The sequence below is a fragment of the Magnolia sinica genome, chromosome 7, assembly GCF_029962835.1.
Source record: "Magnolia sinica isolate HGM2019 chromosome 7, MsV1, whole genome shotgun sequence".
Classification (NCBI taxonomy): Eukaryota; Viridiplantae; Streptophyta; class Magnoliopsida; order Magnoliales; family Magnoliaceae; genus Magnolia; species Magnolia sinica.
Genome location: NC_080579.1, coordinates 1823502 through 1895590, shown reverse-complemented (window position 1 = coordinate 1895590; position 72089 = coordinate 1823502). Strand labels below are relative to the sequence as shown.

General features: G+C 42.0%; 4 protein-coding genes and 2 long non-coding RNA genes across 9 annotated transcripts; 4 read left to right on the top strand and 2 right to left on the bottom strand.

The window, feature by feature from the left end:
* Positions 1-1295: 1295 nt before the first annotated feature.
* Positions 1296-1585, bottom strand: LOC131250812 (uncharacterized). The gene is made up of 2 exons (XR_009173460.1): positions 1476-1585; positions 1296-1403 (listed from the first exon to the last, which is right to left on the bottom strand). It is a non-coding gene; the product is annotated as an uncharacterized LOC131250812 (long non-coding RNA).
* A 9208-nt stretch (positions 1586-10793) lies between these two features.
* LOC131250807 (uncharacterized) lies at positions 10794-16366 on the top strand. 2 transcript variants are annotated; one of them, XM_058251148.1, is made up of 5 exons: positions 10794-10913; positions 12028-12141; positions 14624-14703; positions 14834-14958; positions 15861-16366. In XM_058251148.1, exons 2-5 carry the CDS (start codon positions 12036-12038, stop codon positions 16165-16167), a joined length of 618 nt encoding a protein of 205 aa, XP_058107131.1. In that variant the 5' UTR covers positions 10794-10913; positions 12028-12035; the 3' UTR covers positions 16168-16366. The 2 variants fall into 2 exon arrangements, with proteins under 2 accessions (XP_058107131.1, XP_058107132.1); XM_058251149.1 differs by lacking the exon at positions 14624-14703 and adding an exon at positions 15586-15694 and having other exon boundaries at positions 15861-15881.
* Positions 16367-30912: 14546 nt separating this feature from the next.
* Positions 30913-36375, top strand: LOC131250803 (uncharacterized). Its single transcript, XM_058251126.1, has 2 exons — positions 30913-31080; positions 34308-36375. The coding sequence occupies exon 2, from the start codon at positions 34335-34337 to the stop codon at positions 36006-36008; it is 1674 nt and encodes a 557-aa protein (XP_058107109.1). The 5' UTR covers positions 30913-31080; positions 34308-34334; the 3' UTR covers positions 36009-36375.
* A 3945-nt stretch (positions 36376-40320) lies between these two features.
* On the top strand, positions 40321-43951 carry LOC131250802 (putative disease resistance protein RGA3). Its single transcript, XM_058251125.1, has 2 exons — positions 40321-42760; positions 43025-43951. Exons 1-2 carry the CDS (start codon positions 40424-40426, stop codon positions 43505-43507), a joined length of 2820 nt encoding a protein of 939 aa, XP_058107108.1. The 5' UTR covers positions 40321-40423; the 3' UTR covers positions 43508-43951.
* A 3248-nt stretch (positions 43952-47199) lies between these two features.
* LOC131250796 (uncharacterized) lies at positions 47200-56343 on the top strand. 3 transcript variants are annotated; one of them, XR_009173446.1, is made up of 4 exons: positions 47200-47345; positions 48162-48261; positions 54661-55503; positions 55676-56343. It is a non-coding gene; the product is annotated as an uncharacterized LOC131250796 (long non-coding RNA). The 3 variants fall into 3 exon arrangements; XR_009173447.1 differs by lacking the exon at positions 47200-47345 and having other exon boundaries at positions 47592-48261; positions 54661-55409; XR_009173445.1 differs by lacking the exon at positions 47200-47345 and having other exon boundaries at positions 47592-48261.
* A 1507-nt stretch (positions 56344-57850) lies between these two features.
* On the bottom strand, positions 57851-61993 carry LOC131250795 (uncharacterized). The gene is made up of 2 exons (XM_058251112.1): positions 58608-61993; positions 57851-58274 (listed from the first exon to the last, which is right to left on the bottom strand). The coding sequence occupies exon 1, from the start codon at positions 61776-61778 to the stop codon at positions 58620-58622; it is 3159 nt and encodes a 1052-aa protein (XP_058107095.1). The 5' UTR covers positions 61779-61993; the 3' UTR covers positions 57851-58274; positions 58608-58619.
* Between the last annotated feature and the right edge of the window lie 10096 nt (positions 61994-72089).

Here is a 72089-nt window from a genome sequence, read left to right as displayed (position 1 = left end):
CATTATAATCTATCATCATCCCATCAAGGCACAGAGCAGAGCCACATGCAGGGGAAGACTCCGAACTAGCAAATGACTCAAGCAATGGAAGAATGGAACCCTTCAAAGTGTTAGACAGGCTCATATACCTTGTATAGCTAGTATACCTTGTATAATTCGTTTCCATAGGTAGAGGATTCTGATCATTATTTTTCTTATATAGATGACTGTAATCTCTATATATTCAACCCCTTTGAGTTGTCTTAAATACAGAAAAGCTTCAGCTCCTCTCGGTTTTCATGGTATCAGTGCTTCACTGATCCGAAACCGCCCCTGCGTCTTCCGGTCACCACCCCTGTTGCGTCCGGCCCCCATCCCTGCTGCGTCCGGCCACTGTCCCTACTCATTCGACCTCCCTGCGTCGTCCGGCCGCCCCTGTTGCATTGTCCGGCCATCCCTGCTGTATTCGGCCACTATCCCTGCTCGTCCGATCGCCCCTGCGTCGTCCGGCTGCCCATGCTGCGTCGTCCGACGACCCCTCTGCTCGTCCCTATTGTTGTTCCAGATCCAGCAGATCTGTTTGTTCCTGTTGCTGTTGCAGATCTGCTCATCCCTGTTGCTCATCCAACCCCTCTACTCGTCCCTGTTGCTGTTCAAGATCCAGCAAATCTACTCGTCCCCGTTGTTGTTCCAGATCTGCTCGTCCGACCCTTGTTGCTGTTGCTCCAGATCTGGGTTTTCCAGATCCAAAGCCCCTGTTGCTATTGTTATTTCGCCAGATCCAGAAACCGCAATCCCTTAGGTATCTCCTGCTGTACGGTACATCTAATACCTTCTTCTGCTACAACTCTTTGCGTGTTTTACATTACTTCAGATCAATAGACAAGGACTCATCATGTACAAGGGCCCTACGTTGTAGTTTTGATGGTACCAACTATTCTCTACGGGCCATCCATTTTCATATTGAAGGAATGGAAGAGGTGAGAAAGGTGGGTAATGAGTTTAGTGGTGATGATAACAATGAGGGAAGAAGTGGTGGTCGTCGTGTTGTCTCATTCCCAAAGCTGGAGAGCCTCTCCTTCAGATTCATGAAAAATTGGGAAGAGTGGGAATTGAGAGGTGGAGATGATGGAAAGGTTATGCCATCTCTCATCCAATTAGAAATAGAAGACTGCCCAAAGCTACAGGCGTTGCCCAGCAACCTTCCACCGCTCCTCCAGAAGCTGACTTTGTATGCAAGTGATGTTGGAATGTCATCCGGTGTGCCCTTACCCGTCCTCCCCAACCTTAACCATTTGGTGATTTTTTATAATCCAGAGCTGACATCGTTCCCATGTGGTTGGTTGGGACAACTCAAAGCCCTCCAAACTCTGCAGAACAACTTTTGTTATAATTTAAGGTCTCTACCAGAGGAGTTGCAACACCTCACCATGCTTCAACAATTAAAGATCTGGAACTGCCCAAAGTTGAGATCTCTACCAGAGGAGTTGCAACACCTCACCATGCTTCAACAACTGAATATCTTCTTGTGTCCAGTCTTAGAAGAACGCTGCCGAGAAGGAGGAGAAGATCGCTACAAGATTGCCCACATCCCCAATATCACATTGACGTCGCATTTAAGAGGAGTTGGAGAGAGAAATCAACGATAGCTTTTCATTTGCTTCCCTTTCCCCAAACTGTGTTGTTGCTGTGTGTATAACTGCTCTACTTTTTTTTCCTTTTGTTAAGTGAAAAGATGTTCATCAGATGTTGATTGCCTTTTTATTTGTTCCACACGGACGCAACTTGGCTGCGAATCCAGCCACGTGGGTGTGACCCTAACCGTGGTGCCCAATTCAATGTTTTCCTTGTATATCTACGCCCTCTATCCGTTTTTTCACTTCATTTTATGGAATGGCGATGAAAATGAATAAGATTCAAATTTTAGGTGGACCACACTACATGAAATAGCAATAAATGACCATTAAAAGCATTTTGTTGGCCACAAAAGTTTTGGATCAAGTTGATAATTGTGTTTTCCTTTCATCCATATCAGTGTAACCTTTGGATGGCTAATAACCATTATGGTAGACGTTAGTAAGTTTTTAATGGCTGCTGTTCAATGACCGCTGTTTCTTGTGGTGTGCTTCATCTGAGTTTTCAACTGCTTCATTTTCAGGCTCATGCCATAAAATAATCTGAAAAAAACGGATGGACAGTGTAGATATGAAACACATTTATCAAGGTGGACCCCAGGGTCAGGTTCCCACCCATATCACCGGCGGCTGCTCTGACAACGTAGGATTGGTGTACCCTATCCAGCCTAATACAGGCCACTCCAACGCAGCGTGCCCGTCCAAACACGCCTTAAGCACCGTGGATTCCACAAATCATTGTTCTTTGTTCTGGAGGTCAGGTTCTTTTCCCCCTTCATCTTATCCAAATTTTCTCTTTTATTAATAAAGCTTATGCTGCGACTGTCCACCATCACGTGCACACACAAACACAAAAATACCAAAGATCATGTGACCATGACTGTACAGTTGCTTTTTTTTTTTTTCCTCAAAGATTAGTTATATAAGATTACGAAATAGATGGGCCACATATATATTAGATAGTTTTTCAGTTTCTCTTAACCATCCATTTATTTGTATTTTCCCTTCATGTGGATTTTTGTTTAAACTGTCTTGACTGTACATATTAAAGGCCATTGAATGAATCATTAATATTTGTCACATTGGTATGAAATTTTGAGGCAGAAAAAGACGAGATGAGGTTGATAACTGTCTCCCTGGATTGATAAACACCTTAAATCCACGAGGCTGAAAACTCTCAAATCCACAAGAAAGAAATAAATTTGTAAGAAGTTTAATTGATTGAATGATGATAAAAATGAGTTTAGCATCATTAAATATGCCTAAACAAGTCCAAAAATCATAAGTGAAAGAGTCCTATTCAAACAAGGAAACAAACTCTAAAAATGTGCAAATTCTATCACCCGTTGGTTGATCTATCATTGACCGGATGAACCGATAGGTCGAAACAACCCAAAAACTGTCTAAAGAATAAAACTGAAAATTCGGTGAATTTCAACCTGTCGACCCGATCTGTCGACCGGTCAATCAGATCAGTCGACATATCAAACAGACAGAAAACAACAAGCAACAATTCTGGAATTTTCGGTAATTCTGGCGGAATTTTGACCTGTCAACCCAATCGGTCGTCTAGTCGAACTAGGCTGATTGTTGTCGATCCTTATTGGCCTCTTTTCTTCGGTCCATGAACGCTGTGAATGAATCCACGACCTATTCTACATCAAATTTGCATGCCCAGCTCATGAAATGTGCGCTGAACCAAATAAGCAATCCACAAATGGATGGACTGTCTAGGTGTCCCAATGCAACCAAGAGCACTATCACTTACAGCCCCACCACTGCGGGAGCATTTCTCATGGAGGTATGCTCAGATATGCATTTTAATGTGATAATATGATATGACCATATCAGTTGTATCTAGGGTTGTATTTCGTGACCCAAACCTCTCACAAGATGGGCATCAACATGGATGGAATTCAATGTTTTTTATTGAATATGGACTGTCCTCTTGAGCACTGCCTTGATGACCACTTTGAGGGCCATTGATTTCAATGCCTATATATGATTTTCCTGTCTTGAATTTTTCGTAGATAGATTCCTTCATAGCTATATTTCTGGATATCAACTTTTTGGATCACCAAACACGACTGAAATATTACCATTTGGATCACTGAAAACGACCCCATACCTATTAGATGTGTATGTGTGTCAATATATATATATATATATATATATATATATATATATATATATATATATATATATATATATATATATATATATATATATATATATATATATATAAACCTCTTTCTCATAAGAGCTTGTTTAGAATCATGGAAAGGAAAGGAAACACCATTTTCCGTGAAACAGACTTTCCATTGTTAGCTCAACCTATGTTTGTAGGAAATTGTGGAAAACACAGTATTTTTACTTAATTTTTTGTTAAAAAATAAATGAAACCTCTATCTTTAAGAAAGGTATTTTTCTAAGATAACCGACCACTTTCAATAGCCTTGCATGTGCTACATTTGCCTATGTAACTCCCAGCTTGATTTTGGACAATACCATTGCAGTGTCATGTGCTCCAATCATGTGCCATTTTGGATTCATCATTTTCTCCATGTTTTACAAATTGTTCTCTGAGTCAACAATGCATGTTTTAACACCCCCATTAAAGGAAAACTTATTATTTAATTCCTAAATATAAAAATATTTTTTTCTTTATGCTATTATTTTGATTCTTATAAATGTTTAAATATATGTATTTTAGTATTTTTCGAAGGATCATTAAAAAATTCACCATTTTTTCCATATTTTCCAATGTTTTCTAGAATAGGTGTTACATGCTTTTAGGCCTCCAATCAAGAAGAACTTATTATTTTTGCATCTTTTTTTTAATTATTAATTATATAAATATGTGTAATTTAACATATCTTGATGTTTCATTAAAAAATTTCACTATTTTCCCATGTTTCTTAAATATTTCCTTTAATTAGAAATACATTAGTATTGGCAAATCAATACGTGTTTTCATATCTCAAGCCAACAATACATGTAATGATACCCATATTATGAACATTAGTTGCAGATCGCTAACTTTGTAGAATGTTTCAAACATGTCTGAAAGGAATTGAAATTTCCGTTAATATTTCAAGTAGTTTTTTGAATTGTTATTGGTAACGCAGGGTTGTTGTTGTATTTGCCAATCGAGTATTTAAGAGGTGTGGCAATGAGTCAAGTTTGGGTCTAGTAGGGGTCAGCCGAAGCACTGCGGTTTGCTAAACTGGCCAAGAATTCCAGCCCAAACCCTATCCCTGGTCAATTACCCTATGGATTAACGTGACCCACTTAAAATTCATCAAGTGCAAGCTCAAGCCTACCTGACCCAGTTAATTGTAACTAGATTGGGCTTCATCAATATGACCACTCTCCAATTTTGGAGAATGAATTATGGGGAGAAAGTGATGTAGAACGTGGCACATGTACATTCCTAGCATAGTTGGACCAAGAGAAGGTGAACTATAAATTGGTCATAACTTTTAATTCGGATCGTTACGGGCACACAACCTATCAATCTTTACTGTAACGAGCCATCCGAAGTGAATCGACAAGGTGGGTCACATCTGTCCATTTCATCAGAAAACGAGCACTTTTAGTTTAAAAACAAAATTTAGAAAAACTACTATTTTTAATAATTTTGATGTTTTAAGATTTACTTTTTTTTAGAGTTTTATATTTTAAAATTTTTTAGGAACAAAATGTTTCAAACATTTGTCTGAAAGGAATTGAAATTTCCGTTAATTTATTTGGAATTTTTTTTTAGAAATTAGGATTTAGAAGAGTTTTACTAGAATTAGGATTTTTTTTATTGGAGTTATAATTGTACTATTTGTGGTAATTACGAATTTTGGTGTGTTTGAGTTAGAGTTTAACTCTGAAACTTCCTCATAGATTTGTTATCACTATTTAAAGGATTATAAATTCATTTTTATCATCAATTAATCAAATTTCAAATTTATTTCTATTCTTTTCTATTTTTCTTCATGAATTTGCAGAATCTCTATGAGGAATCTAGAAAAACTACATGGATTCAGAGTAGTTATCCTTGAGGAAGACGGTGATCGAGCTCATTACTTTCCATACGTCAGAAACGAGATGCATAACCTTGCATAATTAACAGAGATATGAATAGGCCCTGTTTGATTTTTTAGGTCAACTGTAATTACGATGTAAATAGGTAATAATTACTTACATAGGTAATTAGGGCATATTTTCCGATGTAGATGTGACAACTTACTTTTTTAACACTTAAATCGAGAATTTTATGATATCAATGTGAGGACATATCGTGATGTAGGTGACTTATCCACACCACTCATTTGTCATGTTGGCTGCATTTTGGGCATGGGCAAAAAAATGAGGCAGATCCAAAGCTCAAGTGGACCACACCAAAGGAAACGGCGAGAATCGACGCCTACCATTAAAAACTTCTTAGGGCCCTTAAAAGTTTTGAATCAAGCTAATGTTTGTGTTTTCCCCTTATCAATGTATGTGTGACCCTATGAACGGGTTAGATGATGATGATGATGATGATAATAAAACTCAATGTGGGCCCAGTGGAGGAAACAACTTTCAACGATGGATGAATTAAGGCCATTATTTCCTTTGATGTGGGCTATTTGAGCGTTGGATTTGCCCCATTTTTCAGGTAATGCCCTAAAATGTTCAAATAAAACAAATGGACGGTGCGGATATATCATATACATTACAGTGGGGTCCACAGATTTTAATCAACACTTTGTATCGATTTTCGAGGTGGAATTACTCTCACTTTTTCAAACAAGGTGAAAAAGTAATAATTACTTATTTACTAATATTTACATGTACCGTGAAAAATCAAACTGGCCCTTATTGTCTATTAATTCATTTTAGTTTTGGGGGGTCAAATCAGGTTGTTTGCACAAACCATTCATAAGCCATATGGGTGGGTCAAGTTGGGTAGTATTCAACTTGAGCCTAATCCATTTACTTTAACGGGTCACATTTTTTAACCCGATCCTAACCACTACCCATTTACTTAAATGGGCCACATTTTCTAACCCAAGCCCAACTGCTACCTATTTACTTAAATGGGCTTCATTTTGTGCACATGATGAATCTTTAATTACTCCATACATTTGTTATCTCGCATTGGTAGCGGCAATTGCAATCCATTTTCGTCAAGCATATCCTGAAACAGGATAAGAAAGATGATGAAATTTTGAGGAATGAAAAATGCATCATTGGGGAATGAGTCATTTACCATTATCTTCTTTCTTGGCCACTGGCCAAATTTAGGCTAATGAAGAAAATAATATCAACCACTCATTCTCTAATAACCTATTTTTATTTCAATCGTGGCAATGATACCATATTCTTTCTTGCCATCAGATGCCACTTCTTTATAATCTATCATCATCCCATCAAGGCACAGAGCAGAGCCAGATGCAGGGGAAGACTCCGAACCAGCAAATGACTCAAGCAATGGAAGAATGGAACCCTTCAAAGATGGTTGATCGCCAAGTGACTCAAACAAAGATTGGACCTAACTTCAAGATCAAGAGAAGAGAACCCACTCTTATTTATCATTTTTCTCAAAGAAAACTTCAATTCCTTAATTCAAAAACGACAAATTACAATGTAGCTTCTCAATATAGCTAATGCGGTGCTGCAGTTGAAAAAGTTTTCACCTCTTTTCTTTCTTTTTTTTTAAAGTACTCATTACCAAAGATATTTGAATCAAGTTAGCCCCTGAAGCAGGGAAGGACGTGAGGTCGACTGTCTTCCTCAAGAGGATAACTATTCCGAATCCACGGAACTTCTCTAGACTTCTTCTCATAGAGACTCCTTGAATTCACGAGGAAAGAAAGCAAGAATATAGAAATACATTCTAATAAATTCAAAATTAATTGGTTAATCAATAAAAACAAGTTCACAACCCTTTAAATAGGGATACCAAGCAATGGGAGAGAAATCAGAATCAAACTATGACTAAAACTCCTAGAATTCGCGACTCACTATTTATAGATGGTCATGATGTCTATTAGTGCACAAGGTTTTTGGCCAAAAATAGTAAGTGTCCTATTTGGCTTCACTATGCTGATCTCCTAATTTTTCTAAGCTCTTTTCGCATTGGCGTAACTCCTAAAGCCCAACAGATGAAGAGTTATAATCAAACTAAAACTTACTATTTATAGTAAAAGCGGAATTAGGGAAACGACTATCAATCTGGCAGTATTTTGCCAATCTGGCTTGCATAACTCGGTGTAGCAGGGTTGGTTGGCTAAAGTAACTCGTTCTACCCCAAAATCATATATTTTACGTCCGATAACTCATTTCGGATTGCGAGATATGCCCAATTTAAGGTCCAACGGTCTGGATCACTTCCGTCACCGATCAGGCCTTTTCTGATCCATCTTGGCCATGTAACTTTATATGACCCTCTCTACATCAGCCCCTCATGACATTCGCCATCGCAATGCATTTAAAGATTAGAGCCTGGAGGTAAATTGTCTAATAAGGCAACCTTCATTTTTTGCCTTTTCTTTCCTGTCTTCTAGGGGAAATGGAATTCACCACGATGAAAAGTTAAAACCTCCCGCCTGTTGTTATCTGATGTTATCACAATGTTTGGATTATTTCAGTGACGTTGAAGATCTCGCTGCCCTCCATTATCTCTCATTGATATAAAAGATTGGAATTGAATTCCCGTTATTGTTGGGAGATTGTCGTAGCCATTCACAAGAATAGCCATACCATGGAGTCCTTTTGGTCTTTTCATATGATCCAAGGTCTGAAAGTACTCCCACCTAAATAGTGAAAGGAACATGGTAGTGGCTTTCTTCCTTCCTTTCTTTCTTTTTTTCATTTTTTTTTGGCTAAGTATTTGGAATTGGAGATTAATATTGTAGTTCTCATCTTCCGAAATCTTTCTTCAGATTAATATTGAAAATTTTCACATAGAGTAATCTTGTCATGGTTTGTTTTTAAGACCCTTTCGTATTCCCAAAAAGATTTTGCCACCAATGTCTATTGGTGTTGTGATCCATTTGATGAATGGTCAAATTTTTTATGTTTTTAAAAAAATAAAATTTAAATATTTATTGACCAAGGAAATCGGTTCCAAGTTCAATTACAGGGTTTTGTTCTACTATCCGGTTCACGGTCCAGTTAGGTTTAACAGAACCCAAACTGAGAACCGAATTGAACTAACCAATTCTTTGATTTTAAGAATCGAAACTGGTAAACTTTAGAACCAGACCATACCGTGCAGTCTGGTGAGGTCCGATCAATTTTACCGGTTCCATCGGTTCCACACCCATAGTTGTGAGAATTCTGGATCTTTGATCCCTGGTCTCTAATTTCGTCCATCTCGATGAGGGGCACAAGAACAATTCACTCAAGTCTTAAGCCCGGTAGGTTTTTGCATGCCTGCTCATTTTAATCACACATGTGAACCAACGTAGACCCTCATCACATGAGTGGTGGTCCGGCTTGATAGAATTGGCAACAACAATTTGTGTTCTATCCGCGCTGTTCATCCATTTTGAAAATTTATTTAAAGTGATCATCCTAAAAATGGGAAGATCCGAAGCTATGAGAACCACACCATAGGAAATAGTGGGGATTGAATGCTTACCTTCAAAAACTTCCCGGGGTGATAAGTTTTCAATCAAGTTAATTTTTATGTATGGTCCAGCTGAGCTTTGAATATAGTATCATGCCTTAAAATAAGCTTACAACATGAGGCAGGGATAAAATACATATATCATGGTGGGCCCACCGAGGGCTCAATAACGAATCCGAGTCCCATGCAAAAGGAAACGGACCGGCTACTCCTGCCACCAGCCAATGGCTGATGGTCGGTGCTGTGGGCCCCACCATGATGTATGTGTTTCATCCATTCCGTCTATTTATTTTTCCAGATCATTTTATCGTATGAGACCAAAAATTAGTTATATCCCAATCTCAAGTGGACCATATTACGGGAAACTGTGTTGAATAAGTGACCATTAAAAACCTTTTGAGAGCCATAAAAGTTTTAGATCAAGCTAATTTTTGTTTCTCCCCTTCATCTATTCATCTATGACCTAATCAATATATTGGATGTCAAATAAACAGTACAGTGATCCCTTACGATGATTTTAATGGTCTATATCCAATCACTATTGTTTTCCTTGGTGTGGTCCACGTGAGAGTTATATCACTCTCGTTTTCGAGATCAAGCCCTAAAATGATATGTAAAAATGGATGAAACACATACATCATGGTGGGCCCACAGAGCACCGACCACAAGCCACCGGGCTGGTGGCAGAAAACGGATTGGCTACTTCCCTTGCCACCAACCTTGTGGCTAGTGGTCAGTACTCCGTAGGCCCACTATGATGTATGTGTTTCATCCATTCCGTTCATCCATTTTTAAGATCATTTTACGGCTTTGTGTTAAAAATGAGAGGGATATAAATCTCAGGTGGACCACACCACAGGAAAACAATAGTGATTGGATATCTACCATTAAAATAGTTCTAAGGCCCAGTGTGCTGTTTATTTGACATCCAATCCGTTGATTAGGTCATATAGGACCAGATGAATGAAAAAAAAAAAAAAAAATCAGCTTGATCCAAAACATTTATGCCCCTAAAAGGTTTTTAATGGTCCATGCTCATTCAACAGTGTTTCCTGTAATGTAGTCCACTTGAGGATGGGACATACCTCATTTTTCGTCTTATACCATGAAAATAACATGAAAAAAATATATGGACGGCATCGATGAAACTCATACATACATCATGGTGCCAATCCGTTTCCCTCAATCAGTCCAGGTCTGACTCTCTTCCAGCTTTCATTCAAGACATAACACATCTTTGTCAGTTTATCACCATTTTGAAAATTGTCGTTGACTCATGCTCCCAATACTTGGCCATGTTGTCCAGCTACCAGACCATCCAAACCGTGAGAAGCATCGTAGATGGACTATATTTCTAAAATCACACTGATCAGGCTATCTTAATCATCCAATTAATGACCATTCATTAAAAAGAAATATGAAGAAAAAAATCGGATCGTTAATATTATCTTATCAGTAAATATTTTTGGTTATATTTCATCCATCGTAAGTGGTCAACGATTGTACTGTTTGGATTGATGTAAAACAATGACACGTGTACGGTTGAACAATAACCACGATTTTTATATGGTGCTAAACTAACACAGGAAACTATCTTATTAGTAGCGTGAAATGATGCAGAGATACCTGGCATTGGCAAAGACAAGGTAGCAGAGAGAGAGGGGAAATAGGAGAAGAAAGAAGAAGAAAAGGTAAATTTCTGTGCTTCTCCGAGCTAAGACGGCACGCACGTGCGCGATCCGAGCCGTCTATCATGGCAGCCTCGCTATTTAGATCTTCGATCAGCGAATGGCGCCATTCCATCATGTTTTTATTTTTTATTTTGTGATTTTTCTACATATTTATTTATTTATTTATTGTGTAACGGTGAGTGTACGAGTCGTATTAGTATCGGGTTTCCGATACTCCGATGAGTCGCACCCAGAAACCGAGTTTAATAAAACTTGGATTAAGTGGTCCAGTTCTTTGATGATCATGATCTTTTTTTTCTTTTTTTAAAATTTTATTTATCTATTTATTATAAATGATTGGTAAGATGATTATGATCATTGGATTGGAGACCCACCTTGATTTTAGGTAGACATTGGCATTTGGGTGTCTTCCTTTTCTGGAAGTGAAATGTAGAATAGGTACATTTCTGCTTGTAGCGAAGGTGACTGTTGAAATGCCGAAGCAGGCCTCTTAAGAACAGGCCACATTAATGTACATTTATTATTTTGCCAAAGTGATTCAACTATGCCCCCATAACTGTCATTTTATTGGAAGTGGATCGCTTGGTGACCCTGGTAGTGGCAGGCGCTGTGGGGCCCACCATGATGTATGTGTTTCATCAATGTGGTCCCTTTTTTTCGCCAGATCATTTTTGGGCAAGTGTAGCACACCACAGGATGCAGTGGTGATTGAATGGTCACTGTTAAAAACTTCTTGGGGGCTATAAAAGTTTTGGATCGAGCTGATATTTGTATTTTCCCTTCATCCATATCTGTGTGATCTTATCAACAAGTCAGATGGCAAATAAACATCATGGTGGGTGTCATTGTCCCTACTATTTCCTGTGGTCTGGTCCACTTGAGCTTTGGATCTGCTTCATTTGTGGGATTATCCTCTAAAATGAGATGACAAGACTGATGGACCATGGCATGGATATAAAACACATGCATCACATAGGTCCCACAGCACCTGCTAGGGTCACCAGGAAACCTGCTTCCCAATTTATGCATGCTGCGATAGTCGGTTATAACTTTGATTGTCTGTTGAGACTTGTTTGATTTATGACTTTCAACTCTTTGTGAAATTTTTTGCAAGGTTTCGGAATGCAGGATATACCTCCTGAGGAGCTTCATACTCCTACGGAAACCTTGGAGCTGCCGGTTGTGGGAAAGGGTCCCATGCCGTCTGCCCAGAATGATGATTCACAAGGTATGTGTTCAGTCATGGCAGTTGCTTTTCTTCACAGACTCGTTAGCTTGATCATACTTTTAAAATCATTTGGTTAGCTTGATCGTACTTTTCTCACCATATTCGTTAGCACCTTCTAGGAGAAAGGCTTCACACCCAATCATCCCCATCTCAGGAACCCAAAAATAAAGTAGAGTTGTTCATTATCCCTGCATATGAGGCTGCGGGCCTTTCTGATATAATTCACACAACATTCTAGTACCTTACAGGATTGTTCTCTCTGATAACTTTCTATTACAAACATAGAAGAACCTACCTGCTATAAAGAAAACTTAGAAAACTCTAAATAACTAGAGTAAAAATACTGCATGTCTACTTTCTAAAAGAGCTGTATGCATTCTTATGGCCATTCTCTTGCGCACGACATTCTAAACAAGGGGATCTGTTTGCACCTTTTCTATTCGTTGTCATTGCTGAGGCTTTAAGCAAAATGCTATTGAAGGCAAGATCAGAGGATCTAATTGAAGGTTTTAATACAGGCAGAAATTGGCTGCATGTGTGTCATCTTTAGCTTGCGGGCGACACATTATTTTTTTGTGGTGCAATAAAAAAAAAAAAAGGTCCTTAATCTCCATTGCACGTTAAGATGCTTTGAAGCAGTGTCAAGTTTAAAAGTAAATCTAAGCAAAGACCATCCAAAGGGGAGGAGCTTGGTTCGAGTTGTCCTGAGTTGAATTAGTCAGGAAGTCGACTTGATGAGTCTCATTGAGTTGAAACCATGTCAAAGTGACAATTGAGTTTCCTTGTGACGTGTGGAGTTGAGTTTTGAGTTTTGAGTTGACTCAATTTTGGAACTATGATCTGGAAAGTTAAGACAAACAAGTGTTAATCTAGGTTACATACAAATCCTTTGGTGACATGTGGGTCCATGTTTGGTTCCCTTTTAACATGGATGTAATTGATCTACAGCTAGATACTTCCAGTTCCCCAGTGGTTGAATATGGACTGTCATTCTTAAAAATCTCATTCACTGGGAGATGCAATCATTCTGGCTAGGCCACTGTTAAATATAGACCATCAGTTTTAACAGTCGTCCATCTCCCTCCAATGGACAATCTCCCCAACATCTGTTTTATGTGCAAATCCATCAAGGACACAAGGAATCACAACTTCCTTAATTGTCTGTTGGTGTATCTCATTTTATGTGAGTTCTTTAATCAGCCTGATGTCATTAATTATTGCCTGATTTTGTTGCTAACTTGTTCGAGACTCGATAGTTGTTATGGTGGTCCGTTTGCACTAAATAGAACATTCTTGAGAATTGTTATGGTTGTCCATTTGCATTAAACAGAAAAATTCTTTCTTGGTGTTATGGGGTATCTTGAAAGAGAGGAACAAAGTATCTTCCACAACAAGTTTATGAGGTTTGAGGTGCTTATATTTAAAACTAAACATGTGGTTATCAGCTGGGTGCTATTGTGCAAGGATTTTTTCTGTAATGCAGCCATTAGATCTTTAAAACTTCAGGGAAATCAGAAGCTCTTGGGCTGGCGGCCTGCATTGTAGTAATGCTTCTTGGCTACTAGCCTACAAACCCCAACCAGCATGTGGAAGATTAGTTTTGGAGGTTTCTATTCTGCCGACAGGGTTAAGTTTGGAGTTAGGTGGGATTGTTAGAGACTCTAATCATAAGGTACTATCATCTCGTTTTCTGGTGCTTGCCCTATCAAGGCAAGCAGCATCTTTGTAGCAGAGGCCAAAGCCCTTTTTGTTGGGCTTCTGCTTTCAGCATGCAATCTTGGTCTTGTTACTGTGAAGGTAGTTCGAAGATGATCCTAGAATGGGTGGCAGTTCCTTTGAACCTTTCTTTTGTTTTTGATGAAATTAGAGAGATTATATTGATCCTATACATCTCTTTTTCATGCATCTCAAATCTGGTTAATTGGAGGCTGCCACTCTCTTATTCGGAGGTGCTTTGGCCTTTGGTCGTTGCTGGAAACTCTATTCCCTTGTAAAATTTCCTTTGATTTAATGCCATTTTTGTCATCCGTAAAAGAAAAACAAAAATCCATCTAGTGACCAGGATTGTCCGATTGAGGAGGATATTGGGGCATGACCATCCCATAGAGAGGACCCACCAGACAATGGCTTGGGTTACCAGATGGTGGACGGCACCTGTATCATTTCTAGGTTGAACTGAAAAAAAAAAAAAAAAAAAAACAGAAGTCCATTTCTTGCAATTGAGCAGCATGCAAGTTACAAAGCTCATGAGGCTGACTCTTGAGTGGCACAAGTCCTCTCTTCAGTGGAAACACAAAGCTCATGAGGCTGACTCTTGAGTGGCACAAGTCCTCTCTTCAGTGGAACAACAAAGCTCATGAAGCTGACTCTTGATTGGCACAAGTCCTCTCTTCAGTGGAACCAATTTACGATAGTCAGGATTAGGTGGTTTGAGAATCTGGTGAGTACTGTGGCCAACTATACCTGTTTTGGTTGTGTCCAGGTTCCCCCTTTTTTTCTACTATGCATTTGGTCCACGTTCTTGATGCTGGACATTCAACAATTCTGCTGTATTTACCAAATGTTTGGCGATTTCCCTCTTTCTTCCTTCTTCCTTCCTTCTTATGTATTTAATTATTAATCAAATTTAGTATCTTCTGATCTTTAACTCTCTTAAGAAATTTATGAAGTTGATTCATTTGACTGGTTGCAGATGACAACGATGGAGATGATGTGTGGGGTGAGGATGGTTCCTTTTATAATGTTTCCGATGATGGCTCTGGTAAAACATCTGATTTGGACAGGGAGTGGGAGAGGAGGCACAATCAATTCCACACCGTATCCTGATGAGCTAATCTGCATGTCTGAACCCTTTTGAATTATTTGCATATGTCCAGAAGAGGCTTGCTAATTCTAGCGACACCTCTACCAGCAGGCACATGTGGCATACATGAAAACCATGCTGTTAATCAGGTGGCCCAAAGCTTGTAGATACTCTAGCCCAAAAATCAACCTAGCCCATTCATCAGGTTGGTCGCATGTTAAATTTAAAAGGATGGTTAAAAAACAGCAAACTAAATGACGTGGCAGATGATTTAGCCAGGAAAGGTTGTTCTCTAATCTGGTTTCTCGGGAGTCTCTCTTCTGTAGTTCCCCTTCTTTATGAAATAACTTGGTTCCCTATTCTTCAAAAAAAAAAAAAAAAAAAAAAGAAGGTGAACGTTCCACATTCAATGTGCTTATGGGTCAGGACATCTTGAACATGTTGCACCCATAAGCTAATTTATGGGTCAGGGCATCTTGAACATGTTGCACTCATTGCATGGGTACCTGCGGATAGGTGTGCAGTCAGATTAGCTTAACTCTATCCACAAAGTCATCCTAAAGAAAAAAAAAAAAAGTAAAAAGAAAAATATAAAACTTAGATTTTTGGATCCTTGATGAGTTTTTGGATTGGTTATCGAGATGGCCTCACGGCAGGTAAAGAAGCTTCTGCACAAGAGGGTTTCGTTGTCGGCTTTAAGCAGTCTGTGCTTATCGGGTACAAATGGGGCCATGTTAGAGGTGTCTCCAGGTAAAAAAGGGGGGGAGTTGTACCTCTTCTGTTGCTGATCTCCTGACATTCAGTGACAATTTCAAGACTACCGCCAATGTTTTATATATATATATATACTGGTAACATGAACTGATTTCATTTTCTGTTGTCAATTGTCTTTTTGGTGTCCACAACCTTTATGAAGTGCACTAGCTCTCCTTCCAGATCATTTGAAAGAAAAGCTGGTTGGAGAGCTAGAAACGAGAGAGAGGCTCCAGAACTTGTACGAGTCCGTGCACTCCATTTCGACGAAAGATGCACTGCAGTTGTTTCATGATGATATCTTGGGTAGCGGACTAGAGCAACCTCTTAATCACTCAGAGGGAAATGCTGATACAGCGACAACGCCGGTTGATATTTCTGGATGCAACCAGCTGGAAAGGTTTTCAAAGGAGCTAGGGTCTCTTCTTCGCGAGTGTCCTTCCATTGAAGTGCATGCGGCCGTGGACTGAAAGGCGGATGTATGTCTTTTTTTCTTCCTAGTTGGAGATTTTAGTGCTTGTAAATGTGGTTTTATGATTATTATTTTCTGTAATGTCATCTATTGTTAGGATCCATTCCTCCTGAAATATATGCAGGTTGTCATCTTATTCATAAGCTAATCTGTCCTCCAAACAATTGTAGTAACTGAAACAATGGTTTATCCACTGACTTGTACGCAGTTTCACTACCAATCTTAACGGTTGTTTGGTTAGGTTCATCTTATCAAAGTGTCAATGAAAGGTGGACTAGCATGATGGACAGTGGTTCGACATTTCCTTGCTATAATAAATATGATCATGCATTTCCTTGCCGTTGCGTAGATGGTTAGTGTCACATGATCAAAGTGATTTTTAGGGGGGAAGGACAGAAAGGCGGGCCACTTGAAGGAAGGTCCATCTCATGGATAGGTACTCTTCTAATATAATAGATAGTCCATTTCTTCTACATTGACTGGATGGTTAGGATCATCATATTGGAGTGATTTTCAGAGGTTGGTATCACATCATGGTCAGTCTAAGTTAATGACAGGGCAGGTTTTTTTTTTTTTTTTTTCCTTTTTGGTATAACTAATATGGACCATCCATTTTCATAGACATGATTGTCGTTTTGGATCATCTGATCAGAATGACTTTTGAGATACTGGATTCAAGGTGGCATGATGGATGGTTTGGGTAAATGATTGGATTTATTATTATTATTATTAAATTCAATTTTGACCATTAATCTTGATAACCATTTATTAGATTAATTGTTCAATGCCAAATGATTTCAATGGACATGAATCTCTCTTGAAATGTAAATTTTGATTAGGCCAACCAGATAACAAACTTAGAAAATCATGAATTTGACGTGCTTGGGGCCCACTTTTATGTAGGTGTTTTATCCATGCTGTCCACCCCTTTTGGATCAAAAGCTCAAGTGGATCGCACCACAGGAAATAGTGGTGATTGAACGGCCACCATTAAAAACTTCTCAGGGGCCTTAAAGTTTTGGATCAAGCTAATATTTGTGTTTTCCCTTCGTCTAGGTCTGGGGGACATTATCAACAGGCTCAATGGCAAATAAACATTACTGTGGCCCTGGGAAGGTTTCAACAGTGGGTGTCATTAATTATTCCCACTGTTTCCTGTGGTGTGGTCCACGTGAACCTCGGATCTGCCTCATTTTTGGGATGCTATCCTAAAATGAGCTGGCAAAACGGATGGGCAGTGTGGATATAAAGCACATACTTCAAGGTGAGCCCCACAGGGCCTAGTACAAACTAGATGGGTGGTGTTGGGGTCACCACCCAATCTTTCTACCCCGTTCTCCCTTATCCCGGAAATGTCTCTCTCGGCGACTCGACGAGACGAAGAGAAGTCGCAGGACACGCTATCCCATTTGAATCAGTCATTTCCGATCCAACCTGAGATTGAGAACCCGTTTGGATGGTTCATATGGTGCTTGATTTGCAAGAGAGCCTTCCGCTCGACATCCAAACACCCCTCACCCAGATTAGCTATCGAACAGACACTGATGTAGAGCGGGTCGCGGACAGTTTCATGGCCAAGATGGATCAGAAAAGGCCCGGTCGACGACAGAAGTGATCCGGACCATCGGACCTTAGATCGGGCGTATCTCGCAATCCGGAATGAGTTAGCTGACGTAAAATATATGATTTTGGGGTAGAACGAGTTACTTTAGCCAACCAACCCCGCTATGCCGGGTTGCGCCGCCCGGAATTGCGAAAAACCCCTTGATTGACGGTCGTTTCCCTGTTTTAATTTCGTTTTTACTATAAATAGTAAGTTTTAGTTTGATTATAACTCTTCATCCGTTGGGCTTTAGGAGTTGCGCCCAACGTGAAAAGAGCTTAGAATAATTAGGGGAACGGTTTGGTGAAGCCAAATAGGACACTTACTATTTTTGGCCGAAAACCTTGCGCACTAGTAGACATCACGACCGTCTATAAATAGTAAGTTTACTATTTATAGTAAGTCGCGGATTCTAGGAGTTTGAGTTGTAGTTTGATTATGATTTCTTTCCCATTGCTTGATACCCTTATTTAAAGGGTTGTAAACTCGATTTTAATCATTCATCAATCAATTTCGATTTTATTAGAATTTATTTCTATTTTCTGCTTTCTTTCCTCGTGGATTCGAGAAGTCTCTGTGAGGAGTCCAGAGAAGTTCCGTGGATTCGGAATAGTTATCCTCTTGAGGAAGACGGTGCTCGACCTCACGTCCTCCCCTGCGTCGCAAAACAGATGGACATAGGGATTTATCACAAACATCTTGGTGGGCCCCATCTATGGTTGAGTAACCTGCTCTCTAGACTTAAATGTCCACCGAAGTAGCGCAACGAGAAAATCAGCAAGCCATGCAAGGGCTGCAGGTTTCTATCGACCGCATAGCAGATCTCTTAGCGGAAAACCTAAGGCAACTCTGTGTTCCTGGTGGCAATCCTCCACCCCCAATTAATCGCCCTGATCGCAGGATAGTACCGACAGTGCATCTAAGGGTCATTCCTGAGGAAGGGGGCTCCAGTGAGGAGGAAATCGACGACATACTCTTCTATCACCCCAGACATGGCGGTGATCGTGTAGATCGAACGGATCGAGAATTCAAGATGAGGGTTGATATTCCTAGCTTGATGGCCAACTACACATTGAGGATTTCCTCGATTGGCTTTCTGAAGTTGAGCGATTTTTCGACTATATGGACATCCCCGAAGCGAAGAAGGTCAAGCTTGTGGCCTACAAGTTAAAAGGAGGAGCTTCTGCTTGGTGGGAACAACTGCAACTCGCGCGAACCAGGCAGACAAAAGCACCAATCCGCACTTGGCAGTAGATGAAGCAGCTACTACGTGCCCGATTCCTCCTTAGCGATTACGATCAGGTATTATTCCAACAATACCAAAATTGTCGACAGGGTAGTCGGTCGGTGAGAGAATACACAGAAGAATTTTACCGCCTGGCGGCGCGTAACAATTTGGTCGAGACTGAATTGAAGCAAGTCGCTCGATTCAACGGTAGATTGCGTATGGCTATCCAGGATCAGGTCCAAATGTAGTCCGTCTGGACGATGAATGATGCGATCAAGTTAGCTACTCAGGCAGAAGTGCAACTTGAACGTCCTAACACACGGACCTATCCTACTGCGAGGATCCCTATGGCAGGTTTGCCCCAGGGAACTACACAGCTTAAGGGAAAGGAGCCCGTAGGAGCACGCACTCAACCTCCTACGTTTAAGAACCGAGATCAGGGAAGCGGGCAAGCCAGACCCCAAAGGGGCGTATTGATTGTTGCTGGTCCAAGTAAAATCCCAAACCCCTATGCTCGGCCAAGGCCCGATAACTGCTATCGTTGTGGCCAACCAGGCCACCTATCAAATACTTGTCCCCAGCGAAAAGTGGCAAACCTCGCCATCAATGATGGTAGTGCTGATAACGCTTATGAAGATCTAGATTTTGAAGAACAGGAGCATACCACTGAGGATGAGGCAGATAATTCAGGTTAGATTCAGCAAGATCACGGCGAGTCGCTTGTCGTGAGGCGACTATTATATGCGCCAAGAAAAGAAGTGCATCCACAGCGGCATAACATCTTTCCCACTAGGTGTACGGTGAATCGAAAGGTTTGCAACTTGATCATTGATAGTGGGAGCAGCGAGAACATCGTCTCCAAGATCATGGTGGAAAAATTACAATTGAAAATGGAGCGTCATCCCTCTCTATATACAATCGGTTGGATCAAGAAAGTCAGCAAAATAAAGGAAACTGAACGGTGCACCATATCCTTTTCAATTGGCAAACATTATAAGGATGAAGTAGTATGCAATGTGGTTGATATGGAAGCATGTCACATACTACTCGGTCGGCCCTAGCAATCTGACCATGACGCTACTCATAAAGGGCGAGATAATATATATATCTTCGTCAAGGACGGCCGAAAGACCATATTGGCCCCTATGGATCCAGAGGGACCACCTGAAACTTCTAAAGTGGAGGGTCGTTTTCTCTTAACCATACGGGACTTCGTGGACGAATCAAAGGAAACAGGACAGACTTATGCATTAATTGTAAAAGGGGAAGAACTCGAGCCTACCAACATCCCTGAAATACTAAGGCCCCTGCTACATGAATTCAAAGAAATCTGGCCCGATGACCTTCCCGATGGGTTACCCCCCATGCGAGATATCCAACACCATATCGACTTTGTCCCTGGGTCCAATTTACCGAATCGTCCCCATTATCGAATGAGTCCGAATGAGTGCGAGATTCTGCAGGGACAAGTAGAGGAGTTGATCCGTAAGGGTCTTATTCGGAAGAGCATGAGTCCATGTGCTGTACCAGCTCTATTAACTCCAAAGAAAGATGGGAGTTGGCGCATGTGTGTTGACAGCCGAGCCATCAACAAAATCACCATAAAATACAGGTTTCCTATACCACGGTTGGACGATATACTAGACATGCTAGAGGGTGCAAAAATATTCTCTAAATTGGACCTAAGGAGCGGCTACCATCAGATTCGAATACGGTCGGGTGATGAGTGGAAAACAGCCTTTAAAACGAAGGAAGGATTATACGAATGGATGGTCATGCCCTTCGGGCTTTCGAATGCGCCTAGCACATTTATGAGATTGATGAACCAAGTTCTGAAACCTTTCATTGGACGGTTCGTTGTGGTTTACTTCGATGATATTTTGATATACAGTCAAGACCAAACCACCCATATGGAACACCTCAAGAAGGTCCTTCAAGTGCTCACTAAAAATAAACTGTATCTCAATTTAAGAAAGTGCAGCTTCATGACTGATAGCCTATTGTTTCTGGGTTTTGTCGTCACATCCACGGGCATTCGGGTGGATGAGGAAAAGGTGAAGGCAATCAGAGAATGGCCGGTTCCTACAAATATTCACGAAGTGCGAAGTTTTCATGGACTGGCAACATTCTATCGTCGGTTCGTGAAAAATTTCAGTACCATTGTGTCACCAATCACAGATTGCATGAAAAAAGGGCAGTTTCAGTGGACTGACGAAGCCGACAGGAGCTTTGCCGAAATCAAGCGCAGATTATCCACGACCCCAGTTCTTGTACTTCCCAACTTCGACAAACTATTTGAAGTCGAATGTGATGCCTCATATGTCGGAATTGGAGGAGTTTTGTCTCAAGAAGGTAGGCCGGTAGCTTTCTATAGTGAGAAACTTAGTGATGCACATAAGAAGTGGTCTACATATGAGATCGAGTTATACGCGGTGGTCCAGGCACTGCGGCACTGGCGACATTATTTGATTCAAAGGGAATTCATACTTTACACGAACCATCAAGCTCTCAAATTCATTAATAGTCAAGCTAACATTAACCGTGTGCATGCTAGGTGGATCTCGTTTTTGCAGGAATTCACGTTCGTACTAAAACATAAGTCAGGGCAACAGAACAAGGTAGCTGATGCACTGAGTCGCCGCGCAACTTTGTTAGTCACCATGAGCAATGAGGTTGTCGGGTTTGAGCGCCTCAAAGACATATATGCCGATGACGACGACTTCAAGGACGCATGGGTTAGATGCCAAGAAGGTCACCCCGGTGACTTACATGTACAAGACGAGTTCCTTTTCAAGGGAAATCGATTGTGCATCCCAAACAGTTCGCTAAGGGAACAGATAATCCAAGAGCTACATGGAGGTGGCCTCAGTGGACACCTTGGGCGAGACAAGACGCGAGCTCTTGTGGAAGAACGGTACTACTGGCCGTAATTGGTACATGATGTGGGAAAGGCAGTCCAACGTTGTTATATTTGTTAGACCTTTAAGGGGCAATCTCATAATACAGGCCTTTACACTCCGTTACCCGTGCCTGACGGCCCTTGGGAGGATTTATCTATGGACTTCGTGCTTGGTCTCCCACGAACACAACGCGGCATGGATTCGGTGTTCGTGGTAGTAGATCGTTTCTCCAAGATGGCGCACTTTATTCCATGCAAGAAGACTCTCGATGCAATACACGTGGCGAATCTATTCTTCAGAGAAATTGTGCGGCTACATGGGGTTCCCAAGACTATTACTTCTGACCGTGACACGAAGTTCATAAGCCACTTTTGGCGGACTTTGTGGACTCGATTCGATACACGACTTGATTCGGCGCGCTACCACCTGGTACGAGGTTGTGAATCGCATGTTGGGAAACCTCCTTCGATGTATTTCGGGAGAAAAACCGAAGCAGTGGGATTTGGCTTTGTCTCAGCGGAGTTTGCATTCAAAAACATGGTGAACCGCTCGGCAGGGAGACTCCGTTCCAAGTTATTTATGGACGAGTCCCTCGCCACACACTAGACTTGGTCCCTCTGCCCAAGCTCCCAGGCATGAGCATTGCAGCGGAACATATGGCTGACAAGATCATGGGCATTCATGCAGAAGTACAATCCAAGTTACATGCCTCGAACGAAAAATACAAGGAGCAAGCCGACAAGCATCGGCGACAAAAAGTGTTCGAGGTGGGTGACCAAGTAATGGTCCATCTGCGCAAAGAGCGATTTCCGAGCGGAACGTACAACAAGTTGAAGAATAAAAAGATTGGACCGGTACCAATCATCCGAAAGATCAATGACAACGCTTATGTTGTTGATCTTCCAAATGACATGGCGATCTCACGGACTTTCAACGTCGCGGACTTGTTCGAGTATCATGAACCAGCGCATGATGAGAACTCGAGGACGAGTTCTTTTGAAGTGGAGGGGACTGATGTAGAGCGGGTCGTGGACAGTTTCATGGCCAAGATGGATCAGAAAAGGCCCGGTCGACGACAGAAGTGATCCGGACCATCGGACCTTAGATCGGGCGTATCTCGCAATCCGGAATGAGTTAGCTGACGTAAAATATATGATTTTGGGGTAGAACGAGCTACTTTAGCCAACCAACCCGCTACGCCGGGTTGCGCCGCCCGGAATTGCGAAAAACCCCTTGATTGACGGTCGTTTCCCTGTTTTAATTTCGTTTTTACTATAAATAGTAAGTTTTAGTTTGATTATAACTCTTCATCCGTTGGGCTTTAGGAGTTGCGCCCAACGTGAAAAGAGCTTAGAATAATTAGGGGAACGGTTTGGTGAAGCCAAATAGGACACTTACTATTTTTGGCCGAAAACCTTGCGCACTAGTAGACATAACGACCATCTATAAATAGTAAGTTTACTATTTATAGTAAGTCGCGGATTCTAGGAGTTTGAGTTGTAGTTTGATTATGATTTCTTTCCCATTGCTTGATACCCTTATTTAAAGGGTTGTGAACTCGATTTTAATCATTCATCAATCAATTTCGATTTTATTAGAATTTATTTCTATTTTCTGCTTTCTTTCCTCGTGGATTCGAGAAGTCTGTGAGGAGTCCAGAGAAAAGTTATGTGGATTCGGAATAGTTATCTTCTTGAGGAAGACGGTGCTCGACCTCACGTCCTCCCCTGCGTCGATATCAGTATCGAAGCGAGGTTTCTCCTCGGATTGATGGCTTCTAACGACAGTCGGGCAACAATCCCATGAGTGGTGCTCGGGAAATTTACCTTTAACGGCGGCGGCTTTCGAAGTAGCGCGGCGAGAGAATCGGCAAGCCATGCAGGCTGCAGGCTTCCATCGACCGCATAGCGGATCTCTTGGCGGAAAACCTAAGGCAACTCAGTGTTCTGGTGTCAATCCTCCACCCCCAATTAATCGCCATGATCGCAGGATAGTACCGACAGTGCATCCGAGGGTCATTCCTGAGGAAGGGGGCTCCAGTGAGGAGGAAATCGACGACATACTCTTCCAACACCCCAGACATGGCGGTGATCGAGTAGATCGAGCGGATCGAGAATTGAAGATGAGGGTTGATATTCCTAGCTTGATGGCCAATTACACATTGAGGATTTCCTCGATTGGCTTTATGAAGTGAGCGATTTTTTGACTATATGAACATCCCCGAAGTAAAGAAGGTCAAGCTTGTGGCCTACAAGTTGAAAGGAAGAGCTTGACTCGGTGGGAACAAGCTATGACTCGCGCGAACCAGGCGACGAAAGCATCAATCCGCACTTGGCAGCGGATACTTCTACGATCACGATTCCTCCTTAGCGATTATGATCAAGTATTATTCCAATAATACCAAAATTTTCGACAGGGTAGTCGGTCGGTGAGAGAATACGCAGAAGAATTTTATCGCCTGGCGGCGCGTAACGATTTGGTCGAGACTGAATCGTAGTAAGTCGCCCTATTCAACGGTGGATTGCGTATGGCTATCCAGGATCGAATTCAGATGCAGTCCGTCTGGACGATGAATGGTGCGATCAAGTTGGCTACTCGGGTAGAAGTGCAACTTGAACGTCCTAACACACGGACCTATCCTCCTGTAAGGATCCATGTGGCAGGTCTACCCCAGGGAACTGCACAGCCCAAGGGGAAGGAGCCCGTAAGAGCACGCACTCAACCTCTACGTCTGAGAACCAAGATCAGGGAAGAGGGCAAGCTAGACCCCAAAAGGGCGTATCGACTGCTGCTGGTCTAAGTAAAATTTCGAACCCCTATGCTCGGCCAAGGCCCGATAACTGCTATCATTGTGGCCAACCGGGCCACCTATCAAATACTTGTCCCCAGCAGAAAGTGGCAAACCTCGCCATTAATGATGATAGTACTGATAACGCTTATAAAGATCCAGAATATTGAAGAACGAGAGCATACCACCAAGTACGAGACAGATGATTCAGGTTGGTTCAGTAAGATCACGGCGAGTCGCTTGTCGTGAGGCGACTATTATATGCGCCAAGAAAAGAAGTGCATCCACAGCGGCATAACATCTTCCGCACTAGGTGTACGGTGAATCGAAAGGTTTGCGACGTGATCATTGATAGTGGGAGTAGCGAGAACATCGTTTCCAAGGTCATGGTGGAAAAATTACAATTAAAAACGGAGCGTCATCCCTCTCCATATACAATCGGTTGGATCAAGAAGGTCAGCGAAACAAAGGTAACTGAACGGTGCACCATATCCTTTTCAATTGGCAAACATTATAAGGATGAAGTAGTATGCGATGTGGCCGACATGGAAGCATGTCACATACTACTCGGTCGGCCCTGGCAATCTGACCGTGATGCCACTCATAAAGGGCGAGATAATATATATATCTTCGTCAAGGACGGCCGAAAGACCATATTGGCCCCTATGGATCCAGAGGGACCACCTGAAACTTCTAAAGTGGATGGCCGTTTTCTCTTAACCATACGGGACTTCGTGGACGAATCAAAGGAAACAGGACAGACTTATGCATTAATTGTAAAAGGGGAAGAACTCGAGCCTACCAACATCCCTGAAATACTAAGGCCCCTGCTACATGAATTCAAAGAAATCTGGCCCGATGACCTTCCCGATGGGTTACCCCCCATGCGGGATATCCAACACCATATCGACTTTGTCCCTGGGTCCAATTTACCGAATCGTCCCCATTATCGAATGAGTCCGAATGAGTGCGAGATTCTGCAGGGACAAGTAGAGGAGTTGATCCGTAAGGGTCTTATTCGGGAGAGCATGAGTCCATGTGTCGTTGTACCGGCTCTATTAACTCCAAAGAAAGATGGGAGTTGGCGCATGTGTGTTGACAGTAGAGCCATCAACAAAATCACCATAAAATACGAGTTTCCTATACCACGGTTGGACGATATCTTTGGACATGCTAGAGGGTGCAAAAATATTCTCTAAATTGGACTTAAGGAGCTACCATCAGGTTCGAATACGGTCGGGTGATGAGTGGAAAACTGAACCTTTAAAACGAAGGAAGGATTATACGAATGGATGGTCATGCCCTTCGGGCTTTCGAATGTGCCTAGCACATTTATGAGATTGATGAACCAAGTTACGAAACCTTTCATTGGGCGGTTCGTTGTGGTTTACTTCGATGATATTTTGATATACGATAAGACGAAACCACCCATATGGAACACCTCGAAAAGGTCCTTCAAGTGCACTAAAAATAAACTGTATCTCAATTTAAGAAAGTGCAGCTTCATGACTGTAGCCTATTGTTCTTAGGTTTTGTCGTCACATCCACGGGCATTCGGGTGAATGAGGAAAAGGTGAAGGCAATCGGAGATGGCCGGTTCCTACAAATATTTACGAAGTGTGAAGTTTTCATGGGTGACAACATTCTATCGTCGGTTCGTGAAAAATTTAATACCATTGTGTCACCAATCACAGTTTGCATGAAGAAAGGGCAGATCGATGAGGCTGACAAGAGCTTTGTTGAAATCAAGCGCAGATTATCCACGACCCCGGTTCTTGTACTTCCCAACTTCGACAAACTATTTGAAGTCGAATGTGATGCCTCATATGTCGGAATTGGAGGAGTTTTGTCTCAAGAAGGTAGGCCGGTAGCCTTCTACAGCGAGAAACTTAGCGATGCACGTAAGAAGTGGTCTACATATGAGATCGAGTTATACGCGGTGGTCCAGGCACTGCGGCACTGGCGACATTATTTGATTCAAAGGGAATTCATACTTTACACGGACCATCAAGCTCTCAAATTCATTAATAGTCAAGCTAACATTAACCGTGTGCATGCTAGGTGGATCTCGTTTTTGCAGGAATTCACGTTCGTACTAAAACATAAGTCAGGGCAACAGAACAAGGTAGCTGATGCACTGAGTCGCCGCGCAACTTTGTTAGTCACCATGAGCAATGAGGTTGTCGGGTTCGAGCGCCTCAAAGACATATATGCCGATGACGACGACTTAAGGACGCATGGGTTAGATGCAAGAAGGTCACCCGGTGACTTACATGTGCAAGACGGGTTCCTTTTCAAGGAAATCGATTGTGCATCCCAAACAATTCGCTAAGGGAGCAGATAATCCAAGAGCTACATGGAGGTGGCCTCGGTGGACACCTTGGCGAGACAAGACGCGAGCTCTTGTGGAAGAACGATATTACTGGCCGCAACTGGTACGTGATGTGGGAAAAGCAGTCCAATGTTGTTTATTTGTCAGACCTCTAAGGGGCAATCTCATAATACAGGCCTTTACACTCCGTTACCCGTGCCTGACGGCCCTTGGGAGGATTTATCTATGGACTTCGTGCTTGGTCTCCCACAAACAGAACGCGGCATGGATTCGGTGTTCGTGGTAGTAGATCGTTTCTCCAAGATGGCGCACTTTATTTCATGCAAGAAGACTCTCGATGCAACACATGTGGCGAGCCTATTCTTTAGAGAAATTGTGCGGCTACACGGGGTTCCCAAGACTATTACTTCTGATCGTGACACGAAGTTCATAAGCCACTTTTGGCAGACTTTGTGGACTCGATTTGATATACGACTTGATTCGGCGGCGCTACCACCTGGTAGCGTGGCCCGAGGTTGTGAATCGCACGTTGGGAAACCTCCTTCGATGTATTTCAGAAGAAAAACCGAAGCAGTGAGATTTGACTTTGTCTCAAGCGGAGTTTGCATTCAACAACATGGTGAACCGCTCGACAGGGAAATCCCCGTTCCAAGTTATTTATGGACGAGTCCCTCGCCACACACTAGACTTGGTCCCTCTGCCTAAGCTCCCAGGCATGAGCATTGCAGCGGAACATATGGCTGACAAGATCATGGGCATTCATGCAGAAGTACAATCCAAGTTACATGCCTCGAACAAAAAATACAAGGAGCAAGCCGACAAGCATGAGCGACAAAAAGTGTTCGAGGTGGGTGACCAAGTAATGGTCCATCTGCATAAAGAACGATTTCCGACCGGAACGTACAACAAGTTGAAGAATAAAAAGATTGGACCGGTACCAATCATCCGAAAGATCAATGACAACGCTTATGTTGTTGATCTTCCAGATGACATGGCGATCTCACGGACTTTCAACGTCGCGGACTTGTTCGAGTATCATGAACCAGCGCATGATGAGAACTCGAGGACGAGTTCTTTTGAAGTGGAGGGGACTGATGTAGAGCGGGTCGCGGACAGTTTCATGGCCAAGATGGATCAGAAAAGGCCCGGTCGACGACAGAAGTGATCCGGACCATCGGACCTTAGATCGGGCGTATCTCGCAATCCGGAATGAGTTAGCTGACGTAAAATATATGATTTTGGGGTAGAACGAGCTACTTTAGCCAACCAACCCCGCTATGCCGGGTTGCGCCGCCCGGAATTGCGAAAAACCCCTTGATTGACGGTCGTTTCCCTGTTTTAATTTCGTTTTTACTATAAATAGTAAGTTTTAGTTTGATTATAACTCTTCATCCGTTGGGCTTTAGGAGTTGCGCCCAACGTGAAAAGAGCTTAGAATAATTAGGGGAACGGTTTGGTGAAGCCAAATAGGACACTTACTATTTTTGGCCGAAAACCTTGCGCACTAGTAGACATCACGACCGTCTATAAATAGTAAGTTTACTATTTATAGTAAGTCGCGGATTCTAGGAGTTTGAGTTGTAGTTTGATTATGATTTCTTTCCCATTGCTTGATACCCTTATTTAAAGGGTTGTGAACTCGATTTTAATCATTCATCAATCAATTTCGATTTTATTAGAATTTATTTCTATTTTCTGCTTTCTTTCCTCGTGGATTCGAGAAGTCTTTGTGAGGAGTCCAGAGAAGTTCCGTGGATTCGGAATAGTTATCCTCTTGAGGAAGACGGTGCTCGACCTCACGTCCTCCCCTGCGTCAGACACCCACTACAACCACCCAAAAATTGAACGGACAAGATAATCCTAAGTCGTATTTCAACTGTGCCTGCGAATTTGTACCAGCCAATATTCTACTTTTAGCCGTCCATTTGACAGCTATTAATTGGATGGGTAGGATTGCTTGACCATTAATATTTTAGAAATAAGCTCCATTTGTAATGGAACCCACGATCTGCACGGTGGATAGCTGTCTAATCACTGCCACATGCGAGGATGATGATCCTCGCCATTTTTTAAACGGTGTTGAACTGACACATGATTGTAACCGAGCTGGATCCATCGTGGACATCCTGGTGGCAGCACGTGGAGGCTGCTGATTGGGTAAGAGGGCTGCGTCAGACGTACGCGGATTTTGTTGAGAGTAACGCACCCGCTATAGCGTGGTGTGTAAACTATGTGGGACCCATCCTAATCCACGCCGTTCATCCATTTTTTCAGCTCATTTTAGGCATGAGTCCGAAATTGAAGCATGTCTGAAGCTAAAGTGGACCATACCTCATGAAACAATGGGAATTGAACGCTTACCGTTGAAAATTCTCGGTGGCCAAGCTGATATTTGTTTTTCTCCTCCATCCATGTTCATGTGACCTTACGAACAGTTTGGATGGCAAATAAACATCACTTTGGGCCCTAGGAAGTTTTCAACGGTAGGCATGATTATTCCCGCTTTTTTCTTTAGTGTGGTCCACTTGAAATTTGGATAAGCTTGAATTTTGGTATGATTTCCTAAGATGAGCTGAAAAATCAGATGTACGGCGTGGATAATGACACATAAGTCACAGTGTGCCCACTATAGCGTGGTGAGTTACTCACTACACACGCGTCCGCGTCACAGATGGGGCGAACTGTGTCAGAGCATGCAGTGAAAAACAAATTCCGTTAAAAAAAGCAGCGGCGGTACGATCGAGTTCGTAATCGATCCAAGAAGTCAAAACCGTCGGTGCTTGAAAAGCTCCATGTTCCACCTTTATATGTCTTATCCATGCCGTCCATTCATTTCAAAAGATCATTTTAAGTCATGGAAAAAACAATGAGATGGATCCAAATCTCAAGTACACCACACCACATGAAAAAAATGAAGATAATGGCGCACACTGTTTAAAACTTCTTGAAGGAAATTGAAGTCTTGGATCAAACTGAATTTTGTTTTTTCCCTTCTTCCATGTTTACTTGGCTTTATGAACAGGTTAGATGGGAAATAAAAATTGGGGTGGGCACTAAGTTGGTTTCAACGGTAGGAATTATTATCCCCACTGCTTCCTTTTCTGCGGTCCACTTGAGCTCTGGATCTTATTCAATTTTGGGCCCATGTACTAAAATGATATGGAAAAGTGGATGGACGGCTTGGATATAACACATACATCATTGTAGGACCCACAGTTCTTTTTCCAGCACTGTCGTCGGTACTGAACTCACTACCGAATCCCAGTCAAAAATGGAGCGGGACTTGGCTGGGATCCGGAACCAGCTATGTGGATGGTACTCTGACCGTGGGGCCCACGTAGTTGTATTATTTTCATATCTACGCCGTCCATCGGTCTTGCGAACTAATATTTTGCAATGATCCCAAAAATGAAGGAGATCCAAGACTTAAGTAGACCACACTACAGGAAACAGTGGTCATTGAACGCTCACCATTAAAAAAATCTTACATCCCAGTGTACTGTTTATTTTCCATCCAACCTGTTAATTAGGTCACGCATATGTGGATGAATGGAGAAAAAAATATCACTTTGATCCAAAACTTTTGTGGCCCTCGAAATTCTTTTAGTAATCATTAAACACTGTTTCTTATGGTGTGGTCCACCTGAAAATTTTATCTACTTCAATTTTGGAATCATGTCATAAAATGAGTTTTTAAAATATATGGACGGCTTAGATACAAAAATCATACGTAGAGATGAGTTGGTGAAACGGATGGACGGCGTAGATATACAACTCATACATCGAGATGGGCCCATGGTCAAGGTACCACGCACATGGCTGATTCCGGGATCCCAGCCTCGCATCCCTAAAAAATCCAGCCCATCTCCCTCGGTCTCTCTCTCTCTCTCTCTCAGATCTCTCTCTCTCTCTCTCTCTCTCTCTCTCTCTCTCATTGGCCAGACATGTCGTGGCTGTGATCTACCGCAACCAAGCGGCCTTACGACGGCATTGTAACGGTGCTCCGACCACACCTCATCGGCGTACAAATCCAACGGATTAGGGTTTCCACTTCTGGAAGGTGATATTCTTTTGATCTTCCCAGCTTTAATATATTCATGATTGTTTGATAGGGTTTTCTTCTGCTTTGTAATTTCTTTTTTAGAGAGAGTAGAAATCTCAGCAATGAGAAGAGATCTACCGTTGAAGGAAATTGTACGGATACTTCTCCTTCTTCTTCATCCAGATCCAAAAACTCTCAACTCCTGGAATGTCGATGAACAGCTTTGAATTCTTCGTGAATCAGTTTCAGTTCCGCTTTTTTGTGCATTTTCTGTGGCTGTTTCAGCTCGATTCTTCGAAAACCCACATTTCACGGATCTGGAATTTTTATTTATTATTATTATTATTATTATTATTATTATTATTTTTGCCCCAGCTTTTCTTTTGATTTCGTTGTGGAAACCTGGATTTTGAAGATTTGCGCATTTTTCTGAATTTGATTTTAGATTTCGATAATCTGGAACCCTAGTTTTCTGTACTTTTTTCAGCTGATTTTTTTACCCAACCCTTGTATTTCAACATCTGGAAATCCTGATTCCTTTAAGTTGATCTGTTTGAAGTCTGACTTTTGGATCTAAAATGTAAGTTTTTACTTCCTTTTTCAGCATTTCCTTTGGCTTCTGTGTGAAACTTCCTGGATTTCAAGAACTAGATATACTCTTTACTTTTGTGCTTGATTATCTTACAAAAAAACTGGAAATTCAAGTTCTCGAAATTTCAATTACTTCTGAGTGGATTTCTATCCAAAACCCCAATTTGTTGCGCCTTAATCCTGAATTTCAAGTTCCCTTTTAGTAAAATTGCTTAAGATTACTGCATTTTGCTCCAGCCATTTCAGGAGAGTTTTTTTTTTTTTCCCGGTGATTTTGGAATTTCAGCTCATAATAGAATGTGGAGTCCAGCATAACAACTCCCAGGCGGGGCCTGGTTCCCACGTCAGATGGCACATGTATCATGGATCTGGGTCATCTGATGTGTAGTACACATTGTGAACTTGAACCAAAAATCAGGATGGTGTACACTCATCAAGTTAGCCACACATGTTCTACCGTCCATTTTTCTCACACAAGTGGCCTGCCTGATCTGTGGACCGACCAACATTAATTTTAGTTCATGGCATGCTCCCCGTGTATCCCACGTGGTGAATGGCCTGGATCTTTGAAAGGTGTGCTGTCTGACAGTTATCCAATGGTAATTTCCACCCCCTCAAATCATGGCTTTTTCATTGAGTCACAACCCTGAACATAAATGGCAAAATGAGGCTCTTTCATCTTTATTGGAAAGGGGTTTCTTTTGCATCCAAACAAGCATCTCTCATGATTTTTGGTAATTCTATTAAGATTATAAATTCCAAAGATTGCATAATATTTTCTTCATGCCTTGAGCCAAACATAGCCTTAGTTTCTCATCTTCTTGATGAGTTCTAGATCTGAAGCTGCAGTTCACTTCATCTTCATGCATTTCTTGTTGCCTCAATAAACTTATGTATGTTTAGTTCTGGATTGTTGTGGATCATTCTGCAATTATCTCCTTCAAGTCTTTCAAAAGATTTTTTTTTTTTTTTAATTTTTATTTTTTAAAAAACTACTTTAAATCTCCACTGTATAACGCAAGTAGCCAGGAAAAACTTGCCAAAATTAGTTTAGATGTGTAAAAGCTAGAATTGTTTGAGGATATGGAAAGGGGTTTTTGCTAACTAAAGGGCAGTAAGCAGTAGCTCAGCCTTTCACAATGTGCATGTTGAGATTTTACCAGCTACCGTTAAGACGAGGATGGCAGAGATTTTACCCTCGCACTTAAACCTACTCGGGGCATAAATACATGACAACTTATTACTTTTATCTACATCTGGACTGTAGCACTTAGATTGAGGCCAGTTTGCGATGATCCACACTGTTTTATGTGATGGACGATGTAGTGTGTGGTTGGTACCTAGATAGTCATAAGATTGGAAGATCCTGTGGATGGCCCACAAAAGAACAATTAAAGCAAATGGTCCACATTCAAAGGTAAATATTTAAATGATAACCCAGCAATCCCAAGAGAGTTCCAGAACATAGATCACAATTTAAACATACCAATTAAATGCTAAAACCATGCTAGAATGAGAGGACCTTCAATTTGCAGGATCTCAGGTTATATGCCCTCCAAATACACAAAATCCCTTACATGTTTCATTAAAATTTAAAAGAAAAATTGCAATAGTTCATTGCCCCCATACGTATGATTGACAGTTAATTTTGAAACTAACCCCAATTAAATTGGTGGTCTCTGAGTATGGACCATTGGGAAAGATAGAAGGCCTTCTAAATTCCTCACGAACAATTTATTCTCAACTAGCCCGATGTCAGCTCATTGCTGATCTCATAATTACATCAGCCTTCCATTTAAGCCTCCAAACCCAACGTAAGCACTTACTTTTGTTGTTGTTATCCATGGGCTGATTGTTGGGTCCTTGAAATCTACATCAATTCATAATCTTTAGAAAAAAGTATAAAAATAAAAATAAAAATCATTATTGTATAAATTTGAAGTATTAAATATTACTGAACTTTATAGGAAAAAATTTACTGAGTTACTTGGCTTGATAGTCTTTATAGTTGATTCGAGCTTTTGAGTTTAAAACCTTGGTTTGTACCTGTAAAGGTTTAAAAACAGATGCTTTGCTGCTCCTGCAGCCAAATTTGTTGTTCCCTCCATGCTTCATGCAATGGTAGATTCATTCACCATCCACCATGTTGCATCCTTCCGAAAACAGAGGGTCCACCATGTGGCAAGGTAAACAGCAACCGGGACTGTAAACCTATTGGATTCTAACATGAATGTTGGATGACCCATGGTTGGAAAATCAAAATGGATGTTCCTAAATGGTCATGGGTGGCCTTCAAATGGACATTAAAACGAAGAAGGCATTAACTGTTGGGACGCGAGGGTGGTAGGATGAGGGGAAGATTTGGTTAAGATTGCCCTTAGTTGGGACTTGGGATGAACTTTGAACCATAGATCATCTAAGGCAGATCCCAATAGGTGGATGGTTCTGATAGACTATTTACCCCTCCTTGTGGATAATGCAAGGTGGCTCTAATGCTCTATCATAGTATCATGTTATGATAGAGAGCACTGTTATATTATTTCCCATTGAAAAAAAAAAAAAAAACTGATTTCTCATTTCTTTCGTGTTATTAGTTCTCTTTAGTGTTTAAAGTTTGATCGTGGTTTCCTCTTCTTTGCCACTAGACTTTTCAGTGGAGTTAAAAAGTTTCTGTTCCAAAGATGTTGGGCCGCTCGTCGCTTTACAGATCCAGAAGCTTCCGGCCAGAGAACCTTGGGCAAAACGCCCTTGCCATGATTGGGAACCTCTGTTTCACGCTCTTCGTTCTAGGGGTCTTGATTTTCACCATCATCGCTGCAACTTACCAGCCCGAAGATCCTCTTTTCCACTCGTCAACCAAAATCACTACCTTCCTCACTTCCAAATCAAATGCCACATTCAAGTCTGATGAATCTGTCCTCAAGACAGGTGAGGATTTCATGGCCTCAAACCTGTCTACATTTGCTGAATCCATCATAAAAGTCACCGACGTTACCCCCGTTGTCACCAATCCTGATTGTGATGCTGAGATGGGTAGCCCAATTGACTGTACAAACCCGGATATCTTCCAGTTGATGATGAGGGCTGCCATAGAGCATTTTAAGGACATCCATTTCTATCGATTTGGGAAATCTGTTCATGGATCAAATGATAGCAGCTGCGACATGGCATGGCGGTTTAGACCTAAGGAAGGGAAAACTGCATCGTTTTACAAGGACTATCGTAGGTTTGTCATTACTAGATCCGAGAACTGCACTTATACTGTTGTTGGTATTGGGGATTACCATACAGGTGTGAATGCAAGGAAAAGGAAAAAGAATCAAAAGCCAGGATTTGAGAAGCAGCCCGTGCCTCAAGCTAATTTGCCTGTGGTTGGTGAAGCAGTAAATGATACCCTTCCGGTGATTGCTTCCGAGGGTGCATTTAGTAAAGGACGGTACTTGATCTACACAGGCAGCGGGGATAGATGCAAGAGCATGAATCATTACCTGTGGAGTTTCTTGTGTGCTTTGGGCGAAGCTCAGTATCTGAACCGGACCTTGGTTATGGATTTAAAGATCTGTTTATCTTCGATGTACACTTCTTCAAATCAGGACGAGGAAGGGAAGGATTTTCGGTTCTACTTTGATTTTGAGCATTTGAGAGAATCTGCATCAGTTTTGGACCAGAGCCAGTTTTGGTTAGATTGGACTAAGTGGCAGAAGAAAGACAGTTTGGGTCTTTATCTTGTGGAGGATTTCAGGATCACCCCGATGAAGCTAGTTGATGTGAAGGATGCATTGATTATGAGGAAATTTGGGGCTGTGGAGCCGGATAATTATGGGTATAGGGTTTGTGAAGGGGAGACAGAATCCGTCATCCAAAGGCCATGGCACATGATCTGGAAATCCAGACGGTTGATGGACATAGTGTCTGCAATTGCCGCAAGGATGAATTGGGACTTTGACTCTGTTCACGTTGTGAGGGGGGAGAAGGCGAAGAACACTGAGCTCTGGCCTAATCTGGCAGCGGATACTTCGCCAGATGCTCTCCTTTCTACCCTGCGTGAGAAGATTGATGATGGGAGGAACCTCTATATTGCGACCAATGAGCCTGACACGTCCCTCTTTGACCCTTTGAAGGATAAGTACACGACCCACTTCCTCAAGGACTTTAGCGATCTTTGGGACGAGAACAGCGAATGGTATGCAGAGACAAAGCAGCTCAACAGTGGGATCCCAGTGGAGTTTGACGGCTACATGACGGTGGAGGTCGACACCGAAGTGTTCTTACGGGGAAAGAAGCAGATTGAGACTTTCAACGATCTCACACGCGACTGCAAGGACGGGATAAACACCTGCCACCCGTCCTCTTGAGCCATGCGTATGATAGTCATGCATTCTGCATGCTTTCAGCTGAGGTTTGAAGTTCTGTCATTGTTCTATTTTCAAACACCATGTGTACCGTAGATCTCTTAGCATGATAGTGCTTTGCAACTTGTAGTTCTTCTTGGATGTGGATGTACTTGTAGGGAATTCTATTGTTGCATTTCAGTCAGAATCTGAATGAGCTTTTTCTGTAGTAGTTAATCCTGTCAGGATTCTATCACATGCAAGTACTTGCTTGTAGGAAGTCTGTTGTCTTATCTCAGTTAGAATCAGGATGAGCTTTTTCTGTACCAGTTAAAAGTCCTGTTAGGATTTTATTACAAGCCATAAAGGTGCATTCTTCTTGTGTTTTCAACTATTCATATATTAGTATGATCCCATTTGTGGTAATGATGTTCCAATGTCATAAAGAGCTGTGTTCTAATACAGAATTTCATCTTGAGATACTAATCACATGAACGGACACTTGCAAACCTTCACGGACAAATGTCTTTCGAACCAACAAGTCATGTGTAGGACATCCACGCAAAAGATGGACCAACACCATGAGCATTACCTGCCATTAACATCAGGCTAATCCACTCTTCAGGTGGGCAACAAGTGTAGGTTGAGTCAGTTGGCCCAATTTTCATCTTAGGTCACAGTCGTGGTTTCACCCTCAGGCCCACCTTTTGCATGTGTTGCATGTTCTAGAAAACTAGCATGTTGGCAGGAAAAAGGTAAGCGGATTGGCTGGTGTACCACACACCACCGATCTGGCTGGTGTGGGTACGTTTGGTCTTCAGACAAGCCCTGCCGCTCCGCGAGCTCGGAGTTGTAGGAACGGTTCAAAGGAGATTTACATGGGCTTCAAAATGGCATTTATTATATCCACGCTCTTCATCCATTTTTAGAGATCATTTTAGATATCACCCCAAAAATGATTCATATCCAAATCTTAAGTGGACCACAGCACAAATAGCAGTGGGGACAATGATTCTCACTGTTAAAACATTCCTAGGGCCTACCATAATGTTTATTTTTTTCCATCTAATTTATTCGTAAGGTCACACAGACCTGGATGAAGAGGAAAAACAAGTATCATATTGATCCAATGCCCCACTGTTTTTTACAGTGTGGTCCAGTTAATCATTGGATCTGTCTTATGATCATTGGATGTGTCTTATTTTTTGGCTCAAGCCTTACGACAGTTGGGATATAACACATACCTCATGATGGGACCCACATAACTTGGCGAGTGAACACACCAGCCAATCCGCATCCAGGATTTTACAGTGTGGTCCAGTTGATCATTGGATCTGTCTTATGATCATTGGATCTGTCTTATTTTTTGGGTCAAGCCTTACGTCAGTTGGGATATAACACATACTCATGATGGGACCCACGTAACTTGGCGAGTGAACACACCAGCCAGATCGGTGGTGTGGTACACCAGCCAATCCGCATCCAGGAAAAAGTGGGCTTTATGTGAAAGTTTGCATGCTATGCCTATTTGTGATCATTCCGCTATTCCATCTGTATTGAAGGGTAGCTGGTCTCATAGTGAGATGGCCATGTTAAATGAGGATGCAGATTCTGTTGTTAGGAGCTCACCAAGCTATAGCATGGTATGGATTATCTTGGCCCACTGTGATGTATAAGTTTTATCTATGCTATCCATCCAATTTTCCAGCTCATTTTATGATACAATTCCAAAATTGAAGCATATCCAAAGCTCAGGTAGACCACAACACATTAAAAAAAAAAAGTAGAGATAATGATGTCCATTGTTGAAAAAGTTCAGACAGACCTGGATGAAGGGAAAACACAAATATCAGCTTCATACAAAATTTTTGTGGTCGCAGGAAGTTTTTAGTGTTGGGGTTCAATTACCACTTTTCCTGTGGTGCGGTCCACAAGAGATTTGGATATGTGGGCTCATGCCCTATAATGATCAGGAGAAATGTACGAAGAGCGTGGATAAAACACATCCATCCAGGTGGGGCCCACATAGCACCATCCGGTAGCCACAGGCATTACGCATCCGTGCACATGACCAAGGCATGTGTAGGTAGGCACAAGCTCACTCTATTGAAGAGGTTCTCTCAAGTCCATGCGGTTGGAATGAAAGTTGTGGTCCAACCTTTCATCTGCCACATCCAATCCATCCAATATGCTTGCCCTATCACTTGCATTGCCTCATGCAAAAATCAGCCACATCCATTCAATCGAGTAGACAATGCTTCATCAATGGCTAGATATTGATTTCCATGGTGTGGCCCACTTGACGAGTGGATAGCGTTGAATTTTGACCTTTAGTGATTGTCGTGGTGGGGCCAACCTATTGAAAGGGTTGGACATCGCATGGACTTAATAGGTCTCACCTTATGAGCTGGGTGGGTTAGAATTTTTGTTCATACCAGCAGGAGTTGAGAACTATATAAAACACAATTTCAAGAGGTGTGCTGCTCAATGCAATATACAGTGTATGATTTGAGATAAATTAAAATGCTTTTCTCTGCTTTATCATATTTTATGTGAATTTAAAATAATAATAATAATAATAATAATAATAATAATAATAAAATGTTAAAGAATTACAAGGGTAACAAAGGTAATTGCTAGGCTACTATTTAATTGTACATATGTATGCTATTCAAATCACTAAAACTACATCAATGGATTGATCTGAGGAGTCCAAACATTGACCATGTAATTTAACGGTTAAAAAACGTTGGTGGCCCACCTGATGCAGGAATAAACACATGACTGACCATTTGACTCACATATAGATAAAATGCTTTCTCTTATATTTTGAATGAATTAAACAGAAACAACAACTACGACAGCAAATAATAATAACTTTATTGATTATCCACCCTGTTTTTGGTTTGCCCTACTTTTCAGCAACTAATAGGAGGCCATGAGATGTGACTGTACTTCTTTGGGGCCCTGTTCAACTGCTCCATGTCATTGGAGCATACAAAGCATATATATAAGCAAGTTCAGAGCCGTTCTTTTGATAGGTCAGATGGTGATGGGGACAAGCAAATAACTTCTTTTCTTTTCACAATGTATGTCCCATTCTCAAATACCTCTCAAGCATAGCTCATGTGCACATCGGCATGCTTCCTGTTGGCCCACATTGATGCATGTGTGTGGAATTTAAATCATCCAGCATAATGCAGGGGCATTTTCACAATGGGCTCGAGTGGGGAAGCCCGTGGGATGCGGGGAAACACTCAGGGTGGGCGGCCCGTGTGAGGCGGTGGCTCATGTGAGGTGGTACCCATGTGATTTAGGGTCAATGAAGGGAGTTCGACTGAGGTCCTAACCTATGCGATGTGGGGCTTCGGCTATGAGATAAAGGAATTAATTAGCCATGATCTAACAACTCAAGCTTTTAGAGTAAGTGGTTAATTGTCCTACATCACAGCATGTGTGGCCCACCATGAAGATAAGACACTGCAAAAATCAGGCTGATAAAAATTTTTCTTTTTAAAAAAAAAAAAAAATCAAGTGGGCCCCACCAAAGGAAACAATACGTAATCAATGCATGTTGAGCTATATGTACTGGTTTTGGCTGATACTTGAAACCTTGTCAAGAATCTTGTGGCCATTAATCTCTCATGATAAATGGATGGTTGGTGGGAGTCCAGTAACATTTTAAGGTTTAAAATTAAAAAAATTAATTTTGAAATATGTGTTGGGATTCTCACTCAAGTATAATAAACCTTTTCTTATTGTTGGAGGTATGGATCTTTGGTGCTCTGCTTGAAAGCAATTCCTTCCTTGCGGCATCTTTTCTTACCTTGAGAACAATGTTATCCTTGGAAGAGGAACCTCAACCAATGGATACCGTGAAAACCTCATTTCAAAGCATCAATTGGTTCAAGTGGGGCCCATGGGTTATGATCCCAGCCATTGATCAAACGGGTCTTATTGCAAATTGGTGATGATCCTAGAATATCCTAGTCATCCAATCATTACCAATACTTGAATTGGATGGGGACCATTTCCATTGTCCTTTTCTTAACCGATGTGGAACACATGAGATCAATAGTTCAGATTGTCCAAGCCATGGGCCATGCTTGTGAAAGCTAAGGACATATGCTTATCCTTAGGTGGAAATCATATTATTCCATTCTTTTATTTGGAATAACTAATTAAAATTGAAGTGGAAGGAAGGTTTTGCATCAATTTGAATAAAGAGCAGACACTTCCTATATAATGTGCATTCTGTTGTACCAACAACGGCATACCAACATTTGCATCTCTCTCTCTTCAATATCTTCAAAGTCCTTCCCATTTCCTATTTCCTCTCTCTCTCTTCCATACCTTCAAAGTCCTTCCCATTTCCTATATTTACATCTCTTTGAAGTCAAATTCCTCCCTTCTTTTCATCACTACCAAAAGCAGAAAACATGGTTGATTCACTGGTCTCGCTTGCCATAGAAAAATTGGCCAAAGTTGTTGAAGATGAGGTGGTTTCGTTGGTGGGTGTCACCAACGAGATCAAAAGGCTTTCCAGTACGTTCACCTCGATCCAAGCTGTGCTTAAAGATGCTGAAACTCAGCGACTGAAGAACGAAGCAGTGAAGGACTGGTTGGAGAAGCTCAAAGACGTGGCCTATGATGTGGATGACATACTAGATGAATGGATGACGGAAGCTCTCAAATCACAAGCACCTGATGAAGATGGTGTGTCCTGTTTCAGTAAGAAGAAGGTAAGAAGCTTCCTGTCGCCTGTTAACTGCTTCAATCATGTTGTGTTACGCCACAAAATTGGGAGTAGGATAAAGGAGGTGAGGGGTAGATTAGATGATATTGAAAAAGAGAAGAACCGATTTAATTTTATTACGAGGGGGGTGGATAGTGAAGTTAGGGAGGGTGAGATAGGTGACCGAGAGACAAGCTCCCTACCTGACCCGTTCATTGTTGGGAGGGAAGGTGTTAAAAAAAAAGTCATAGACTTGATGCTGGGGGGGAGTAGTAGAGAGGTAAATGAGGTGCCCTTCGTCATTTCTATCGTTGGAATGGGGGGCTTGGGCAAGACCACCCTTGCTCAACTCATTTACAACGATAAAATAGTCGAGGGGCATTTCGACATGAGGATGTGGGTATGTGTTTCTGAAGATTTTGATGTCAAACGTATTACAAAATCAATCATCGAATGTGCAACTTGGAAGGTTTGTGAGTTATCAGACTTGGACCCGTTGCAGCGTAGTCTCTGTGATATGTTGCAAGCAAAGCGATTCTTGCTTGTGCTTGACGACGTTTGGAGACATGATAACAAGAAGTGGAACGATCTGAGACGTCCCTTCCAAGCTGGTGCACCCGGGAGTCGAATCATTGTAACCACTCGTTCGGAAGATGTTGCATCGAGGATGGGAAGTACTGATCACATGCAGAAACTGGATGTTTTATCTCATGAAGATTGCTGGTCAGTGTTCAGTCGCGAAGCGCTTGAGCATCGGAGTGCAGAAGAGCGTTCGGATTTGGAAGAGATTGGAAGGAAAATCGTAAACAAGTGTGGAGGGCTGCCTCTCGCAGCAAAGACGATAGGGAGCGCCATGCGCTCGAGAAAGACGAGAAGGCAGTGGGAGCTTGTGTTGGAAAGCGAGATATGGAACTCAGGTGATATAGTGGGAGGTATTTTACCCGCTTTATTACTGAGCTACCATGATTTACCTCCAACTCTGAAGCAGTGCTTTGTGTATTGCTCTATTTTCCCGAAAGATAGTTGGATAATGAAGGATAGGATAGTCAAGCTATGGGTGGCACAAGGTTTCATCTGCTCGAGGGGAAGTCTAGACATGGAGGAAACTGGTGGGCTGTATTTCGATGATTTACTAAGACGCTCGTTGCTCCAAGATGCAGAACTCGATGATGACAATAACGTACTCAAGTGCAAGATGCATGATTTAGTTCATGATCTTGCACAATCTGTTGCAGGAAGTGAGTGTTCAGTGGTGGAGATGAGAAAGCAATCCTCATTGAACCTAAATAATCTCCGCCATTTGTTTTTAATTGACAGTGATGACGCAGGTGACAGAGATTGGGCCACCTTGTATAAGGCACAAAAGCTGCGGACGTTGCTACGTGACTCAAGAATCTCCAGGGTGCCAAACAATTTATTTCATCATTTCAGGCACCTCAGGGCATTGGACTTGAGTCACACTAGCATTCAGAAATTGCCTCCAACAGTTGGAAACTTGAAGCACTTGAGATTTCTTGATTTATCAGTGACAAAGATCGAGGAGTTGCCAGAGGAGGTCAGTAATTGTAGAAATTTACAGACCTTGAGACTCAATAGTTGTCATGGTCTAAGAAAACTGCCTAGAGGGATGGGGAAAATGATTAGCTTGAGACATTTAGAAATAGAATTCACTGGCATAAAGTACTTACCGCAGGGCATAGGGAAACTGAGTAGCCTTCGGACATTAACAAAGTTCATAGTGGGGGGTGACGATGAAGGATGTAAATGGGGAGAACTGAAACACCTCAATCATCTTCAGGGAAGTCTTCTAATTACTGGCTTGGAAAATGTGAGGAGCAGAGATGAAGCTATGGAGGGAGAACTGAATAAGAAGCAGTACCTTCATACTCTATCCTTCAAATACGACGATGAAGCATCGGGTGATGATGAGCAGAAGAGAACAGAGGAGGTGCTTGAAATCCTGCAGCCCCACAGAAACTTGAAAGAGTTGGAAATAGAGAGCTACGGAGGTTCCAAGCTTCCCAAGTGGACAGAGGATCCGGTTTTCTCCAATCTAGTCAAGGTGCAACTCTCGAATTGTAAAAAGTGCAAGCAATTGCCAGGTCTTGGGAAACTACCTTCCCTTAAATCCCTTGAAATTTGGAGAATGGAAGAGGTGAGAAAGGTAGGTGGTGAGTTTAGTGGGGATGATAATAATGATGGAAGTGGTGGTGGTGTTGTCTCATTCCCAAAGCTGGAGAGCCTCTCCTTCCACAGAATGACAAATTGGGAAGAGTGGGAATTAAGAGGTCGAGATGATGGAGAGGTTATGCCATCACTCCTGGAATTACAAATAGATGAATGTCCAAAGCTGAAGGAGTTGCCCAGCAATCTTCCACCGCTCCTCCAGAAGCTGACTTTGTATGGAAGTGATGTTGGAATGTCATCCGGTGTGCCCTTACCCGTCCTCCCCAACCTTAACCATTTGAAGATTTCTTATAATCGAGAGCTGACATCGTTCTCATGTGGTTGGTTGGGACAACTCAAAGCCCTCCAAACTCTGGACATCTATGGCTGTCCGAAGTTGAGATCTCTACCAGTGGAGTTGCAACACCTCACCATGCTTCAACAATTAGAGATCTGGTGGTGTCCAGAGTTGAGATCTCTACCAGAGGAGTTGCAACACCTCACCATGCTTCAAAAACTGAATATATGGGAATGTCCAGTCTTAGCAGAACGCTGCCGAGAAGGAGGAGAAGATCGCTACAAGATTGCACACATCCCCAATATCAGATTGGGTCGCCGATAAGAGGAGTTGGAGAGAGAAATCAACGATAGCTTTTCATTTGCTTCTCTTTCCCCAAACTGTGTTGTTGCTGTGTGTGTAACTGCTCTATTTTTTTATTATTTTTTTTAAGGATTTAATTTTAATATATGTCATTTAATCTCAATCTGTAAAGCCTAGTTTGCTGGATTGTTGTCTTGCTCTGCCAGTAAACAAAAGCTGTTGATCAAATGTTTATTGCTTTTCTTAGTTGTTTCTTGTTTTGGAGGTCAGGTTCTATATCCCCCTCTCCTTACGTAATTTTTCTTTTTCTTTTTTATTATTAATAAAGCTTATAGTGCTACCGTCCACCTTCACACGCTCGCACACACACAAAAATAAATAAATAACGATGATGTGACCATGACTGCATTGCTTCCTTTTCTCAAAGATGAGTAATATAAGATCATGACATGGGCCATTTGTATATTAGATAGTTGGATCACTTTCTCTTATCTGTTGTCCGTTTATTTTGCACACACGTGACAGATTCATTCCAGACATATACACGTACAGGGGCCACCTGGTAAGCGGCTTTAATATATTACACGTGTGATAAATTCACCACGACGTGTCGAAGCTCGCTCGTGCCAAAAATGTGCACTCGCTTGAATGGATACATCAATTTAATAACTGACTCTGGCCATTTGATGATCAGCCCTGAAATTTGTGATTGAGCCTGGACCGTTAGTACAAATGGGCCTGGGCTCAGCCCACCTAAACAACTATCAAATATCCTCGACAAAGTCATGAGGGCCTTTCTCGAATCTTTTTAAGTCTGAAAAAAAAGAAAAGAAGAAGGATCCACTGTTGATTGGAGGGCTCTCCAAAAAATCTTTTGGATTCAGAGATCATAGCTGTTGATTTTCATGCCTTTATGCCCAGTAAAATGAGTAAGCTGGTCCTACCTGATGTGTGGACCTGCCTATTAATTCTTTCTATGGAGTTATACCAAAAAGGACCTGATCACAGCAGCTATATAGCTGGTGTAAGGTACACCAGCCAAGCCGCTTCCTACGCACACATAGAAGTGGGCATTGGGTCGAGTCAGTTTGAAATTTTCAATAACGGACTAGATTGGGCCCAACTCAACTCGGTCTGAAATTTTCAATGCCTAACCCGAACTCGATCCGATTCGGAACCGAGTCCGGGTCCTCTAACTGGATCCGATCTGTTACACTGTTGGCCTGACCCGAACCAAATCTGACTCGGTTAGGGAAACTGAGTTAGATTAGGTTGGGTATGGTTCGGATCAAATCTTTTGCAGTGTGATCCACTTGATCTTTAGATCTGTCTTATTTTTCATCTCAAGACTGAAGATGAGCCCGCCAAATGGATGAACAGTTTGGATATAACACATACCTCACCCATGGAACTTGCCGACGTCAATACACGAACAGCTGGCTTGGTGTGGTACACCTGGCCATCTGGATGGACTTTTTTTTTTTTTTTTGGGAAGAGGATTTCCTGCATGGCCGCATTGGGATGCTATATGGGCCTACAGTGATATTTGTAAAAAATGCACACCGTCCATCAATTGTGGGAGCTCATTTTAGCACAAGATATCAAAAGATAAGTGGATTCAAAGCTCAAATATGCCGGACGAGAGGGAAAACCGAGGAAAGAATTTCATACCGTTGAAACCTTCTTGTTATCTACTGTTATCTACCTTGATATTTATATGCCATCCAAACTGTTTATAAGGTCATTCCCACTCAAATGAAGTGAAAACACCAAAAACTTTTAATATTAAACTCCGTGGCCGTGCTGGTCACTGAATCTACACTATTTCCTCTCGTAACTTCATTTTAGGCCGCATGTCCTAAAATGAGCACTCAAAACGGATGGACGGTGTTGATTTATTGTAAACATCATGGTGGGACCCCCTAGCATCCCACGCGAGAACTTCTTGCGAAAGTCTTTTTTGAAATCCGCGCGTCAGAGCGGTGCTCAGTGCACCTTGAGCCACGTGCGAGAGGATGGATTACTACTCCCCCTACCACTAGCTAGTCGGTGCTCTGTGGACCCCACCATGATGTATTTATTTCATCCATGCCGTCCATCTATTTTTCTAGATCATTTTATGGTATTAAACCAAAAATGAGGTATATCCCGAACTCAAGTGGACAACATTATAGGAAACAGTATTGAATGAACATTGTGAGGATTGAATCGGATCTGATCGGATCCATTCGGATTGACCATTGATCCGAACTTGATCCGATTTACAGTCAGATCTAAATGGGCCAACTTTATCCGACCCAATCCTGGCCTTCAGTTAGGATCGGATCGGGTCAAATTCGTCGAATCGGGTCGGATCCATCGAATCGGTCCGTTTTTGCCCAGCTCCACGCACACATGTTACACCGTGCTAACTGAAATGTATGAACGGAATGGATAAAACACATACATCATGGTGGGGCCCATGGAGCACCGACCATCAGCCATCGGGATGGTGGCAGGGGAGTAGCCAATCCGTTTCCAACAAACGGTACCTTGAAGGGCGCAGATTAGATACTGACAAGGTCAAGCCAAAGCGCTAATGAAATGACGTCACCACCTCGTGGATCCACCATGATGCATTTGTTGTATCCATACCGTCCATCCATTTGAAGAGTTCGTTTTATTACATGAGAAAAATAATGAGATAGATCTAAAGTTCAAGTGGACCCCACCATAGAAAACAGTGGGGACAGTGACATCCACCGTTCAAAACTTCTTATGGGCCACAAAAGTTTCCGATCAAGCTTTTATATATATATATATATATATATATATATATATATATATATATATATATATATATATATATATATATATAGGTTAGATCTAAAAAAACATCACGGTGGTCCTTATAAGTGTTTCAACGGTGGGTGTTACTGATCCCACGGTTTTCTCTGTAGTATGTCCACTTGAACTTTAGATCTATCTAATTCTTTTTCTCATGCCACACAGAACGATCTCTACAAATGGTTGGACGGTATCGATACAACACATGAAACATGGTGACGTCACTTCAGTACCGATTTGGCTACTGACCTTGTCAGTGTCTAATCCGCGCCGTAAACAGATTGGCTACTCCCCCTGCCACCAGCCTGGTGGCTGATGGTCGGTGCTCTGTGGGCCCAACATGATGTATGTGTTTCATCCATTTTACAGATCATTTTAGGGTTAATCCGAAAAATGTAAGGGATATAAATATCAGGTGGACCACACCACGGGAAAACAATAGTGATTGGATATCCACCATTAAAATCCTCCTAAGGTCGAATGTACTGTTTATTTGACATCCAATCTGTTGATTAGGTCATACAGGCCCAGATGAAGTGAAAAAACAAAGATCAGCTTGATCCAAAACTTTTATGGCCCCCGAAAGGTTTTTGATGGTCGACGCTCATTCAATACTGTTTCATGTAATGTGGTCCACTTGCAATTGGGATATATCTCATTTTTGGTCTCATAATATAAAATGATCTGAAAAAATATATGGACGGCATGGATGAAACAGATACATCATGGTGGGAACCACAGAGCCCTGACCACCAGCCATTGGCTGGTGGCAGGGGGAGTAACCAATCCGTTCCCTTCATCCTACCCAGAAGCAGAGAGAGAGAGAGAGAGAAAGAGAGAGAGAGAGAGAGAGAGAGGAGGTGAAATTTCCCCAACGATACTTACCAGCATCCAAACGAACCTATTATTCTTTTTCTAATTTTATGATTTGTCTAAACTTTTAATTTTTGTTGTTTTTGGCAACGGTGAAGGCACGAGTCCAATTGATTGCATCCCCAAACACAATTGGATTGGAGATACACTATTAACTTAGGTAGACATCTAAAACAAAATTCATTTGGGTGGCTTCCTTTTTTCCGGAATCTGGATGTAGAATAGGTGCATTTCTGTTCTTCAACAAGTTTTCCAGATGGAGCAAAGGTCGACCGCCTCCAACCGTCTCAAAGATTGGAAATTTCCCAAATCATGCCATGTTAATACACATTTACAGGCATTTTTAATCTATACCAACACACGCAAAAAAATGAAAAAATAAATAATAATAATAATAATAATAATAATAATAATAAAATCATACATTTATTGTGATGGATCTTGACTATGCAAGGTGATTACTCTATGGACAAGAAAAAAAGGATAGTCTAATACTCAAATATCTTTATTTATACTCTGAATTTGGAATGCTATAAGTAGCTAACAGAATGCCTAGATAGATATTCTCTATAGGTATGCTATAAGTAGCTCTAGTGGCAGTTGGTCGAGCTGGAATGTCGGCTTTGTGAGGGGAAGCACACAGGCTTGTGTCTTTTGGTTCTGTTGGGCATGGAGGGGTCATTTGCATGCTTGTAAGTTCTGTAAGTGAGAAGTGACTTACTGGCAAGTCACTTATAGGTGGTGTTTGGGGGAGGAAATTCACTTGTGTAACTTATAGGAAAAATTGCTAGGAAATTTCAAAGGACTGGGAGTGAGAAGTCACATCTTTGTAAGTGATTTATAGCTGAAAGTCACTTACAACTTAAAAGCTTACAGGCATCCAAATGACCCCTGAAGTTGGTCATCACTGTCTTCTTTGGTTGTCCTTTGAGAGTTGTTTAACTTATGAGTTTCGACTCTGTCAAACTTTTTGCAGGGTTTCATAATGCAGGATATACTTCCTGAGCAGCTCCAAACTGCTACAGAAACCTTAGAGCTGCCAATTCCCATGACAGCTACCCAACATGATTCATATGGTATGTGTCCTAGTCACTGTAATTGCTTTTATTGCTAGATTCTTTACCTTGACATACTTTTAAACCAAGTAGTTTGCTACTACTCACTTCATGAGCATGCCATCGTGCATGTGTATTACAAATTTGAGCCATGCATAAGGTAAATCCCACTACAGAGATGATTGATGTAGGGTAATAGCAATGTTGTCGAATCGCCTGTCCTTTTAGAGTGTTCAACTTGTACCAACTGACTCCTAACTGGTGCAATTCTTGATCTTTGTTGCACATGAATAAACCATCTCCTTCTAAATGGCACAGTTCTTGATCTCCATTGCACATAAACAAACCATGTTTACTTTCCCCCATCTTTTCCCTAATCCGTTGTGGCACATCTCCATCATCATCATATCATAATGATTATTGTCATCATCTTCGGATTCATCTCCTTCTTCAACATATACTTTATTTTCTTTTGTTTCTTCGTCATTAATTCCCACTAATTATTCATCCACATCCAATGGTTGATCATTTTCTTCTTGTATCTCCTTGATCTCGTCTTCTTGTTGGCCTTGACTGCTACTAGGCCTCACTCATTTTCTCAACTTTTGACTTAAACTTTCTCCAGGTGTTGATCCAAATAGGGCATCCTCTACTTTGGCTCATGTTAGGTCCTCGCCTGCAAATACGAGGTCCTCTTATCTCTACAAGCCATTTACTGTCTGTCTGCTTCCAAATCATCTAGGCAAATGGGATCATAGAAATTAGGCATTTCTTGCCCAGCTAGGAATCATTCCTCCAAGTTGCAACTTTTAATTGTATTGGACGAAGACCGGGTCATTTAGCTTATTTTGTTCAAGGCGATTCCTTTTTTGGTCTGAATTTGTATAACATTTGAATTGATAGTGAATTAGTGATGGGATATTTTAATATTTGATTTAATTACTCTAAATCCAATATTAGAATCTGTTCAAAATCTTACCATCTCGAACATGCCCCAGTTGCACTCGCAACCGCTTGCAAAACATATGAGGCCTAGAATTTTCTTGGACAAATTCTTCAATGTTGGATCCTGTTTGGGTCCACTCTATATATTCCCCACCAAATAATTGTTTAAATAACAGTTAAAAGTAAGTGAGACTTGTTTATATATATAAAAAAAAAAAGCTAAGTTAGAGTAACTCTTTAAGACATAGTTAGCAATTTCATAATTCTATGCTGGATTGAGCTCTATGCCCAGTCATAGACCCATCATCAACATCTGTGCGAAGGAGCAGAGTTCTTTTGCCCCTCGTCGTAGACCCATCGACAACATCCATGCATAGGAGCAGAATTCTCCTTTAGCCTTTAACACGATTACAAGTGTAGACAACCCATAACAAGCCTCTCATATAGCCCCTCCTCCCCCCAATGGTTGGTGTCAGGTGTAGAGGGTCTCATCATCCCATGGTGAGAGCTAGAGAGCAATCTCCCATCCACCTTCGACATGTACTTCCCCACGACATTGTGGAGACAACTACTCGTGTACGCCAAGGCTATCACGACCCTCTTGGTTTTAAACACTCCCAAGATGAAGAACCAAGAACCTAAACCTGTCCAAGGCCACATCGTAGGACCTCCCACTCTGATTTTACCTTCTAATCAAGGGTTTTCCCCATAGATGTAATTAAGGACCCATGCTAGACCACGGCCTGGAGTGTAAACGACCCCAAACATTAATGAAAGGTACTCAGCTTGACTTTCTGTGGGTTCATAACATGCAAGCATTTGCATTTGCAAACAGACAAGATTTTGAAATACTCGATAATTCGCTCAAGGATAGCAATGCCTCCTTGATGCAATCAAGGAACTCCAGAACCTTTACCAACAATCATCCCTTTCTCGCGGCTTGCTAGCTAATTGGGTATCTGACGCCACTGCTTCTCACGGTCAACCCATGATGCCAACCATGGCTATATGAGATACCTAACTGTAACATCCTGGATTTTCACTGTTTTGGATTTCCAAAAAAAATCCTTGAAATTTTTTTTATTAATTAACTTATAATATCACTTAATGGCCATTAGCACTCAATAATAGTTTAAACACGGGTGGAACCAGTAAAGAACCGTACAAGTCCATTTAATCAACTGTAAGAAGCCAACGAATCCGCCCGATCACCTGAACATCAAGTTTAGCCCCATGATCCACTCACATTGGACCCAAAGATCTAACCGAAGTCAAGCCAGATGGCCCGTTTACACTTAACGATAACCTATGTGGGCCACCCAGTGACCGAGGAGGGTCAGAAAAATCTAAAAAATTTAGGGGCTTGTGGTCCATCGCGGACCACGTACCCAATGGACACCCAGAAATAAACTATTCAGGCCGTCCCATCGGCACTTGCCAAATGCAACCCACCAATGCCAGAATTGGAATCTGGCACTGGTAAATAAAATTGAGATTTCAGGCATTTTAGCTGTTGGATTTCTTCCAGATTTACGGTAAAGGTTTAATGTATTTTTCTACGCCCGCCCACAAAATCTGGGTCCTGATCGTGGCACGGTGACTATTGATCGCGAATCAGACCCGTGCGACCAAACCTCATATCTGATCATCTCCAAATTTTGCATGGCCCTTCATCGGGCCATGGAGCACCTATCCTATGAGTTTCATGGTCAGAGGGCCACCAGAACTGCCCCGGTTATCCAAACAAGCTCTAGACCGCTCGTTGGTAGACCACTAGTTCCAAAACTATAAAATGATATCCGTCTCATTGGGCTTGACGACCATCGCGGGAATCGGACTTGGGTACGGTCTAGAACCGGTTAACTTGAGCCGAAAGACGAGTGCATGAGAAGTGCAAATACCCTAAAGGAAGGAGTTGAAACTTAAGTAAATTGAGTCGTCCACTCTTATGCAAAGTTGAGGATTTCGGACCGTCGGTTTGTGACCAAACTTTACCCATGGAGTAAGGATATTTTCCTGCGCATATCCATATAGCCGCGGCCCTGATTGACTATCGGTGACCGTTGAACAGACTTCTTATCATATCTGTCGATCGGCGCACCCAAATGGTGGGCCGATCATATCTATACGTAGATCATCATTAGGGCTAGCTATCCTACGGTGTATATTGACTTGTACACCCCATAGTAGGCCCTAGAGCTTAGAAAAACCCTCTCATAGGCCTAGTATAGTAAAAACCTGACACTTGGGGCCATTCCACCCAATCTGGTATTATAAAAGGGCCTCATTTGGGGCACCCCTCTCCCCATACGAATTTGCCCTAGGGAGAGAAAGAGAGAAAGAGGAGAAAAGAGGAGAAAGAGAGAGGGAGAGTGAAGAAGGGGGTGAAGGTGGACCTTAGATCGAGGTGGGGCCCAAAGAATCAAACCCCACAACTCCCTACCTCTTCTCCAAGAAGAATCCCTCCTCTACGACCGCCCATTCATCCCGTTGATTGTCTAGGTAAGACCCATCACCCTTTTTTTCCTTAAGACCCTTGTGATGAGTAGGGATTTCATGAATTTCTAACATACAAATGGTTGTTTTAGGGAATCCGGCCGTCCGACCCCAAAAGCCCTCATTCTTAGGTCGTTTTCCAAGCCTCCAACGATCCATAGGTGCGGAATATTATCCTTAGGTGGCCTAGCACCGATTATAATAGGAGTTTAATGATTTTGTTTGTTAGGTATGATGTATTGAAAAATTTAGAGGAAACCTAGGGACGACATATTGTTGGAATTCTATGAATGGTATGTTTATTTCTTATTGATGTTAATCTTGCCTCTCTCATGATCTAGTGTATGGACGATCACCTGCTCATGTTTAATTGATTTCTTTTCTCATATGTGTTGCTTCATATTGTGTATGATTCATTTGCTCTTATGTATTTGATTCCTTGAGGTATAGGAAGTGCTTAACTTCCTCACCATCCCACATCAAACACATACACCTTATTTATGATATTAATAGTTTGCTTGCTAGAGAAATTTGAATTGTATGTTGAGTAATATGAGAACATAGTGTTGAATATGCTTGATGTTACATTGGTATTTGGCATGCTATGAGTCACTATTCCTACTCTTGGGTTAGTCAGGAACATGAGGAGAGCGAAGGTGGTTCCTTTGGTAGGACCACCTTAAGGCTAAACCCATGGGTTTGGGCGAGTACGTGTGGGCGGTAGTAGTTAGACTACATGGGTCGCTTGTACCCGATGTCGTTCCACCACATACTTGCATGGGCTCGTGCGGTTTAGTCCACTGGCTGACCCACCTAGTTTGTTAACCTTGTTTGCTCACATATGTATGGAAACTGGAACACATCACCACCATTGTAGCCCATCGATACCGGATGGAATATTGATCCACAGTCTCGTGAGCCGGGCATGGTAGAATAGGGCACTATTTCTGAGCTGTCGGTCTACGCTGGGGTGACGCGCCTCCCTGTAGTGACCGCGAGCGACCACACATTCAACACCCCCCATGTGCTTGAAGTCAGGGATGGGGGAAACCCGACGGGGTCAAAGATCGCGGGGTCTCGGCCTCACACATTGGGGGGTCCTGGCCTCGCAACTAGTTTAGAGCATTTGATACGTGGGGTATATCAGATTCCCAAATCTGCTGGATGAATGGACTTAACTAAGAACCCGGTTAACATCATCATTGCATAGCATTAACTAGGTTGGCGACTCGGCAGTCGAGGTCGCACTGAGGGAGTGTTGTCATACGCGATCGTTAGATGGAGTCGCTCGAGGGAGCCTTGTGGCGAGGGCATACATCATATCATCCTGCATGCATGCGCATTAACAAGACTAGATAGATGTTTATGATTGATTGCTTTTCATTAAATTCTTATTATAATTAATGCTTGTTACAACTTATGGGTAATAGCACCCACTGAATTGATCACTCACTCCCACTCTGGGGCGGTGTTTTAAAACACCAACCAGACCCGTTCATAGATGCAGGTGATACAGATTTCGTGGAGCTTGGTGATGCGAGCCTCGAGGAGGAAGACGAGTTCTCTTACTTTCAGCCGATGGATGGTTCCCCGTCGGCCTAGTAAACAGGATTTGGATCGCTGAGTTGTGGACTCAACCCTATTCTTTTGGACAGATATTTCTTTTGTAATTTTGTTGGGCAGCGCCTGATGCGACCCTTTTTATATCCTTTTGGACCTGTATATAATGATCTATTTTCATTTCAGCAGACTAGTTCTGATCGTACTTCATGTTTCAAGTAATTCCATGCTCCGCCTTTAAACCTGGATTAATCGCATATTAATGAAAACCTATTATAAGTGACCCCGGGAACTCGGGAGTCGAGCGTATGCACGACCCCCGATTTTCAGGGTGTTACACTAACTCCCAATGGTTAAGGGAGGGAGGGAGGGAGTTCTGGCCTTGTAACTTGAAAAAGTGAGAGCCTTCTACTTGGCCTTGTAGGCTTAGATAGAATGAGAGACAAGAGTAAGAGATGTAAGAGAGAATGAGAGTATTAGAGTGAGAGAGAGAGAGTGAGAGAGCTAAGAGAGATTGAATATTAGAGAAGAGACTGTGAGAGAGTAAGACTCCAGAGATTATATATTTGTATTAGAGTAGGAGAGAAAGAGTTTTTTTTTTTACCCCCGGGATGGTAGGAAATATATATAACTCCTAACAGTTGGAACATTTTGCCATTGCATATTGAGTATGCGATGGCATTATCGCATAATCATGGCTTCTGCGGTTGCTTACTTATCTATGCAACCGCCCAAAAGCTCAACGGTCCAAAAACCACGTTTTCTCATAATCATGGCTTCTGCGGTTGCTTACCTCTCTATGCAATCGCATAGAGCCCAATGGTCCAATAACCACATGTGCCACTATAGCACACACAATCCATCCTCCCAAAATGGCACATGCGATTGATCACATATAGCAACACCGGTTGTTGCTGGAAACTCTATTCCCTTGTAAAATTTGCTTTGTTTAGTATCATTTTTGTTTTCTGTCAAAGAAAAACAAAAATCCATCTGGTGGCCAGGATTGTCCAATTGGGGAAGATATTGGAGCATGACCATCCAATAGAGGAGGCCCTCTGGACAACGCCTTAGGTTACCATATGGCGGATAGCACCTGTATTGAACCAAAAGAGAGAAAAAAAATCATTTCTTATGATTGAGCAGCATGCAAGTTTCAAAGCTCATGAATAATCTCTGTACTATTGAGGTTGGCTATCAAGTGGTAGAACTCCTTGTTGCCCTTCAGTAGAACCAATTTATGATAGTCAGGGTTTGGTGCTTTGAGAATCTGGTGAGTATTGTTGCCAACTATCCCTATTCTGATTGGGTGATTTCCCACTTCGTCTTGTTTTTTGTTTTTTTTTTCAAATTTAGTGTCTTCTAAGCTTTGACTCTCTCGAAGAAACTCATGTAGTTTATTCATTTGACTGGTTACAGATAAAGGCGATGGAGATGATTTGTGGTGTGAAGATGGTTCCTTTTATGATGTTTCCGATGATGGCTCTGGTAAAACATCTGATCTGGACAGGGAGTGGGAGAGGAGGCACAACCAATTCCACACAGGATCCTGATGAATTACGCTAATCTGCATGTCTGAACCCTTGACTTATTTGCATACGTCCAGAAGAGGCTTGCTAATTCTACTGACACCTCTACTAGCTGGCATACATGGCATACATGAAAAGCATGCTGTTAATCATGTGGGCCAAAGCTTATAGATGCTCCAGCCCAAAAAGTCAACCTAGCCCATTCATCAGGTTGGCCACATGTTTATGGAAAATGGATGGTTTAGAAAATAGCAAACAATATGATGTGGTAGATGATTTAGCCAGGAAAGGATTTTCTCTAATCTGTTTCTGGGGTCTCCCTCTTTTGTAGCTCTCTTTCTTTCTTTCTTTTTTAATGACATAGTTTCCTCCACTTTGAAAAAAGAATTTTAAAGAGGAAAAGATGAGCAATCTGCATTCAATGTGTTTGTTTGGACTGCTTGATGATCCAATATTTCTAATTTATGGGTTAGGACACCTTGAACGCGTTGCATGTGTGCCTACGGATTGGCGTGTGGTCAGATTAGCTAGCCTCTATCTGCAAAGTAAAATAATCATAATAATAATAATATAAAATAACTTTGATATTTGGATTCTTGATGTGTTTTTGGATTGGTTATCGAGATGGTCTCATGACAGGTAAAGAAGCTTCTGCACAAGAGGGTTTCGTTGGCGGCTTTAAGCAGTCGGTGCTTATTGGGTAGAAATGGGGCCTTGTTAGAGGTGTCTCCAGGTAATTTAAAATATATAAATAAATAAAATGGAGAAAATTTACCTCTTCTGTTGCCAATCTCTTGACATGCAGTGACAATTTCAATTCTTCTGCTAATGTTTTTCATACTGGTTACAAGAACTAATTTCATTTTGTCTTCAATGCCTGTTTGGTGTCCATAACATTTATGAAGTGCATTAGCTCTGCTTCCAGATCATTTGAAAGAAAAGATGGTAGGAGAACTAGAAATGAGGGAGAGGCTTCAGAACTTGTATGAGTCCGTGCACTCCATTTCAACAAAAGACGCACTACAGTGGTTTCGTGATGACATCTTGGGTAGCAGATCAGAGCAACCTCACAATCACTTGGAGGGAAATGCTGATGTAGCAACCTTGCCGGATGATATTTCACGATGCAACCAGCTGGAAAGGTTTTCAAAGGAGCTTGAATCCCTTCTTCGCGAGTGTCCTTCCATTCAAGTGCATCCGGCTGTGGACCGAAAGACAGTTATATGACTTTTTTCCTACAAGTTGGAGATTTTTCTGCTTGTAAATATGGCTTCTTTTTTCTTCTTTTTTCTTTGTTTTTTCTCTGTGTGTGTGTGTGTAATGTCAGTTATTGTTAGGATCTATTCCTCCCACCCACATATACAGAAGTTGTCATTGTATTTATAAGCTATGCTGTTTTCATTGGAATCTGTCAAAACAAGCTTCCTTTTGTAGAAACTGAAACAGTGGTTTCTCACTGACTATATGCAGTTTATATACCAATCTTAATTTTTATTTGGTTTAGCTGTAATGCTAATCATGATCTGGATTGCATTGGTTCTCAATATTAAAAAATCGCCATTTCTTTGGTGTTCATATAGTCTTTGCCGCTTGATTCTCTGTTTTTGCCTCTATTTTTTATTTTTTTTTAGTTGTTTCATTTTACAGGGGGAATTTATTGATGATATAAATGATTTCACACCACATGAGGGGGATTGTTTCGTTTGTTGGCAGCGCATGATGACCATTTGCTTGCATGAAATCCAAATGCCTAAATGGGTGATGGGCGACTAGCCACAAAATCTGATTGATTGGGCAATCCTGAAATCTGATCAATGGACTTTCTTGTCGAATTTCAACTGACTACTTGTTTCCATTGTCCATTAGATGTACTCTTCAATTGGACCCAAAAATAAAAAATAAAAAAAAATCCATTGGATGTCTCCCAATTGGCCAGCTACAATTGGTGCATGTATGCCATGTGTACAATAATTGTATGCATGTGTATGCATCATCACACTGCCAGAATATCAAGGTTTCTCTCATACATGAGACTGGTTTAGAATCAGTGGATTCAACATAAGTTAACAAAATTTTGCATTTGATGGGGATATGGTAATTCTGTTGATTGAGGCATTTGGACAGGGAGTTCAATATCTTGTGTACTTGGAGTAGGATTTTCTCTGAATGACTTTGGAGTCCCATCTAGGGCATTCGTCCACCTTGAAAATTTGGTGCCCTCGATGAGCCTGCTGAGAGATTGGTTTTTGGCCATTCAGGCCTCCCTTTAATTGCACAGAATTCGGATTTGGAGCTGTGCCAAACATTATTATTGATGATCTATGACCTGGGACATTGGTATTATTTTTGAAGATTTACTCCTCATGCAATTGACAGTTTCCTTGAATGAGAAATGGCAATTTCCTCGAACGGTCTAGTTTCTGAAATCTGGGCTAATAAACTTGATTGGTCTATTTCTGAAATCTGGGTTAGTAAGCTTATCAAGTTTAATTTAGTCGATAGTGGTCAGATTTTCATCAGTCCACCTTTTCTATCTTCTTGAATCAGTTTCATACTTGCTGCCTTTTCTGTCTTCTTGAATCAGTTTTCTACTTGCTGAGCAAAATTAGAAAGGGATACGAAAATGTTTATGTAATGGTAATGGTGGTAACTGTTACGAGTTATGGGGCTAAAATGGTTATATTGGCTGTTGCAGAGAAAAGTGCCCATAAAGGCCTTGTAATGTCCCTGTAACGGTCTGTAATGTGGCCAAAACAGATTTTTTTTAAAAAAGGCTGTAACGGCCTTTACGGGCCCTTATCATAATGGTAAGAACGGTGGCTGTTAGGGCCACCCTTACCGTCATGGAATACCATGAATATCAGTGAAAACAGCCCCATGATATGGTTTTCCAACACAACCATTTATGTCCCATCTACCTGTGATTGCCTAATTAGGTCCATCAACATTGAAATAAATAAAGATCTGTCACCCAAACAAAAATATTCTTGCTTGTTTATTTCAATTCCTACCAATGGAAAGCCAAAATAGCCATCTGCAGACATCAATTGGGGTAATGGACCCTGAAAAAATAAAAAAAATGAAAAAACCAAACAAATATATCATTATAACTTAGCATTGTCTGAAGGTGAAACAGCAGAGCATTCCACCCCCATTGAAGAAACCAAACACCACACTTTTATTTTCACTACACAACCTCTAATAACACACCCTACTTATTTTAAGAGTCGAGCAGTGTTTGGGAAACACTGCCACTGCTAAGTAAGCTTGGACACTAAACATAAATTACAAAACCATATGTTCAATTCAGTACTAGCATCTGACAGTATCTTGCATCGAGCTGATGCCGCCTCCAGCACTCCTGCAAGATGAACAGCAGCTTAGTTGCTCTACACAACAGATTCTACTCCTAAAAAGGCTCTCTTGGGCTGACATCACTGAACCAGGAATCACTTATTTTAGTACACCTTCAATCTATTACAGCTGCTTTCTGCAGTCCATCACCTGCAAGATGAGAATGAGTGGAGTTTGAGAATACTCATGGGTGCTAAGAACTTGAGATAGTCACTGAATTACTTGTCTTTGAAGATTATATTAGACATGAATAGTGTTCTGATGCATGCATTCCATATAAGTTTGATCCATCGATCATTCATGACCCAGACCATGCAATCTGATGGGTCCCACTGTGGATGGTTGATGTTCTCTCCTATCGGATTAATGGTCTGGATCACCAAACCAGGTGTGGGCATATCAAGATACTACCAATGTCCTGTGAAACCAGAACTTCATTTTTCCTCATTACTGAGTTAGTAGAATCAGTGTCACTGTCCTTACCTTTGATGGCCATCAGCTGCAAGCTTGAATGGGTCTTGCGTGAGTGAAACTTGCTGCGGAATGTCTCAGATGCGTCTCGAATTTGGGCAGCGGTGTGACTGTTTCGAAAGCTTCAACGAGCAGCGCCACTCTCCTCTTTCGAGCAGGAGCCAGTTTGGTGACAGCTTGTTGGAGTGCATAGTCTATCATCCACTCCTTTGAATTCTTTCTTTCGTCCATCATCTGGTGCCTGAGATCAACCTTTTCAGCTTCTGGGTCTGGTTCTGGTTCAAGAAATCGTGGAGCCCGTGGATTGAACATCCTCATCTGCTCTGATTCCTCTGTGGTCCGCTTGCGTGCAATGTTGGTTTTACCTTTCGAATTAATACAGGTTGTAGGAAGAGGTTGGTTGGAGTCAGTTGCTAAATCCATGATGGTTTCATCTTTCTCTGCTGCAAGGATTGTTTCTGCTTCATCGGACTTCGTATTATCTTCTATTTGTATTTTATCATCCCCACTGTTACAATCTTCAGCAGAACCAGATTCCTCTTCATGAAACAGGATCGAACTAGAGATGTGACTGCCACTAAGCTCAGCCGGATCACTTTTGGAGAATTCCTCATTTGATTGATCACCAGATGAGCTATGTGCTGCAGGAGGAATGCTTTGATCAACAGATGCTTCTTGACTGCATTCTTTCTCTTGGTTTTCTTCATCACATTGGCAAACTTCCATCTCTATATTTGTTTGGCCTGGACTCTGATCAGTATCAATATCCAGATCGGCTTCGGAGGGATCTTGCATTTTCAGCAGGCTGCAAGTATCTTCAACTTCTTCTGTTCTTCCCAATGCATCTTCAATGTCAGCACTTGGGAGCACCTCGTCTGGGCTTGCATCTTCAATTTCAGCACTTGGGAGCACCTGGTCCGGGCTTGCATCTTCAATTTCAGCACTTGGGAGCACCTCGTCTGGGCTTGCATCTTCAATTTCAGCACTTGGGAGCACCTGGTCCGGGCTTGCATCTTCAATTTCAGCACTTGGGAGCACCTCGTCTGGGCTTGCATCTTCAATTTTGTCACTTGGGAGCACCTGGCCTAGGTGAGGATTGCTTGTAGCTACTTCTAGATCAGCTCCTGTGCCAATAGATCCCGATGCTTCTGCATCGAAATCTGGATGCAGCTGGCCGGAGCTCTCGTCCTCTCCAGCTACATCAAGATCTTTGTTGGGATCAGTTTCAAGAGATCCATCGTCTTGTTTGCCTACCATTGTTTCATTTGCTACATCAGTGCTGCAAATGGGTTCTTCGATATTACCTTCATCATCGTCCCTCGGGAGACCATGTTCATCTGTTCCATCGCTTCCACTCGTCTCTGCACTGACTTCTGTTGGTTCCTCAAGTGCATCGCTGATAGAGCCTGAAAAGCATGAGCTGCAGATGATGTCGCACGGCCTGCTCTCTTCTGTTTCCTCTGTGCTGATCTGATCATTCTGGCCTGGAGATTCTGGTTCAATCTGTTTATGATCCAGATACAGAACTGCAATGAGTTGGTTCTGAATCAAACCACTGGATGCATCAGATGCTTCAATTCCTGCAGTGCCAGATACACCAAACTCCCCGTCTGCTAATTGTAGTATTTCCACATCTGAAGGAGCTTCCTCGCATGTGTTGACGGAATCATCTTGCTCGAAGTCGAGCTCATCTCCTACCCCAGAGGCAGTAATCAGATCGGAACCAGCATCGGAAAACACTGAAAAATCAGTTCTGTTATCAGGATATGGGGTTACTTCTTCCTCCCAATCCATATCAATGGCTTCTGAAACAGATTCATCAATGTCGCTTTCTGCAATGATTTCACATTCACACTCTTTGCCTTTGTCGCCTTCAACACAACATTCAAAACCCACCTCCAATTTATCTTCTTGTATCAAGCAGGGCAGATTTGCCCAATCCTGCAGATCATCTTCAGCATATTGAAGAAGAGCAATTGAAGAGTCCATTTCATTGTCTGGATTGTCCTCTGAGCTTATTTCAGAGCATGTTTCATCTATCTGGCCCTCAGCAGCTCCTTCACCATCTTCTTCAGCTTCGATCTCAGTCCCTTTGCCGGACCCTTGTAGCATCTGATCATCTCTGAGTACTGATATTTCTTCAAAGTCTCCGAGATTTACATCGAAGCTAAATTTTGATCCATACTCTGGATCATGGACAACGATGCCATTCAGTGATTCAACCTCACCCATCTCTTCCCTTGATTTTGCATAGATCTTGACGAAAAAATCATCCCCCACGTCTTCAATCACAGGAAAGATTTCTGACCCATCTGAGTCGGCTTCTAAAACCATAGGATCATCACAAAAACCCATCTGCCCAGTATCAATTTCCTGCTTCTGCTCTCCAGAACATCTTTTTCTAGGCGATGAGAGCACTTTCAATTTCATGCTCTTTTGGGCCTTAAGCAACCGTCGCCTCGCAGACAAGAACCGTTTCAGCGGCGGCATAGGCGCATGGTGGTGACCATTCAAAGAGCAGTAAGTATATGGGCAGACCCTCATGACAGAGGTTCCTTCCAATTCCGTTCCACCCGGATTAAGAATCACCGATGCCGGCATCTTTGAATCCTTCAAAGTGGAAGAACACGTCGCTCGACTGACATTCATCTTCGGATACAAAGCCACCCCAGACCCAGAGCTCTTCTTCATCGAAGGCCTAACCGGTTTCAAACTCGAAGTCTTTTTCAAAACCTTCATGGGTTTCTTTAGAGCACCAGCAGAAGAAGCCTTCAAACTACTTGAATTCTTTGGACTTCTATTCCTATCAGGAGTCTGAGAACATGGACTTACCTGCAGGCTCTCCTTCCTTGCATCCGAACTGCTTGTGGGCTTCATGTAGTTTGGCGGTCCACTCGATACCTTGACCAGCGACGGCTTCTTCTGTGGAGACGATGGGTCGACAGTAGGCTTGTTGAGCCGCGAGCCTTCTTGTCGCACCGGGCATCCGAAGCTGTCCAAATTCGAGACCTTGAATGATCTCGCCTTCTTCATTTTCTTTGTAAGATCACCTCCTCCCTTGTTATGGATATCTTGGTTTGAAAACGACGGTTTCCGGGCCGTCGACAATCGCTTATTGGATTTAACATGGTTCTTTGATTCAGGTTGGATACCAAGCTTGCTCACAGCTTTTCTTTGGACCATCTTTGAAGGAAGGAGGTATGTGATTTGGGTTTGCTTTTGCTTGATGAGAATTTCTTGTGTTTTGGAAGGAAAAGGAATCTTCTTCTTGTGTGAGATGAAGGTTTCCTACAAGGAAAGCTCTTCTTTCCACCCAACAAGAAGAGATTCCATGTTTTGATTTTTTGGTTAGGAAGTGGGTGGCTCCTTTCTCTTATTTTTCTAGGTGTGATCGGTCCACCTGAATTTGAATGGTGGAATTTGGGATTCCCCACCTGAGGACATGCACAGTATACTCAGATTTCCAATTTGGACATGTGGGGCCCATTGTTCAGTGATCCAGATTGTTAGTTTGATGCCATATCCTGATTGGAAGATCCTACCACTAGTCCTAGCCATTTTTCAGCTGAATGTTGAGAGTTGTGGTTACCTCTCATCCCGACCGTTGATTTTGAGGCTGCGAATTGGAAGGTTAGGATCGTCCCATCGATGAAAATTTATTGGAAGTGGGCCATCAAAGATGGGTCCAACAGACTGATGGTCTGGATTGATGATCTGCAGGACCCGGTTGTACAAACTGTAAAACCAAGCATATTGTACATGTCCAAGGATCATACAATTCCACATTTGAATATGGCTGAGATAGGAAGATGATGCTGATGTGCACCATTACAACTTTTCTATGGTATTGGGTCATTTTGGCTCTTTTGACTTGTGGTTGTGAAATGGGAACTATACAAATGGATGCATGTGATTCTTTTAGTTAGAAGGTAGGTGTTTAATTAAGGAGAAATAATTACATCAAGACACTGTATGTGAACATTTTCCATTTCTGGCTTGAAGACCAAACTGTGGGCCCACCACGATGTATGTGTTTCATCCACGCCGTCCATCCATTTTTTCAGATCATTTTAGTGCATGGTCCCAAAAACGAAGCAGACCCAAAGCTCAAGTATAACACATCACAGGAAACAGTTGGAATAGTGATGAATACCGTTGAAACCTTCCTAGGGCCCACCGTGATGTTTATTTGTCATCCAATCTGTTCGTAAGGTCTTACATAACTAGATGAAGGGAAAACACAAATATCAGCTTTATCTAAACTTTGTGTGGCCCATATAAACCTTTAATGGTGGTCGTTCAATCCCCATTGTTTCATGTGGTGTGGTCCGCTTGATCTTTTTATCTGCTTCATTTTTCGGCTCATGCCCTAAAATGAGCTGAAAATTGGATGGACGGCGTTGATGAAATATATAAATCACGGTGGGCCCCATAAAGTTTGGTCATTGGTTTCACTTCCTTTTCTGGCCATCTTCTAGCACGTGGAGGATATCCAAGCCGTATACAATGTAGGCCATGCCATGAAGATCACCTGCCATGAAAATTAGGCCAATCCACGTATTAGATGGACCACACCTCTACGTGAGTCAAACCATCAGCAATACATTAATTTTGATAGGGTGGCCCGCTGAGTGATTGATCTTGCTGATTTTTCCCAAGATGATCTTATCGATTGTGGGCAACCTTTTGCACGGTTCAGATGTCCTAGACAATTGAGACTGTTAGTGGGAAGGACAGCTGAATGCCCTGTATTCGGACATTTCTCACCAAACCTTCTTAGGTTAAGCTTAATCTACACCGATGCTTGCATGATATTCAATCCGTCCATCATGTGGGTCCCAATTCTCATTGGCATCCATAATCAAGCTCATCAAATCTCAGGTGGACCACACCACAACGAACGGTTGAAAAGAACCTTCCACGTTGAATATGGGACCCACCGTTTTAAATATGCCATCCGATCCAGCGAATGGACATCTGAAAACTCAAGGCAATTCATTAAAACGGTTTTGGATGAATGTGATATTTGTGTTTTCACTTCATCCAGGTCTGTGTGACCTTATAAAGCCCATCTAGTCATCAGTTAAATCAGAAAGTTGCAATCAATGGACAACCAACGGTCTAGTTATACATACACGCGTGGCCCACCTACTAAGTGCATAAGTCTGATTTTCGAGAAGAGCGATATTCATGGTGGGGACCACCATTTGGACGGTACTGATTCCTCCAGAAGTGGCACATTGGCGGGAAAGATGTTACGTACCAGAACTTATAGTACCAGTTCTACGATACGCACCAATACAAAACTATACTTTTCTATACACCGTACGTCTATATATTTCGTATCTACCTTGGGCTGTATCATAATAACGTTCTAGAATTGGACCACGGAACATGGGCCACCTGTACAAACTGAAACAGCGATCGTACCGTAAAATCTCTGGTGGGGCCCATCTTTCTTAATAAGATTCAAGAAATGGTTGGGGAGTGGTGAACTATCACCATCTAGACAAAAGATAGGGAGGGTGTTTTAGTCATTTACTAAGCAATAACACGTGTTTTACTATGACGGGATAAGTTAAGTACATTATCATTTGGGAAATGATACGATAGAGCCATCTATACCACACTTTCATGGTTCCGCAATACACGTGGCAGGGTAGATGGTGGATCTGGATCGTCCACGTAGTGGTCACTGCCACGATGAATCATCGATTAAAAAAATAATCTAACAGAATAATTCTAGCCATCAGTCACCTACATATTTTCTTTCTACCGTCCATTTGAAGGCCATTGTTGGATGGAGCACATCAATTATTTTTTTATGATCATTTAATAGTCCGTCATCCATTACAGTATTCACTAGTTGAACGGTCCGGATCCACTATACGCGTCTGCCATATGTACAGTAGACTGAAAAAGAGCATCCTATCCAATCATTTCTCCATTAACATTAGAACAACGAGAAAAAACTATCAGTTATGGTGCTCCTAGTTGAAAATGAACCCTTTGGAAGCTCAATCGAAGAATCCGGACCATTCATTGGGTGAAACATACATTTCATCGGCTATCAAGCAAAAATTACACAAATAAGTAATCTCATCCATCGATAAGTTTCTGACTATTGTTTTCATCCATTCACTCTGCAACCAATCAACGGCAACCATATAATTATTTGCTACAGTTGATTGTTTCAAACAATAATCCATCCTTGATAATCCCCATCGAATAATTGGGTCAAATTATCAATTGGACCTACTTTTATAAACCGACCTTGACCGTCCATTTTATGACCCATCAATAAGATATTGATAATTTTCTGATTGGTTTGGTGTGATTTTTAGATGGTATCTGAAGAAATGCATGCTACACCTAACGGACGGCTAAGATAGATTTTATAGACCGTACAAGCTTTCCAATACAACTAGGAGCACTCTAACTTGTAGTGCTTGTAGAGCACTGGATCATGGCTTCATATTACTATTTTTATTAAGAGATTAATAATTATATATTGATGAGATAAGTATGGATTTTGACAAAAAGCACCGACGCATGGGAAAAGACAGATGGAGGGTAGGCCATGGTCGGCATGAATGCGCTGGGCGTGGGCCCACGTTGAAATAGTCGGCAGACAAACCACAGGCGCGCCTCTTGTCTCTCTTGCTTTGGAAAGGCTGAAGAAAAGTAAAAGGAAATCAAAATCCGCCACTTACTTTTCCCTCCTTTCGGCATATCCACTACTTTGAGTTTCCGTACACGGTTACACCACCTACGTTTAGGGCTGTACACGAACCGGGCTAGCCCTGTTAACAAGCTCGACTCAGCTCGACCCAAAACTGAGTTCAGTCCAGGCAGGCTATTTTTTTCAGCTCGAAACTGAGTTCAGGCCGAGTTCGAATAGGTCCCAGTTCGACCCGACTCAATTCGAAATCCGACTCGACCTGGCCCGACTCGGCCATATATATATATATATATATATATATATATATATATATATATATATATATATATACATATATATACATATATATACATATATGTATAACATCCTAAATTTTCACTGTTTTGGATTTCCAAAAATCCATCAATTTTTATTTTTTTAATTTTATTTAATTAACTTAAATATTACTTAATAACCATTAGCACTCAATGTCAGTGTGTACAGGGGTGGTACCAGTAAAGAGCCGCACCAGTCCAATTAATCAGCCGTAGAAAGCTAATGAATTCGCCTAATCACTTAAACATCAGGTGGAGTGTAACGTCCCGCCCAAACAGAACAGTGTCCTAGGGCGTCCACATAGGATTTGCCACAGGACCATTCGTTTAAGCCACTCATAGTGAGGTATCACAAATAAATTAGACCAAGATTAACCTAATTGAATAGACCAGACGGGCCTTGATAGAACCTGGTGTGGGCATCCAAGCCAGATGGCCGTTAACACCTAGCGACAGCCCGTGCGGGCTATACCGTGACACGGGAAGGTCAGAAAATTATATAAATTTAGGGGAACATAGATCTCACTGGGCTTGGGGACCATCGCGAACCACAGACCCAGTGAACACCCAGAAGTGGAATCTGGTACTTGCCAGATGTGCCCCACCAATGCCAAAAATTGGAATCTGGCACGTGTAAATAAAACTGAAATGTAAGACATTTCAGCCGTCAGATTTCTTCATAATTTGCAATGAGGGTCTAATGTATTTTTCTACGCCCACCCACAAAATCTAGGTCCCGATCATGGCACGGTGACCGTTGATCGTGAATCAGACCCGTACGACCAAACCCCATGTCCGATCGTCTCCAAATTTTGCATGGCCCTTCATCGGGCCATGGAGCACCTATCCTATTAGTTTCATGACCAGAGGGCCACAAGAACTGCCCTGATTCTCCAAACAAACTCTACACCACTCGTCGGTGGGCCACTAGTTCCAAAACTATAGAATAATGTCCGTCTCACTGGGCTTGACGTCCATCGCAAGAGTCGGACCTGGGTACTGTCCAGAACCGATCAACTTGAGCCAAAGGACGAGTGCATGAGAAGTACAAATACCCTAAAGGAAAGAGTAGAAACTTAAGTGAATTGAGTCGTCCACTCTTATGCAAAGTTGAGAATTTTGGACCGTCGATTTGCAACCAAACTTTACCTATGGAGTAAGGATATTTCCCTGCTCATATCCGTATATCCGCGGCCCTGATCGACTATCGGTGACCGTTGAACAGACTTTTTATCATATCTGTCGATCGGCGCATCTAAATGGCGAGCCGATCATATCCATACGTAGATCATCATTAGGGCTAGCTATCCTACGGTGTATATTGACTTGTACACCTCATAGTAGGCCCTAGAGGTTTGAAAAATCCTCCCATAGGTCTAGTATAGTAAAAACCTAACACTTTGGGCCATTTCTATCAAACTTGGCACTATATAAAGGCCTTATTTGGGGCACCCCCTCCCCCATACGAATTTGCCCTAAGGAACAAAGGGAGAGAGGCGAGAAAAGGAGGAGGAAGAGAGGAAGAAGAGAAAAGAGGAGAAAGAGAGAAGGAGAGAAGGAAGAAGGGAGAGAAAGGTGGGCCAAAGAGAGGTGAGATCTAGAAACTCCTCTTTCCTTTCCTCAAGAAACCCCACATACACAAATGCAAGCGATTTCCATCCGATTAGGGAGGTAAGCACCCATCCTTTTTGTAATCCTTTGTATTGAGCTAGGATTTGTATGAAATCCTAACATGCAAGTGTATTGTCTTAGGATTCCGGCCGATCAACATCGAGTTTGGCGCTTCTAGGTCGTTTTCCAAGATCTCAACGATCCATAGGTGCGGACTATTATCCTTAGGTAGCCTAGCACCAATTATAGTTGGAGTTTAATGATTTTGTTTGTTTGGTGTGTTGTATGGAAGAATCTAGAAAAACCTAGAAATGACATATTGTTGGAATTGTATGAATTGCATGTTTATTTCTCTTTAATGTTAATCTTGCCTCTCTCATAATCTTGTGTATGGATGATTACATGCTCATGTATGTTGATTTCTTCTTCTCATATGTGTTGCTTCATCTTGTGTATGATTTATTGCTTTTGTACATATGATTTCTCAACATGGAGGAAGTGTTAACTTCCTCACTAACCCACACCACACACCTACACTTTATTCATGATATTAATAGTTGTTTGTTAGAGAAATTTGAATTGTATGTTGAGCAACATGAGAACATGGTGTTGAATACGCTTGATGTTACATTGGTAGTTGGCATGCTATGAGTCACTATTCTTACCTTTGGGTTGGTCAGGAACATGAGGAGAACGAAGGTGGTTCCGTTGGTAGGACCACCTTGAGGCTAAACCCATGGGTTTGGGCGAGTACGTGTGGGCGGCAGTAGTTAGGCTACATGGGTCGCTTGTACCCGATGTCGTTCCGCCACATACTTGCCTGGGCTCGTGTGGTTTAGTCCACTGGCTGACCCATCTGGTTGTTAACCTTGTTTGCTCACATATGTATGGAAACTGGAATACCCTACCACCGTTGTAGCCCATCGATACCGGATGAAATATTGATCCACAGTCTCGTGAGCCGGGCATGGTGAAATGGGACACGGTGTCCGAGCTGTCGGCCTATGCTGGGGTGAAGCGCCTCCCCGTAGTGACCGCGAGCGACCCCACATTCAGCACCCCCCGTGTGCTTGTAGTCGGGGATGGGGGAAACCCGACGGGGTCAAGGATCGCGGGGTCTCGGCCTCACACATTGGGGGTCTCGGCCTCGCAACTAGTTTAGGGCATTTGATACGTGGGGTCTATCAGATTTCCAAATCTGCTGGATGAATGAACTTAACTAAAAATTCGGTTAACATCATCATTGCATGGCATTAACTAGGTTGGCGACTCGGCAGTCGAGTTGCACTGAGGGAGTGTTGGCATTGGCGATCGTTAGATGTTGTCGCACGAAGGAGCGTTGTGGTGAGAGCATACATCATATCATCCTGCATGCATGCACATTAACAAGACTAGATAGATGTTTATGATTGATTGCTTTTCATTAAATTCTTATTATAAGTGATGCTTGTTACAACTTATGGCTAATGGCACCCACTGAGTTGATCACTCACTCCCACTCTGAGACGGTGTTTTAAAACACCAACCAGACTCATTCATAGATGCAAGTGATAAAGATTTCGCGGAGCCTGGCGATGCGAGCCTCGAGGAGGAGGACGAGATCTCTTACTTCCAGCTGATGAACGGGCCCTCATCGGACCTGTGGATGGCACGTTGGATCGCTGCGCAGATGGCTCAGCTCTACTCTTTTTGGACATATTATTCTTTTGTGATTATGTTGGGTGACACCATGTGCGACCCTTTATCATTTTTTCTTGGTCATGTATATGTGTGTGTATATATATATATGCTAGTTCTCTTTCATTTCAGTCGATAGGTGCATTTGTGCTTCATGTTCCAGGAACTCCAGGTTGCGCATTTAAACACAATTAAATGCATATTAATGAAAATTGATTATAAGTGACCCCGGGAACTAGGGAGTCGAGCGTATGCACGACCTCCGATTTTCAGGGTATTACAATATATATATATATATATATATATTCTTAAATCCTTGCGTTAACCATTTGAGACAGAGAAGTGAGAACGCTGCCTGACCCATGAACTTGCTGTAAGGTCTGAACTCGGCCCGAATTCGCCCAATTGTTGAGCGGGCCGAGTTCGAGCTGGACATGTTGGCCCGGTGACTGGGCCGGGCCGGGTTCGGGTCGGGTTTGGCTGGTGACCAAGCTGGGTTTGGTTGGTGGCCGGGCCGGGTTGAGCCCGGTTCGACTCGGTTCGGCCCGATGTACACCCCTACCGACGTTCCTTTTTCTCTATGACCAAAACACGTGCGGATGATCTAACCTGATCATCATGTGGCCGTGATTTAAAGTCAGCCCATTTGGTGGGTCCACAGAATCTGACGGTCTAAACGATCTTCCAACCTTCTCACAATGTCACAAAGATGAAGGTAGCTAATGAACACATGGAGATTTGATTGATCACTATGAGGGTGGAGATTGTTGCATTTGATGTCTTAAATCTAGTCAAATACAGGGTCTGTCGATGTCATCGACAGTCTGTTCAATGCCACCTTCAATGGCATCGAACAGTGTTCGATCCCATCGAGATTTTTCAAATTTTCTCTTGTTAGTCATTGACCTATCTGGGCACTTTTTTTAATGTCATCGATGGATGTTCAATTGAACCTTCGATGACATCAAAACTGGATCGATACAATCGAAATTTTATGAAAAATCGGGTTTTGTCTCTGGACAATTTAGCTGTTAGTTTAATATCATCGACTTAGCTTCGATGCCATCGAAAATAAGTTTCGATGACATCGAACATTTTACGCAAAATTTTGCGGATCCGCCGGATTTGTGAAATTTGTTTCCGATTTTGTTTAAGATTCTCCCATAAATTATAAATATGAGTGTAAATGAGATTGAGATGTATTTCAAGGATTTATAAATAGTTGTATGGTTTCAAAGGAGTGTAGCAAAGGTAAGATTCAAGGTTGTTCGAATCGGGTAAGCCTTTTTTCTTTATAATTTCTGCTTTCGTAATGAATGTTTTATAGTTTTTTTATTTTTATTTTTTTAAAAAAAAACACACACACATACCCCCCACACTCACGCTAGTGGAATTTGACCACCTATGGATACTCGAACCCTTGACCAGGAGTTGAAACTCCTGAGAGTCTACCACCTTATCAATGGCTTAGATCATCTAAAAGATGGTTCACATTGGCTATTTTATCCCTCTCTAAAACACTCAAAGTTTAGAATTCAAGTGGGATTTTTTTGCGCTTGCTCTTGCTGGAGGGGACTCCCGGGAGTTTCAACACTGGGTTAAGGGTTCAAGTACCCATAGCCATAGGTGTTGAAAGCCCACTACAGCGTGAGTGTGTGGGGGTGTGTGTGCGTGTGTAAAAAAAAAAAAAAGAAAGTGGGATTTCTTTAACTTGTGTGGGACCCACCCACTATTGGCTGTCCATCAATGGGTATGCACTGTTCAAAAAATCAGAATGGTACGATCGTCTTGGGAACCACATTTTTGAAAAGTGACTATATGGTTGAGTCTTATTGAGTAGTGGTCTTGGTTCTTTGACAGTTGTGGCCCACCTGCTGATCATGGCATTGAGGTTATGGGGATCGCCTGATGAACGGTTCCGATCTTAGATATCTATTATTTGTTTGCACGTGTGAGTGAACTTTATTTCATACCATTGCAGAAATGCTACTGCTATTTTGATTGTTCATCCATGTTTAATCTAGTCTACACACCACTGCATGTGCCACCATGGGATATCTGTGTGAAATCTAAGCCATCCATCACGTGAGTCCCACCATATGGATCCCTTGGTTCAAAATATAAGCTCAGTAGACTCATCAGATGTGCCATAGCTCAAGGTAAAAATGGACGGCTACAAAAGATTTTCCAAGTTCCACCTGTTTGTAGTCCACACGTTGAGTGGACTAGCCTGAGTTTTATGTCAGGGCAGCTAGACAGTGGGATCCACCTGATGAAAGGTCTTGGATCTCAGAGCTGTCTGAGACACTGGCAGACGTATGCGTGAGCTGCCCATACACACGAGTGCGCCTGGCTAAAGGCGTAAAGGGAGCGCCGATTGCTTACTCAGTACTGTATAGCGTACCGAGTAAACACTAGTACTGAGTGAACACCGTGGGGCCCACCATGATGTGTATATCTTATCCACGTCGTCCATCAGTTTTCTAAAATCATTTTAGGGTATCAAATCGAAATATAAACTTATATAAAGTTTATGTGGACCACACCACAGGAAAAAATGGGAACTGAACACCTACCGTTGAAAATTTGTTGGGGGTAATAGATATTTCGGATCAAGCTGATATTTGTTTTTTTTTTTTTTTACCTTCACCCATGTCTGTGTGATCTTATTAATATTTTTTTTGATGTTAAATAAACATCTCTTTGGGCTCTCGGAAGGTTTCAACGGTGGACATGGTTATACTAACGTTTTCTTTTGGTGTGGTTCGTCTGACGTTTGGATATTCTAAAATTTTGGGCTAATGCCGTAAAATGAACTGGTAAAACAGATAGACGGCGTAGATAATACGCATACATCACTGGTGGACTCCACATAGTTTACCCAGTGCGCTACAGCGTATTCAGTACGCAATCCGCGTCCGGCAAAAGGACGGTTGAGAGCTCATTCCAGGGAGCGGATTAGGTGTCACGTTAGTGGGTGTTACCCTGACCGTATGGGGCCCACCATGAAGAATGTATTGTATATCCATGCTGTCCATCCGTGTTTGTATCTCATTTTATGACTTTATTTAAAGAATTAATTATATCCAATTCTCACGTAGACCACACCACTGTAAAATGTGGTGAACGACCATTAATAAGTGGGCCATAAAATTTTTAAATCAAGATGATATTTCTATTTTCCTTTCATCCATGTATTTTTGACCTTAT

Coding starts and splice junctions, on each gene's coding strand:
- LOC131250807 (XM_058251148.1), top strand. CDS start 12,036: ATGCAGGATATACCTCCTGAGGAGCTTCATACTCCTACGGAAACCTTG. Junction 12,142..14,623: donor CCAGAATGATGATTCACAAG/GTATGTGTTCAG, acceptor GGTTGTGTCCAG/GTTCCCCCTTTTTTTCTACT. Junction 14,704..14,833: donor TTCTGCTGTATTTACCAAAT/GTTTGGCGATTT, acceptor GACTGGTTGCAG/ATGACAACGATGGAGATGAT.
- LOC131250803 (XM_058251126.1), top strand. CDS start 34,335: ATGTTGGGCCGCTCGTCGCTTTACAGATCCAGAAGCTTCCGGCCAGAG.
- LOC131250802 (XM_058251125.1), top strand. CDS start 40,424: ATGGTTGATTCACTGGTCTCGCTTGCCATAGAAAAATTGGCCAAAGTT. Junction 42,761..43,024: donor CCAAGTGGACAGAGGATCCG/GTTTTCTCCAAT, acceptor GATGATGGAGAG/GTTATGCCATCACTCCTGGA.
- LOC131250795 (XM_058251112.1), bottom strand. CDS start 61,778: ATGGTCCAAAGAAAAGCTGTGAGCAAGCTTGGTATCCAACCTGAATCA.